The sequence below is a fragment of the Trachurus trachurus genome (assembly GCF_905171665.1).
Source record: "Trachurus trachurus genome assembly, chromosome: 11".
In the NCBI taxonomy this organism is placed as follows: Eukaryota; Metazoa; Chordata; class Actinopteri; order Carangiformes; family Carangidae; genus Trachurus; species Trachurus trachurus.
This window is the reverse complement of record NC_139904.1, coordinates 29,047,667-29,111,371: the sequence shown is the minus strand read 5'-3', so window position 1 is coordinate 29,111,371 and position 63,705 is coordinate 29,047,667. Positions and strand designations below refer to the sequence as shown.

Here is a 63,705-nt window from a genome sequence, read left to right as displayed (position 1 = left end):
GCAGCAGGCAGGGGAAGCCCGGCAGCAGCCTGATGACAAAGGCCACAGTCAGACCAGAGCCGGCCAGGCTAATTATACTGGTACGTTGCGGTGGTCAAAATGTCTGTTAATGTGGACAGTTAAAGATAGGATAGTTCACCCAAAATTGAAATTTCACTCATTATCTACTCACCCCCATGCCGACTAAGGGCTGGGAGAAGTTTCAGAGTCCTCCGTGGCTTCTCTGAGTTACAGGGGGTCTCGGCGTAGCAGTGCATGTCCATATAACGGTTGCAAATGGATACCAACTGTCTTCGTAACAAAAAGACACACCAAAAAACATCCAAATACCTCCATGCTGCTCGTATGTAATGTCCGTCTTGTATTGAAGCCCCAAAATGCGAAATTGTTCAGAAAAAAATTAAATAAGTCTATATTTCAAACTTGTTTGTAGCGGAAGCTCCTCTTCCTGGTCCGTCAAATTTGGATGAACCAGGGTCTGTCCTCTTCCCAGTTTGTCCAAATTTGACGAACCGGGAAGAAGAGCTTAGAGAAGCTTCTGACAAAACAAGTTTGAAATATAGACTTATTTAATTTTTTTCGGAACAATTTCGCATTTCGGGGCTTCAATACAAGACGGACATTACATACGAGCAGCATGGAGGTATTTGGATGTTTTTTGGTGTGTCTTTTTGTTACGAAGACAGTTGGTATCCATTTGCAACCGTTATATGGACATGCACTGCTACGTCGAGACCCCCTGTAACTCAGAGAAGCCACAGAGGACTCTGAAACTTCTCCCAGCCCTTAGTCCACATGAGGGTGAGTAGATAATGAGTGAAATTTCAATTTTGGGTGAACTATCCCTTTAATGTGGACAGTTAAGCAAGTGGAGGATGAAATGATCTCCAAAAGACATGAAGTTACAGATGACACATTCCCTTTACATTTTAAACAATTATGTAAAAGATGAACCTATATAAAAACAATTATGTAGGAAAGGGAAAGGGCCCACAGCAAAGGTTTGGGCCCCCTGCATAGTTACTGTAGTAGCCCCCCCTTTGAAACTATTTACTGAATAGTAAATATCTTGTCTGACACCTTGGTCAAAGTTATCTGAGAGCTCAAGTCTCCTGGGTTTCCCATTCTTTTGCAGGCTTCTGCTTTGTTTCATTTTTCACTCTGAAATTGTAGAAAACAAAAATAATGATGAAATGAAATAACTGATATTGCTTAGAATATTGCAACTATTTAACTTCATGCCTTTTGGAGATCATTTCATCTTCCACTTGCCTAACTGTTCATTCACATTAACAGACGTTTTGACCAGAGGTGCCCAAACTTTTGCATAGAACTAGCTCTTGTTTTGGTTGTTTCATATATCTACTATTGTTCGCCTGTCTCCTCCCAGACAAGGATGGATACAATAGCTACAATCAATAGTTCCTGAACAGCAGGCCAATTTCACTTGCTTCTATATTTCACAAGTCAAACTTCAGTCGTGATTCAGCTCGTGACAGGAAGTCAAATATGATTTGATCCCTCTGATGGGGGTGACATGTTAGCCAGATTTACCTTGGCAGGAGGTTAAAACCCAGTATTCTTCATGCTTTGAGGTACTAACAGAAGGAAATATTAGTTTGTCAGATGGCAAACACTAGAAACATTTCATTGCTGCGGTTTGAATAAAATATGTCTAAGCTTTCTAGCTAGCTTGAATTTGCATTAAATAGATATTTTAACATTTTGGCAAATTTACCTATTGCCATAATCGCTATAGTCTTAGGAGTAGGTTCATTACCTTTAATTGTCGGTGCAAGCTGTTTTTAGATCAGCGGGGCAGAGACATGAGCTGCACGGTATTTCCACGTTTCCCTCATCAAACTAAATAACACAAACCAACGACTCCAAAACACTCTGGTGGACAAGTTGTGACAACACTATGAAATAATGACATATAATTATGTAACATTACAACAAATGAAGCAAATACTCAGAACTACTTTCGCTTTTGAAATCACTCCGCCCAGCAGCCGTGTCTGAAATGTAGTTCCAACTGTGCATTTGCCTCGAAAACAACTCTGTCACATAATGTTCCATTATTATTTCATAGCGTGGTGAATGTGCAGGTCACAACTTGTCCACTAGAGTGTTTTGGAGTTGTTGGATTGTGTATTTAGTTTGATGAGGGAAACGTGGAAATACCATGCAACTCTGTCTCTCCCCTGCAATCTCAAAACAACAACATGCACCGGCATAATGAACCTACTGCTATAGGGATTACGGAAATAGGCAAATTTGCCAAAATGTTGAAATATCCCTTTAACTCATTGAGTGCCAGCCCTTTTATAAAATGGTCAGTGCCATGTGCCAGCGTTCTGGGGCATTTTGAGTAATATGTCAAGACCCAGAGAATATTTTGTACTATGACTCTGAAAACACCAAACGGCTCAAAGGAAAGAGGAGACTCTCTATATAACTAGGGAAAAAACCATTTGTTTGTTCCATTCTTGATATATCTTAAGTTGAATAGAGCCTGGTTGCACCAAAAATACCACTTTTTTTCTAGAAAGCTGAGAAAAATGCATTTTTGTGAAAGAGAGTCTCTCAAGAAAAATAGTGATTTATCCGTTTTAATTTTGGCTTCAAAAACATGTAAGACATCTGAAAATTTCATTTCACATGTTTTTTCATTGACCCCCCCCCCCCAAAAAAAAAAACAAAAAAAAAAACAACAACAACAACAACAACAACTAAAATACAACAAGTACGAGCGGTTGCTGCCCCCTCAGCCTCTCCTACGCCCCCCTCCCCTCCCCTCCCCGCCCTCTCCTCCCCCCTCCCCTCTCCTCCTCCTGCTGCTGCTTCCCCTCGTCTCTGAAGGAGGGAGGGAGACGTCATGGCGTCTTCAGCCTCTGTGCTGGACGCGGCCGCGGCAGCGACTCACCGCGCTGATCTCTCGGTTCGTCGTCACGTCGGTCACTGACTCCGCGATCCGCCTCCGCTTTCGCTTCGGCATTTTGGTGCTGATCATCTAGATGTTTACCTTTCCTGCCTCCTCTGATCACTTCATGCTGGAGCTATGCTAATAGCATCCGTGGCTAAGCTTTCCTCCAGCTCCACGTTACACTTGTTCCAGGCTCTGCCCGTCGTTTTCTCTAGAAATAGAAACTTTTTCCGACTTTGTTATCTCTGTACCGATCGCGCTCGTCTTCTCCTTCTTCTTCACTTCTTGCTCTGATCTACAGTCTCATTCGTTCTACACATCCCAGAAGCCCCAAAATTACTCAGAGTGTGCGCGAGAGCGTCCCCATTTACCAGCCGCAGAAAAGTGCATTTGACGTCTATGGACGTCAATGGCACTCAAGCGTTGGATTTTGATTGACGTCCATAGACGTCAATGGCACTCAATGAGTTAACAGACCTGTCTAGAAGAAACACTGAGAGTTCAGCACATATCTTCTACTGGTTCTCCTAAGGATGTGTGCTCTATTTATTTGTTCTGTACACAATTTTTTGTCGAGATCAGCACGCAGGTCATCACATTTAGGTTCGCAGATGAATCTGTTCTTGTATCCGTGCTCAATAATGATAGCTGGGAGTTCTCTGAATGGTGTAAGGCTGTTTACCTGAACATTAACGCCTCAAAGACCCAGGAAATGAAAGTGGATTTCAGGAAAAATCCTAATGTCATTGCGCCTGCGGTGATTAATGACCAGGCGGTGGAGCGGGTACACAAGGATAAATACTTGGGTACCATCATTGGCAATGAACTGTCCTTTGAGCATCAGATTGATGCGGTTTGTAGTAAAAAAAAAAAAAAAAAAACTTTCATGAACATGTTTTATTCATGTTTTGTTCAATCTGTGTTAACTTTGACTTTCAGCTGCTGGTATGGTCTCCTTGACCAAAATAATAGGACCAGACTACAGGTTAATATGAAGGTGAAGGCACAACCTTTAATGACCTCTCTGATTTGCACAAGTCAAGGGTTGTAAAGAGGGTAGATTTCAGGTCAGGTTGACTCTAGCTGACCCTAGCCACTCTCTGTCAAATGAATGAAATGAAAGCACCTCCCTTCAGGCCGGAGATACGTCTGAAGAGCTGCTTTGCAACTGCTGCTACCGGTGCCCTTAATGCCCTGAATGTTTGACTTTGTTATTATAAGATAGGATAAGATAGAATAAGATAATCCTTAATTTGTCCCAAAGTGGGGAAATTTACAAGGTTGCAGCAGCAGAAAACAGCAAAGAAATGTATAGTGCAGATAATGAATAGTAAAAGAAGTATTTGTAATAGTATGATTAATGAATAATAAGAATAAGAAAAAAATATATAATTTATATTGTTGTAATTATTGTTATGTTTATTATTTGTCATACAGTTGAACTGTGTGCATTGATATTTATCAGTGGGTGTTGCTGCACTAGAGTTTGCCTCTTGGGGATAAATAAAGTTTAACTCGACCTTGACCTAGCTAGATATAAAGCAAGATCAGTGTTCAGTCTTCACCATGTCCTGACTTTAAGTTAGCATTATTAGCATGCTAACCAGTTAGCTCAGACTACCTCTCTGAATATGGTTAACCTCTTCTATTATAGCAACAATGACGGCTGACAATCTGTCCGGCAGTGCAGATAATCTTAATGGTGCCTTTAAGTAACATCACATTGGTTTTCATGGTAAAAAAAATCTAACCATATAACCATATATATACCATATCGTCTTAAAGTCTTGTTGCAGAATCTGGTAGCTGTGTGAGTTGCCCTGATTTCAAATCAGCACTTTCCAACTAGTGCATTTGTTTAATTTTCAATAGTTTGTGCAGTGGGAGCTCTGGCTTTGAACACAGCAGCAGGTGGCTGCATGGTGAGAGCATTAAGTTGGTGACTGACTCAAGCTTTCTCTGTTAGAAACTTCCAATTACTGCTGTTGAGGAGAAATCAGGTATTTTATCTGTCAAACTTTTGGTCTGTCACATCCTGCATGAGAAGAGAGAGTATCCCATTGACAATACCCAGCACCAAGGTTCCACTAAATTAGTGTGGATTAGATTTTTTTTTTTTTTTTTAACCACAGACCCACTTTATGATCTGCACTCATCGTGATCAAACGGCACAAGTCACTTCAGGGCGTCAGGCAGTAAATCATATCTTTTCCACTTGAAACGGCACATCATTTCACACCTCGCGCCTCGGTTAAATGAGTGACGCTCGCTTCGATCAGGCTTTGACAGATGCACCTGGCCTGCTTTGGATGTGACATGCTAGAGAGTCTGTGGGAGTTAATGAAAACATGGGTGAAGAGAGAGTGATGAGGTAAAGAAAAATCCCACTTGTAAGCCTGTAAGACCATTCCTCTTGTTATTTCTTTTTTCTCTCTTGATGTAGGAGAAAAAGGCTTTGGAGGAACACAGACGTGTTTTTTTTATGAACCTATGAGTGAAGCTGTACAATGTGGAGGTGAACGTTAACGTCTCTGACCTTTTACTAATCACTTCATCTCTGAGGCTTTGTGACTTCAGCTCATGTTTCCAGAGAGAAAAATAGATGTCTGGATCAAAATTACAAAGGGAACTGGGGTTCCTGGTGAGTTCTGAGATCAGAGACTGAGCTGTTTCACAAACACTATGCACTTGCTTATGTATGCACATGTGGTTCAGCAAGCCAACATCTGTACAAGTTGCATTGTGGCAAATAAGCACAGACCTGCATTACAGTAACAGTCTGGTGTGTGTATGTATAGCCCTTCTAGTTGGATCATAAGGCAATATCACTCCTGTTATAAGGACACATGTCATATTCCTACACCTTGAAAAAACAAAATATAGACTTATACATCAAAATCCAGTGTAAAGGGATATTTCAACATTTTGGCAAAATAGTTTATTGCCATTATCCCTATAGTTTTAGTTTCTGTCTCTCCATCGCGGGGGTGGCAGTTGAGCCTGAGAGGAGGGGCCCATGCAGTTTGAATGTTGTGTTTGCAAACTGCAACAAATGAACCTACAGACTCTACCTTTAATTGATTGGATGGTGGAGCAAAAACCAAGTCATGAGGAGGAAGGGACTGTGCAGAGCTCAGAGAAACATGAAGGTTTTTATGCACATGACCTGCATTATTGTTAAAGGGATAGTTCAACATTTTGGCAAATTGGCCCATTGCCATAATCCCTATAGTCATAGCAGTAGGTTCGTTACCTTTAATTGTCGGTGCAAGCTATTTTTAGAACGGCGGAGCAGAGCCGTGAGCTGCTCAGAGCTACGCTACGGAGGCTAATGGGATTTCTTGGTTTCCCTCATCAAACTCATCAAATACACAATCCAACAACTCCACAACGCTCTGGTGGACAAGTTGTGACCTGCACATTCACCACGCTATGAGATAATAACAGAACGTTACGAGACAGAGTTGTCGTAGAGGTAAATTCATGCAAAACCGCTGCCTTCAGGGACAGTTTTTCAGCGAGCAGTCTCTGAATTTCCCTCTAAAACAACTCTGTCTGGTAACGTTCCGTTTTTATCTCATAGCGTGGTGAATGTGCAGGTCACAACTTGTCCACCAAAGCGTTTTGGAGTTGTTGGATTGTGTATTTGATGAGTTTGATGAGGGAAACCAAGAAATCCCATTAGTCTCCGTAGCGAGCAGCTCGCCGCTCGACGGTTCTAAAAATAGCTTACACGGCAAATAAAGGTAACGAACCTACTGTTATGACCATAGCAATCATGGCAATGGGCCAATTTGCCAAAAATGTCGAATTATCCCTTTAAATGTAAGAAGTTTGGATAGGTCTAGGGACTCTCCCTTGAGTTGGACACCTATAGGCCATCAATCAGGGGAGGAGGGCCCTGTTTGGTGAGGTCTAGAGATCCCGTATAGTGATTGGAGAAGTTTCCTCCAGGACAGCCATACAGTACTAATCCACCTCTCTGACATGACCAACATGAAAGCCACTGGTCGTCTCCAAAAATAAACCAGAGTCTGAGAATGTGAGAAGTTGTAACCTCAGCTCTAAGAGTAAACTAGGCACCACTCAATTACCTGGCCAATGCAATCCCAACCATGAAGCACGGTGTTGACAGCACAGAGCCACGACACAGAACTAAGACAGGGACCTGAAAATGACCGTCCATTCACAGTCTGCATCCAACCTGACAGAGTCTGAGAGGATCAGACTGGCAGAAACCCCCTGATCCAGGTGTGCAACACTTATCACATCATAAGAAGACTGGAGACTGTAATCACTGCCAATCACTCAGCACTGAAAGAGTCTGAACACTATGCATAGCTTTAAGTTTCTCCTTTTTCATAAATGTGCAGAAATGTCAAAATTATTCCTTTTGCATTGTCATTATGGGAAGTTATTTTACCATAAAGCTGCAAAAAAGTGAAGGGGTCTGAATACTTATGTGAACACACAGTGTATGTATGTGTGTGTGTCTGAACTTCAATGCAAGTGCCCTACTCCCCCCCCCCCAACAAGAATCAATTAAGTTTCTCTTCATGTTTTGGCAAAGACATGAAATTGATTTTTTCCTGAGGTTTAGACGTTTGACAAGACCCACAGTGCAGCGTCTCGCCTTCACTTGGTTACAGCCTAAAACATCATCCGCTCTTCATCATCTGCTGTATTGTTTTAGTCATGTTTTGCGTCCGTGCTTGAGCAGCTTCTTTGAGACCCAGTAGTGCTTGTGAAGTAAAAAAAAAAAAATCACATGTGCACAGAAGTTCACAGAGGCAACACAGATCATACAAACATTCCTGCATACAGGAATAGATCCCCAGCATGTAACTGGCCACAGCAGCAGAGCAGTATAACTGCACCTCCAAGTCCTGTGGTGCTCTGCTCTCTTTCTCTGTGTTACAGTCTTTTCTAAAACCATGGGGCACGCAAATTTGTCTTATTTAATTTTAAATGCTGAAGTCACACTCTGGGGGTTGATAATATTTTATCTCCTGCGTTTTAACAAGAGAGTAAGAGGCAGGCGAGCCTCAGCTCTTTTCGAAATCTTCATCCTCCCCAGTCCCTACTCATCAATTTTTCTCCACTTATGCTTCCTACAATAGAAGTCATCAATTTGTGAGAACGTTTAACTCCTGGGACTCTTCTCCTCTCCTCTCTCTGCTGCTCTCGCCCCCTCAGTCCTTGAAATTTATATCCAGAATAGTGTCCATCAGGCAACAGCACAAACACACTGCCTCCTCATATCCCCAGGCTCTTTAAACTCTTCCTGTACAGAGTGTGATTCATTTACTCCTGTGTGCTTCCTTCCTGCTGAGATTTATTTTTAATTCTTTTTAACCTGCCAGTGTATTTTTGGATCCTGATGTTTTCTGGAAGTGCTCACACATGGGGCTAACACATAACTGCATTCCTTAAAAACTTAATGGTAAATTCCTAGAAACCAATTTGGCAATGTTAGAATGTGTTCTGTGCAAGATCTAAACCTTTTAAATTCTCATATTTCACACTTCATATCCATAATGAAAAGCATAAAATGTGGCCACCAAACCCACAACACGTCTTTTTTCTCGACATAAGAATATCCACTTTTTCAAAGATATTATTTGTTGGTATAATAATCCAATGATCAGACTCTTGAATATCACATTTATATTACTTCACATCCTTTATTTTTTAGATATGGGTCATTCTACACTTACGTGTTACTTAACATTGTGACGCTAATAATCTTGTTCTTTTAAATGGAGGACAAGTGTGACTGTTTAATTGAGGTAAGAGATATTGAATACCGGTACTTAATTTCCTCTATTATGTAACACAAGTTCATCTTACATTATGAGGTCTTTTTTCCTCCTCACACTCCACTCGCTATCCACTATCCTGCTATTAGATTGTAAATTAGCTAATGTTACATAAATGTCATATCTATAGTGTTAACTCCCAAAATCTGCAAAGTTTCACAAAGGTTCACTTCCCAGAGAGGGGAAACACTGAGATATGAGGTAAAATGGTGCAGGGCTTAAAGGGATAGTTCACCCAAAATTCAAATTTCACTCATTATCTACTCACCCTCATGTCGACTAAGGGCTGGGAGAAGTTTCAGAGTTATCCGTGCCTTCTCTGAGTTACAGGGGGGCTCCGTGCAGCACTGCATGTCCATATGACGGTTGCGAACGGAGCTCACTTTTCTTCGTCCAAAAAGACACACCATACCTCCATAGTGCTCGTCTGTAATGTCCCTCTTGTATTGAAGCCCCAACATGAGAAATTGTTCCGAAAAATTTTTAATAAGTATATGTTTTAAGCTTGTTTGTAGCGGAAGCTCCCAGTGTTGCTCTGCCGGACCGTTGTATAGGGGAGAAAGGTGATGATAATTCTAGGGGCCCAGCGCCCAGTAGGGCCCACAAAAAACCCCAGTAGTCTAATCTTTGTATGACTGATTTATTCTGCATAAGACCTTGACTAATACTCATAGTAATGCCGCATTAGCATCAAAACAAAGTAGGCTAAATAAAAAATGAAAATACATACGTAGTCTAAGAAAAAAAAAAACAGGAAAAGTTAGGGGGTAGGGGCCTACTTTTGTATTCTTTAAGGGTGCCCAGAATTCCTAGCAACGGCCCTGCTGCAGGTAAGCTATTATTTGAACTATTTGCAAAATGTTACTTTCATAGAAAAGTAAATAATTAAAATTATTCGTAATTATAAGTATGTAGTATCTGACGTTCATAACAAACTAATGAAAATTGGTCAAAAACTGCACAAGTTTTGTTTATTTTAGTAGAACTTGCACCATAAACATAATGTTCTGAGGGATCCAGTGGACTGACAAGTTGGGCAGCAGCGTCAGGTGAGTCATCTAGTCTTCTTATATGAGAGACAAAGATAGGCACAACAGGGCAGGAAGAAGACAAAAACTCAAATCGAACAGGAGAACACACAGAGGACACTGGACTGGTACAATCTGGACCAGGAGCTGATCCTGGTCCTAGAGACCATATCCCCACAGGACCTCCTGTACAGATCGGCTACAAGAAGGGAGGCCGCTTAGAATTGGTGGAGGCAGGTAAGCTGTGTTTTCCCACTATAAGAACTAAATGCCAGCTCCAAAAGTACTATTTTTACCTACATTTTATTACCTTGGTCCTATTAGTAGGCTATTAGTTAGCCTTTATTCTGTTTTATGCTTCTCTTTAAAAAAAAAAAGTTTTGTCTTTGTAAAGCACATTGAGTTGCCTTGGTATGAAATGCCTTATATAAATAAAGATGCCTTGCCTTGCCTATGTGAGAGAGACTCTTGAGGCTGCAGATCAGTCTACCATCTTATATTAATGCTGGATCTACAAGAATGCTTTCTAGGGCAAGATGTCTGACTTCAACTTAGATTTGCTGCAGGGTGGTGCGTGGCACAGTGGGTAAAGCAGCCGCCCCATGTAGAGGCTACTGTCCTCACCGCAAGCGGCCCTGGTTCAAATTCTGCGTCTGGCAGACCTTTCCTGCATGTCATTCCCCCTCTCTCTGCCTCCCCCTTTCCTGTTTATCTCTACGGTGTGCTGTCAAATAAAGGCAAAAAGCCAAAATATATATATATATATTTAAAAAAAACTTGGATTTGCTGCGACCTTTTACAAAGTTTCTTCTCCTCATCATCCTCGCCGTCTTCCCATCATTCCTGTGTAGCTATTCCAGACACGGCTGCTCATGCCCCGCTAGAGTGCTGCAGCTGTTTACAGTACAGGTCTGGCCCCGGGCCCTCAGCAGCTCGGTGTGCTGCTGTATGAAATCACTGCAGCTCTGAGACTGTGAACTTCCTCAAACTTGTTTGCTGGAAATAATCTCTTGCAAACATCTGCCAAGTGGTAAGAAAATCACACTGGTGCACAAACATAATACCCTATAGTTCACTGTCGCATCACTGTTGGTCTCAGCTTCATTATTCCACCTCTTTTCATCTACAGTTGAAACAACTTATTTCAGGAAAAACTAAATGTTGCTACAACACATCGTTTGCTAATTAGCTTTATGTGTAGGCCTAGGCTATCTTGAATTCTGCTTAATTCAGTTATGTAGCATATTTAATTAAAATCTTTCATTATAATGAACATACGTAGGTGAAATAAACATTAAAGTTTAACCTGTGTATGCAAGAACAAACCAATAAGCTACAATCGTGACCACGGCAATGCAGAACGTTAGCTTAAGCTAACAGTTGCAACATTTACCAAATAAATTCATTCATTTCAAACAGCACCTAGCAGATGTTAGCAGTTAGCTACCATTATCATGCCGCTAAATTACTAGTTAAAGCTTAAGACTTGTAACATTAGCTTCCCTTCAAGTTTCTTTTTTTTTTTTTACTTTTTAGAAGCTTGTCCTCATGACATTGACTGAGCCAGTGAAGGACAGTGGTGGCTAGTGGTTAGCAGTTCAGCAAAAAGGTTCGTGGTTCAATACCCAGGGGCCTTTTTGGGTTGAGTTTATACATTCTCATCATGTCTGTTTGGGTTCTCTAGCTTCCTCTCACAGTCCGAAAACATTCACCCTAGGAGGTCATGTAGCCTACAAACATCCATTTGTATGCAGTAAGTGACATCCGAGGCCATGGGAAACTCAGATTAGACAGCAAAAACAGAAGGGGTGTGAATTTGTTTTCTGAGCCTCTCTTTTGATTGGCTGACCGTTCTCTAAATAAATGAATAAAGTATATAGCCTTATATACAGTCTATAGCCGATTTCTGATAAACACTCAGAGAAACCAAATCCTGAAAGATTGGATGATGGTCCAGGTGGGCGGGGCTTGGGCATGCTTTGATGTGACATCACAAAGTTACAGAATTCCTGACGGCTTGTTGTGAGGCTCAGTTTCTGAACACAGATTGTTTGCATTTCTCTGTGGACTGAGGCTTTGATACTTTCTTAATATAAAACACAGAGTTGCTTTATAATCAAATAAGACATAGCAATTGATCACCTAAAAAAATCAGCTGAATTTAATAGGAAATGTTATGTATTTCAACGAATAAGCCACATGTTTCATCTGAGGAACAAAAATCCTTATGTCTCATTGTTGCCATGGCAAGTTTTCATCTGAATATACAGTTTGAAAAGCATACAAATTTAGCATCAGGGACATGAGGGTACAGGGTCACTGTCAGCCACAACTGGACTGTTTGTGGGTGAGCGGATGTTATTTTTGGGGAAAGGGAAAAATAACATGAAAGGCAACAATGGCATTGCTGAGGGAAATGATTTATGGTGATGTGAAGCTGCAGCAGGTCTCTCCTACTGAGAAGCTGGGCTGTCTCGCAGCGAGATAAGAGGAGGCAGATAGGATGTTTCCGTGACAGACAAGGTGACAATCTGGCCTCAGCATGTGTAAACAAGAACGCTGCTATCTCCCCCTAGCCGACGATGGGGTTAACACCTCTGTCCATCAGCCGGGTTCCCATCATCGCTCACGGGCGCCCCCTCCTCCCCTCCCCTCCCCCTTTTCTGCTTGTCAAGGTCTGGGAGAAAGGGAAGTTGCACCTTCTGTTGCATAGCGGACGCCAACATGGCTGGCAGAGGGAGAAGATGCGGTGGCACATGGTGGCACATGCTGCCAGAGTTTTATTAGTTCCCTTCACAGCCCCAGTTGTAGAAAAAAAAGGAGAAAAAAAAATCAGACAAGGTCCACAATCCTCTTTCTCTGTGCTGTAAACACAGCAGTCCTCAGAGCCAGAAATCCCTTCAAGCAAGACTGAGTGGAGTGTTTCGGGTGATACAGTAGCTCGGATTAACAGCTCAGCTTCTTGTGTCAGTAGTTTTAGTAGTGTCAGACTGATACTGTAGGTCTCTTTTCAAATGGATATTAGCATTTGATTTAAAGGCATTCCTCATTTTCTTTAGTGTTTTACTAAGTTAGTCTATTATTCAACATCTATATGACCTGTAAATATGGACATTATAGTTATATAAATAGAATCAATAAATAAGTATATATATATATATATAAAAACAGGTGCATTAAAGAAAAGCAAAGAGGTTGCAAGAGCCTGTTGTTTCAGGTACCAAAAGATAACCTAAGTGAAACTGGAACTGAAGGTTTTTTTTTTTTTTTCCAGAGATAAGAGGAATCCCGCTGATACTTCAGGCAACACTAATAACTAACAATCCAGCCTTGGAATAGACCACGGGTGAGTCGTGAGGTCGTGGTCGGCTCAGACAAGTCTGTAATGACAGCGGCACAGAGATGAAAGCTGCAGAAGTTAAGAAGAGAGTTTTTGGTAAGTTGAGTTTTTTTTTCTTCTTATTCTTCGAGTTCAAGTTCAAGTTTCTTTGACAGAATGAGTGGAGACGAGACAGGAGAACCAGGGAGAAGGAGAAGGACCCAGCAAGGACTCGCTGCATCGGTCATACAAGGTCACATGGTGCGTGCGTGCACATCTATTTGGCCATGAGGCCACAAAATTGCTTAGTTTTAAAGGCCCATGCTGCTGGGTTAAAGGGATAGTTCACCCAAAAAAAAAAACAACTCATTATCTACTCACCCTCATGTGGACTAAGGGATGGGAGAAGTTTCAGAGTCCTCCGTGGCTTCTCTGAGTTACAGGGGGTCTCGGCGTAGCAGTGCATGTCCATATAACGGTTGCAAATGGATACCAACTGTCTTCGTAACAAAAAGACACACCAAAAAACATCCAAATACCTCCATGCTGCTCGTATGTAATGTCCGTCTTGTATTGAAGCCCCGAAATGCAAAATTGTCCCGAAAAAAATTAAATAAGTCTATATTTCAAGCTTGTTTTGTAGCGGAAGCTCCTCTTCCCGGTTTGTCAAATTTGGACGAACCAGGGTCCGTCCTCTTCCCAGTTCGTCCAAATTTGACGAACCGGGAAGAGGAGCTTCCGCTACAAACAAGCTATTTAATTTTTAAAAAAATTATATCTTATTATAGACTTATTTAATTTTTTCGGGACAATTTCGCAGAGAAGCCACGGATAACTCTGAAACTTCTCCCAGCCCTTAGTCGACATGAGGGTGAGTAGATAATGAGTGAAATTTCAATTTTGGGTGAACTATCCCTTTAAGCAGTGTTTCATGGGTGTTCTCACAAACATCTTTCCAACATGCCTCTAACATTTGTTTTCAAATGATGAGAATTTTACAAGAGGGGCTTTGTGGTAGATTTAACAGCATTAATCAATCACATTAATTATGCAATGAGCTTGTTGCTGCTCCCTTGATATGTTAACAGATGGGTTGAGATTGTATGCATGCACGACTAGCTTACATTCGCAATCTGCTGCATGTAAACATGGATAGCATTGCATGTATGATGATTTATTTGTAAGGACGCGGGCCATGCTAATTATAGAAACAACCAAACAGGAGGATGCTGGGAGATTTCCTCGAAACTCCAAAGTGCAATGACAAAACATGTGTTGATGTGCTTTTATCTGTGGTTACACTGAATATTGTTTTTAAATATTGACCGTATATCCTCAGGAGCACATGAATGAATGCTGGATGGGAGACGAGGATACAAAAGCTAGTGGAAGAGCCCAGATAGCTGAAATGCTGTACGATCCAGGAATTCCAGTTGGAGCAACAGATGCAAGAGCATGTGGAAGGTCAATCTGCCAGGAATGTGCACTTCAACAAATTTGATTGGCTGATGCAGATGATGTTGGATCATGTCAGAGATGTTGCATGGTCTGTTTTCACATAACGCTGTTTTCTGTCTAACTGTAGCCAAAGCTAAATAAGTAAACATCTACTGTTCTCATCGGGTTCAGTTTGCGTCTTCTTGCTCTAAAATAATGATCATGGAATGTGGTTGTCACTGGGAGTTATTCAATTGAAATAGAGTGCTTCACTTTATCTCACAAAAGTAACATTTGACATCCATGGTTCCCAGAGGAAGACTCTTCATGTGTTTGGATCAAGTTGTTTTGGGGCTGAGCCATGATGTGTTCTCAATCTCAAGTAATATCAAATATGTTTACTCAAATAGACAACAATCCAGCATATTTCTGATCCCCAGCACCCTCTCCATGGAATTTTTCTTGGACGCTGTTTTGGTATCAAACCTTCCAGATAATTCTACTTTACTTTGGCCTCATATTTATAATTTTGACCATTATCTATCAGTAAAAGTATGTTACTATGGTAAATTGATTTTTTTCTGATTATTATGGAATTTAAAATTTTAAGTTTTATTTCCATATTCTTTTTTTTTCCAATATAATCTGGATTATACAACAGTTAGTTCCGACCGGTCCCAACCGAGCAATTTGATTGGACAACGAGACGTTCCATAGTGCTGATATACAGTATAACAGCACTGGGACTTTTTACAGACAGTATCACTCCGCTGTTCAGCTGGACAGAAGCTAAGTCAGAGCCAGGCTCCCCATACAGGAGCTGCCCCATCTCTCTGCTGCTGCTGCTGCTGCTGCTGCTGCTGCTGCTGCTACAGTTATAAACGGACGTGAACATTAAAACCCGGACCTGACCTGGTCCGTCTAATTGGCGATACATCTCTACTAAACCCGGCTGGGAAAAAAATCGCCGCGGGGGCAACTACGTTTTGACGGTGATGTGTTTTGATATTAGCATTAGCTGTTGTTAGCCACGTAGCTCAGCTACTTAGCTTCAACTGTGTTTATATTGATTACATAGATGATAAACAAATGTAATACGGTATCGATAACGTCTCTGTGTCTTCACGCTGGTCCTGTTGCTCCGGTGCTAATCAGACACGGGCTCAGAACCAGAACCAGCACTGGAAGCAGCTCGGTGGAAAAGCTTGTAGCTAGCTAGTAGCAAGCTAGTATGAAATGTTTATGTGTTGCCTGGCAACAGCCTTGTCTCCCTTCCAGTTGCGGAACTATTTCTGTTGGCGGAGCCAAATAAATGATTAAATAAACAAACAAATCATAATCTCTTGTAGTTTATTACTGTTCTAAAATGCGCTCGTAGCACGGTTGTATAAAAGCAATATCACACTCGAGGTCGTGCTGTTGTACTGTATATCAGCACGGTGTGATTATCTGCGGCACTCGGCCTGCGGCCTCGTGCCTACGACCGAATCACAGCCGTGCTGATATACAGTACAACAGCACTCCCTCTCGTGTGATATTGCTTAATTAACTGGTTCAAAAGCAGTACAGTGATGCTTTACTCCCAACTCTTTGATATTGCTTTGCTTTCAGTACAAAATGAGTATAATTGACTGAAATAATGGTCAAACCTGACACTTACATTTGAATAATAATTAATATGTAGACAAATGTTATTTACATAAAAATGTTATTTTAAAATATACACTGTGAATTTTTGCTACATTTTTGGATTTAAAATGTAAGAAACATTTCATCCTCCTGAGGCCACAGGTGAGGCTTCAGATTTTTTTTTTTTTTTTTTTTTTTTTTTTTTCCCACTTGACATTGGCAAAGGTTTTTTACTCTTCATATCAGATACCTGCTTCACTGTGCTGGAGCTGCACTGTAACCTTGTGATCTGGCAACCTCAAGGGGAACATGCTGTCTACATTCTTTTTAAGAAACTCAGGGGGGGTTGTTACTCAGAAACCATGTAAGGTTACATCACTGAACCACACACTGCTGGGACTAAAACCAGCTGAAGATGATGCAGTCGGACCAAAAGTTATTTCTACCTACGGTTTGAATTAGAGCTAATAACTGATAATTATTCTCCCCATTCCAAGAAAAAAAACTTTATCAATTCAATTTAAAGATAGAAACTTTTACTCACAATCCACCTTTACAGCCATGCTGTGTTTAAACTTGTATTTCTATAAACTATAACTAATGTTATACAATAAGTTAAAGGTAGAGTCTCTAGGTTTGTTCGGTGCAGTTTGTAAACACAGCATTCAATTTGGGCCCCTCCTCTCCGGCATAGTGACTCACTTGGACTCTATTTCCTTTTCTTCACTGGTTAATATCCGCCATTTCTCCCGGCTTGATGGCGTCACTATGTTGTAAGCCCAACTTCACCTGTGCTCTGTCATTGGCTGGGGAGAACACACAGAGACAGTCACCACCACACGAGTAGAAGCCCATAGGTGATGATGAAGCAGACTTTTATTTTGTATAAGTCTATATTTTGTTTTTTAGAAAAATGCTACAAATGTTACCTTTAAAGAGGCCCCGAGGAGTTTGCTTTTGGTTATAAAAGAGTCTCATATTATTGTGGATGAATCTACAATGGGTCCATTTTCAATAAATATATCGTTTTGTCTTTTTAGTCATTTTTTTTACATTATTATTTAGTGGTCGGCTCGCCCAGCATTTCCTACTTTCGGTTTCCCGGACGCTGCCCGGTGGTTATGGGAATAACGCCGCCGGATCACTAGTTGGTAATGTATGGTTGGAACTACGACGGTATCTGATCGTCTTCAAACCTCTGAATTTAATTCTTGATTAATGAAAACATTCTTGGCAAATGTTTTCGCTTTCGTCCGTCTTGCGCTGGTCCAAGAATTTCACAGTGTGCGCAGAGGCTCATGGGAAATGTAGTGTGAAAACACTTCGCTTTCCGAAACTCCTCCTAGTCCCTTGTAATGTAATGACATTAAAGCAACACCATGTAGTGTTCGGACCTTAATGGTTAACGGGATGAATGGTGCCGACACTGCAGCCTGAGTGGGATGGCGCCGTCTGCAACTGCACTATGTAACGGGCCTGTGAATATTCTCATTTGTCCAGGTCATAGTTATCTCAAGGAAATTTAAAACGAACGCAACTGGACTTGGTTAATTGTCTAGGAAGACGTTTCACCTCTCATCCAAGAGGCTTCATCAGTTCATGTTCGCATCTGACCAGGCTGGGACTGCACTATGAAATGTTCCTGTGTGGGTATAGGAACGCAGCGCCACCGTGGCCCTGGTACACCACAGTTCTGCTCAAGCCCAGTCTCCCTGCTCCTCTCACCCACACACGAGTGCCCTATGCTGGGCCACACGGCCAACCATTATCCCTCCAGAGCTGCAGCAACACATGAAACCCAGCAATGGCTACAGTACGGGAAACGAGAGCAGCATCAGAACCAGCAGGTATAGGGCCAGGAAACCACACAGTGTTGCTTTAAAGGGATAGTTCACTCAAAATTGAAATTTCAACTCATTACTTACATTGCTTACTCATTATCTACTCACCCTCATGTGGACTAAGGGCTGGGAGAAGTTTCAGAGTCCTCCGTGGCTTCTCTGAGTTACAGGGGGTCTCGGCGTAGCAGTGCATGTCCATATAACAGTTGCAAATGGATACCACTTTTCTTCGTAACAAAAAGACACACCAAAAAACATCCAAATACCTCCATGCTGCTCGTATGTAATGTCCGTCTCGTATTGAAGCCCCGAAATGCGAAATTGTTCCGAAAAACATTAAATAAGTCTATATTTCAAGCTTGTTTGCGAAAGCTCCTCTTCCTGGTCCGTCCAAATCTTGCGCGATTTGCGCTGGCATCAGTAGATGATTGGTGTGTCTTTTTGTTACGAAGAAAAGTGGTATCCATTTGCAACCGTTATATGGACATGCACTGCTACGCCGAGACCCCCTGTAACTCAGAGAAGCCACGGAGGACTCTGAAACTTCTCCCAGCCCTTAGTCGACATGAGGGTGAGTAGATAATGAGTGCAATTTGAATTTTGGGTGAACTGTTCTTTTAAATCATGCGATTGTGGTACTTATAGTTGATTCATAACCTAAGGCTAGCTTTTTACTTCTGCTGATTGTATTTAGGCTCTGAAAATCAATACAGGTGTTGATTTGTAAAGATTATCCTGCTGAACCAAACATGTAAACATCATACTGTTTGTCACAGATCTCATTTGCTGCAGTGATCCAAAAGCCAACAGAGAAATCCTAGTGGCTTTGTGTCACAGGAAGAGGAGACGAGTCACACACACCAGTACATCGTCCCTGTGGCTTTATCCTCTGCCCACAAGAGGCCAGAACATTAACAGAGTGATTAGTGACTCATCAGAATTGTTCTTGGTTAGTTAGGCGAGCTACTTCAAAGGTTTCCATACTTTAATACATGCACAGTTCTTTAGCTGACACGTCCTCGTTATTATTCAGACTCATGTCCAGCACTCCATTCCAAACTAAGCGTGACTCTCACTCTGAGGCCTGGATAGAGTCCCAGTCCACTGGTGGGTTAACTTACAGCCAGAATGTGTGGAGTAAACATACAGGCTTATATAAGTCATGGTCACGCTGAAAAATTTAAAAGTACATGATTTAAAAACCAGCTGAAACCCTTCTCTTGCTCAGTTCACGGTCTGTAACTGTCTGTCACTTCATCTTTAAATCAACCACATGTTTCAGGGTTTTTTAATTAATTTTTTTTACAGGCATGTTTCCCTCCTCTGATGCTATAGATAGAACATGAAGCCGTCCTGTGTGTAAGACACACTGACTATGGGATGTCACGCTCTCGCATCTATTCTCAGCTGAACCTGCTACAGCCGAGGTGATAGCGACATAACGCCAGCTCTCTTCTAACAGCCTTTTCAACCTCTAGGGCAGTGATAGTCAACTGGCATGCATCACCGTGGACTGAATCCGTCCCACGACTGCATTCTGAAATTATGAGGATCAAAACGTAAATCTTGTGGTCCCCGCTACAACTGATTAGAATATCTGATCGGAATATCAGAAACAGGTCAGAGGAGCTTGAGATTCCACAGCTAATTTCCAGAACAGGTGTTGCTGCGTTGGGGAAAGACAAGGGATCCGTTATAACACTTCAGTTTCTCCAATCAGAAACAAGTTAAGAATCACCTGATTGAGGTGATCCACTCTGTATACTCAGTTTAGCCATATTTCCATATGTGAAAAGCAAATTTTGAGGCATGAAAGTATTTTTTTCTTTGGTTATGTTTGTGCTTGCTTTTCACTTTGTAGTTAAACTCATCAAACATAAATCATGTTTATGGTGTGTCTATCTAAATCAAAACGAGCCAAAAAAAAGTTACTCATTAGATATTATTTTACTAATTCTTAGATTCATTAGGCTAGCCTACTATCCCATGATTCAAAGGTATTAGGTATTAGGATTTTACTCTAAATAATGTGCTGGGTTTTTTGGCGGAGATGAAAAATTTACATTTTCTACTGTGCTCCGGATTAATTAACACCTGTCTTCATTCTGACACATCTGTAGTAATCTCACAGGTTTTAGCTTTCTTTTTTGAAAAACAGACTGAAATAACACTACATATCTAATGGTTGCCTAAATCTTTTACATAGATAGATACTGTATCTTGTTAAATCTGTCCAAAAATGTTGAAAAGCAATTTCTCAGTCTTTGTTAGCTGCAGGTGAAATTGTGTGCTTGTGCACTACAGTCACTCACATTATGTGAACTTCCTTGGGGCTAAGCCCCCCCTGTCCTTAAAACCTAGTGACACTCCTGTCAAAAACTGACTTAAGTCAAATTGTGAATTTCATTACACTTGGTAAGTAAAGTTGGTGACCCCCTGGTCTGGGGGAGTCTTTTGAGAGTTTCCCAGTATGTACAGTAACCAGACAGTGCTAGTCCTGCTCCACTTTTCAATGTCCTGCATGTGCAGATGTGAGGAAACCCGACCTGCAGCCTTCATACGCACCTGTGTGATTTATTCGGACGGCGTATCCTCGTCTCCTGCACCTCACAATGACCCCTTCTGTTCAGTCTCTCAACCTTTTAGCCCCTCACTTGCCCCCCAAGCAGCTTCGCATTCAGCTGCTGATGTCAGGATGTTTCCTTTTTGTATTCCTCCCCACACACACACACACACACACACCTAAAACCAGTTCACATCGGTATCTTTTTCAGCCTCGTGGTATATATATGTGTGTGTGTGTGTGTGTGCGTCTGTTTTTGTGCTTGTATAACCCAAATCCCCTCCCACCCCCCCTTATTACAGTGTCTGGGAGTGTTAGTGGCTACAAGAAGAGAGGGCTGTAATAACCAGAGAGCCCCCCCGGTGCCCTGTCAGCACGGCTCAGCCTCCGGAGAGGCCTGCCCATCATGGACAGTAGCCATGACTGTGCAGATTACACCACACACTGCAGTAAACCTGACACACGGAGAAGTCGAGAGATTACAGCAGCACAACTATTTCCTCCGTCTATTAAACGCGGCTGCTGTGTGAACCCTTGTCTCCGGTTGTCGGGGGGTTGCCGTTGTGCTGTGGGCACACAGCGCACTCTGGTGGTCAAACGCAGACACAACCGCATGCACTCTTTCTTCTTTCTTTTTTTTTTTTTTTCAATTTTAATCTGATATTAAAACACATTACAAAGTCAGTATGCAAATACCCTCATTTGTTAAATTAAATTATCGGAAATGCACAAGTCTTGAATGGATTCTCTGTCGGTGTGAGCTAAAGCCAAGAGCATAAATTCGTTTCAGGTTCGAACCTTGAAGAGGCCAGATGGAAAACTAATAAATATGACACTACTAAATTTTTTTTTTCAAACAAGTGTTAAATACAGGCATACCACATTTGACATTAAGTTCATATATGTTCTTTTATATATCGACTTAAACAATCAGTCCAGTAGCTCACACTAACTATGATACTGAGGGGAGGAATAAAAAAGCAATAGATGCTCACAAAGAATGAACGAGGATGAGTTTTATAAATGAAACTAGAAACCAAGTCCAATGAGAAGAGTTCAGTCTTGTTGCCATGTAACTATAAATAGAGCAGAACGTGACAATATCCAACAGTATGGATATCATAAAGAATCAGAGAGCAGGCGTCATCCTTACAGGACACAATCACACAGTGCAAAAAAAAATAAAAAAAAATAAAAAATACAGCTTGTATGCAACACTACAACCTAACAGACAGTGCAATTAATCCCAGCCTTAAACGGCCCCCCCTCCCTCTCCCCCCCAAAACACTGTAACTGGTAATGACTGTGGCTGTCAGCACGGGGCTAGAAGTTAGAGAGGATGTGAACTGATGAATCACCAGCACCGTTAGAGCCCTGCATGTCGACTGTACAGTTACACTTCATTCTATTTCAGGTTGTTCACGGAGGCTTAAAGGATAATTCTGGGTTTGTTTTTTTTTGGTCTCATTTTCTAAGCTCCAGTCATCCTTTTTCTTTCTTTTTTTTTTTATCAGTAATGCACCAAACCACTGTTAATTACTGAGATCTGGGAACACAACATGTTTACAACTGAGTCTGATAAGGACAAAGCTATGAGAGGTAAGTTGATAACACCGGGTTGTAAACAAGCAAAAATGTTTGGCCTATTATCTAAAGCAGGAGTCCTGAACACAGCAAAACCTGGTATTGACGGATTTAAGAAATATCAAATTGAAAATCTGACTCTAAGGCAGCGTTTGCTTTTAGTTTAGCCCTGAATTTTAATTTTTAATTAGATTGAGCCTGTCTGTCACAGATTACGTTGGTGGGCTGCTTCGCAACGTGATTTGTTGAGAAAAACCTTTGTGGAGTCCTGTGTGTGAGTATTCTAAAATGCTGTGCAGTGTTTTTTTACCATCTGATACTGTATGTGTTTAAATATAATGTGTTACTGTCTGCGCCGTAAACTACCCTCCTCCATCAGCTCAGCCCTCTGTGCTGCTCAACACACGGCTGGAGCTGCAATAAATACATTATGTTGAATACCCCCACTGAAAACAGACAAAAGTAACACAGCAACACACACACAGTGGACTGAAGACTGATGACGGACTGTACTGTTGACAAACCTGGTGCTGATCCGCAGTCCGGGGTTCTGATACATTTGATCTTAGGTGACAAGTGTACTTTCAAGATGCGACTTCAACCACAGTAAGTATAATAGGCTGCAGAGTCTTTTTTTTTCTGTCCGTCTGTCTTTTACTCTTTCAGATCATTTTTGTTCACCTGGTGGGGGGGTTAATACTGCGGATGCGGACGCTGGAGCTGAAACTAGAAAAATAAGAGCCCAGCTGGAAAAACATGGAACTATCCTTTAAATACAAAACAGGAGTGAAGGTTTGATTCTTTGTTGTTGTTGATGCCACATTATGTAATAATGTAATAAAGGTTCACCTTGTGATGTAATAACGTGGTATTTTGTAACAATCTGCCACATTTTGTAATAAAACTCTTGAATGCAATGTGTTTTAACTTTGCTGCATTTTTTAAGTTGTTACGTAATAATGCACCATGCTCATTTTGTAATAATTTGGCGCATTTTATAACGTTTTTTACACATTACGTTCAATAATTTTATTACAATGTGTGTCAGATTATGACAAAATGTGGCATTATTACATCACAAGATGAAAATGTATTACAATATTACATAATGTGGCGCTGCATGCCTCTTTGTTTCAATTTTTTTTTTTTAAACAAGAAGTTGAGGAGCATATACACACACACAAACACACGCGCACGCACGCACACACACACACACACATACATGCACCAAAAAAAGAAAGAAGATGGCTACCCTAATGCTTGGTCTTAGGCCAAGTCAAACTGTGGATTTGAAAATTTGGTGTATTTACAGTTTCACAAGTCTGTAATAGCTCAGTACAAGTTCATACCTGCTGTGCTGGATAAAATAGGAGTGTCTCTCATTTCACCGTGTTTTCTTCCTGAGTGTTTTCCCCTATCACCACTATCTGTACATTTGACAACTGTCCGCTGGCGTCCAGCTGCAGCCCCTGAACCCCCTCAGTCTGCGCCTCCTGGATTTGGCACTGCGTCTCCTCGCCGTCGGCCGCCATGGTCACCTCCATCCCGCTCTGGATGACCATGGCCGTCCCGTCGGCGCCCGGCTCGCCCGTCAGCTGCAGCTCCATCACGCCGACGCCGACCCCCCCCTGCTCCACGGGGGCCGGGTTGATCTCGATGACCGTGTGCTCCGCGTGCCCGCCGTCCGCCTCGGCCTGCATCATCTCCACCACCTGGCCCTCGATGGGCACCATCTCGCCGCCGCCGCCGCCCTGCTGGGTGAGGTGCAGCAGCTCCATGGGGCTCACCATGGTGGCGCCCAGCTGGCCCGAGGGGTCCTGCATGGCCGCGGTGGCGCCCACCAGCGTGAGGCCGGAGGACGGGTGCAGGGTGATGGTGTCAGACTTGCCGTCGCCGCCGGCCACCATGTAGCGGGTGAAGAGCTGCGAGCCGGCGGGGAGCAGGGTGACGGTGTTGGAGGACTGGGCGAGCGAGGCGATGGGCAGGCCCGTCACGGTGAAGGGCTGGCCCACCGAGGACAGGGAGATGGGCGAGAGAACGGTGAACTGCTGCGGCTGGAGGGTGGCCTGCTGGTTGACCACGGGGGAGGTGAGGAGGGTAGTGGTGGAGGCGGGCCGCTGCAGGCGAGGCCGCTTGGTCGGCCGCTTGGTGGGCGTCTTGTTTTTGGGCGGCTGCGGGCAGGAGAGGAGAGCTCGCACCTGCTGCTGCTTCCTCTGCTCCTCCAGCTGCACCTCCAGGTCTGAACGGGGGGAAACCACAAGACCATGAGCAAACAAAGCAGCTTTTTTATTATTTTTTATTCTATACATTATTTTCACCTTTGTTTTGTTTTTGTTGTTGTTGCTACTACTGTTCTTGTTTGTTGCTGTTGTTCTTTTTGTCCTTTTTGGTTGAAAGGTATAGTATAAAGGAATTCCCCCCATCTAGCGGTGCGGTTGCATATCGGAACGTATTCTTGATGTTGCATTCACGTGAAATTGGGCAGACGTCAGACAGACAACAGACGCTGCATGTAACAGGATAAACAAGTGGTCCACCAGCACGAGGCAAAGAAATACAGGCCTGACAATATGTTGTCATGGTGATGTTGTATTGTTTACCTGACCCACGTTTTACCGTCTCTAAAATGACATCCGGTTGATTTGCCGACGGCCGTCTGCCTGACTGCACCTGAATGCAACACCAGTGCCTCCGTCCTTCCTCACACTACACAGTGGTGACAGTTTTAACAGGCGCTGTCTGGAAAACTTTCTCCCCGAGCCGACAGCTCCGCTGAGTTTCTATGGTTACCTACGGTCACGCTGCCACTCAACGTAAAAAATGGCGATGCAACATGGCCGCCTCCGCCTCGGTTCGGTGCGTCGCCCACTTATGTATTTGTAACGACTTGTAACAACTAATTCTAAGGTGAGAAGCGAGAAAGCTTTCATTTGTATGCGGGTGTGATTCCACTTCAGTGAAATACGTATTTATGAAAGCAATATTTAATTTTTGCTAATAAAAAGACAAATAAGTTACATACTGGGGCTTTAATTTTGCATGTATACCATGGATTACTATGGATTTGTATGATTTTACAGTATATATGAAATAAATAAATAAAAAACAAACAGCAGCTTCACATTAATGTGCCTCTGACTCATTTTCCCTGAGATTACATTTTACACTGCCACTATGTGACATCAACATTCAGAGAGTTATAGCAAATGCTGCTTAAACCACCAAATGTCAAGTCCAATCTCCAGACGACAACACTGACTCATTAACTCTCCAAGAGTTGGAGCATCACCGCTTTTTAAAATTTCAGACTTTTTCCAAGTAGTTTCAGGTCACAATGATGCATTTCATCACATTTAATATGACTGAATAACAGAGGTGGGTAGTAATGCGCTACATTTACTATTTACTTGGGTACATTTTTGGATAAACTGTACTTGTATGAGTAGTTTCAATGCAGCATACTTGTTACTTTTACTTGAGTATATTTGTGAAGAAGTACCAGGGTGTAAAATAACTTTTTATCTAACAGCCATTGGCTAGTGACCTCCACAAATTTACCGGCTAAACATAGTTTTCACTGGCCAAATTAAAAAATCATGCCTTGTTTGACTAAAAGTAATTGCCTTACGTTTTTAGTATAAAAATCCAACTTAAGCAACATTTAAAAAGCTGCACATCCTGGCATATTACTGTCAGGTATTGTCCCTCCTCTGTTAAAAATAAAAGGAGGCTGAAAATCACAGGACAATGTCTGTTCTATCCTGAAATGTGTGTTTACATTCTACATCTCGGAGGCAACGTCTTTCCACATACGGGCAGAGCTCCGTGGGAAACAGTAGGAGAGACACAACCTGAGGGAGCAGGTCTGTGGAGCCGTGCACCGCTATGGCGTCTCAGTTGTTACGTGTTCTTTGGCAATATCTGAATAAGCTCATTGCTATTTTATATTTTTGTGTATTTGATTACATTCATGTGCTGATTATTAAACGAATAAATCAGAGGTTACTCAGTACTTGAGTAGCTTTTTCACTGAGTACTTTATTACTCTTACTCAAGTAAATATTTGAATTGCTATTTTTTACTTTTACTTGAATAATATTATTCTAAAGTAACAATACTGCTACTTGAGTAAATGTTTTGGCTACTCTACCCACCTCTGCTGAATAGCTAGACTTTAGGTACAGGAAGTAGATTTTCTCTCCCAGCGGCTCCTCATCCACAGACAGGTGGCACAACCACAGGATAGTTACCTTCATTTGATTGGTGTTTTACTGCATTGTGTACACACAAGTCAGAGAAGGGCAGCCTTAAAAGTAGCCAACTCAAATTTAACCCAATTTATAGCCGTAAGCGCACACCGTCCTGTGACATTAAAATGTCTTTATGAATGGTTTTTGTCAATTATTGTATTGATTTATCATGTATTTTCCTATATTGCTATTCATTGCCAGGCACCATAATACTGTTTACGCCTCAAAAGGTTGAAAAATAAGGTTGAAGAATCCCAGCATTACCCTTTAGAGTGTTTTAATGTTTAATTTTCAGGTGTTTGATGAAAACAGGCCATGGTCATTACTGCAAACCCACAGATTGGCTCCTGCTACTTCATCTCAGCGCCTTCTTGGAGCTGTTCTCCACATGTGGTGTCACACACACGTCTGGGCCAACAGTCTTGTTAGTTTGGAATTATTTTTATTTCAGTGCATCTCTAAATAAATCCTTATATTACTGTGGTGAAAAGAAGGATTAATACGTTGCAGTTGTTAGCTGCCAAGCCTTATCATTTTGCCACTGTTAAGACTTTTTGATCCTTGTTTTTCACTGTGCATAATCAAAATAATGTGTTTGAGAAGAAATCTTTGTCCTTGTACGATCTGTAATTTTAAGACTGGTGCATTTACTTCAGTAATGATTTGCATAATCTCCCCGGGACGTTAGGCCTTGGTGGAAATCCAGATGACAAGAGATCACTGGAACCTTTTAGTTCCTGAAAAGAAAGTTTGGGTGGAAAAGCTCCTTTACGGTCGACACAGGACCACAGCAGGTTCTCACCTGTTCACCATGGAGGTAGGACAATGCTTTGCTAGCTTTATTAACAGGTAGGTAGGCTACAGTTGAGCAGTGGACTAGTTACAGCTTGAAGTGATTCATGCAGTTACACTGAAACAGTTTTGTTTAGTGTCAGTCAGGTGTGACTTTCAGTTTTTCTGCACAATACATGACCAATATAAAGTTTATATACCAGTAGATACTGATGAGGATCTATCTGTTAATAATGCTATAATATATAGGATTGGGGAGCAACAGATTACATGTATGGCATTACATTATTGGGATACAAAAAAAAGGTAACTATAATCCGTTACAGTGCAGGGAAAAAAAAAAAATATATATATATATGAATTATATATATATTTAATAAAAACGGGGATTACTTACCAAACATATAGCAGCTACAATGCAGCAGACATGTGCACAGTGCGCACGCATAGCAACACTTTACGACACAATACCACAATTAAACCAGCACGTGAAACGACACCCGTGTAGCCTCGATCTGTGTGTGCCCCAATTTCCTCACACTGTTCCGTCTCTATTGTGGTTTATCTCCGACTGTCGGATCAAACCTTCGCCCACTGCTCCGTCTCTGGAGCCCAGAGCAGCTGGAGACTCCAGATCACAAGATCACAGGAGCACTAGCAACTAACGTGATAACAACAGCCATGTATAAAGTGAGACATAAAGGTCAACAGCAGATCACTTTGCCTCTCTGAGGTCAATTCACTTTCTGTTTGTAGAACAGATGTTTTGTATCATTACTTGTTGTGGTTTTCCACAGTCTCCATCATTATGTTTTCTACCTCCATGAGGTCCTGTTAGCTACAGGACCCTCTGACTGACCGCTGACTGATGTTGACCAAGTGTTGATTTTACAATCAGGATCTTATGTTGTCTTATATTTTGAAATTTACCGGCTGCTCGATGCGTTTGACTTCCTGTTGGAGTGATCTAATCTACCGTACATGGATTGATGCGTGCTGGCTGCATGATATTCTTCATTTTGGTTACTGATTACATTTATTTAACAGGTAACTTGTAATTGGACTGGATTACATTTTTAAAGTATAACCCTTCCAACCCTGATATTACGTATATAATAAAGGTTTCCGTTTCTTTAACCTTTTCACATATTTCTATAATTGAATAATAAACTGAAAGACTTCAACACAGTGGATCAGAGGGGGAAGTTTTTATAATGAAACCAAACCTAGCATCAAGTGCAGTGAGCTACATGATGATGATGATGATGATGATGATGATATACTCACTGGAGAGTGTGTTGAGGACGTGCTCCTGGCTGGGGTCCGTCTGCTGCCGCCTCGTCTCCAGGATCTTCTTGACCGAGTCCAGGAGGCCGAACACCTGGGCCAGGTTACTGAGCACCGCCACCTCTACCAGACAGGAATCTGGGATCAGTGCGGCAATCAATCAAAGCGTCACTTTGTCAGTCAGAAAGAAGGAACTAATTCAGCTGTTTCACAAAGAATGGTTAGGTATTCAATCAGTATTACAGAAACCGACGATGGCCTTTCTACGAGCCCCCCGGTGTCGGTTTTCCATCCTATGGACCACTTGCAATGCACAATGTAGTGTACTTCTGCTTTAAGAAGCTTCACTTCCGGCGGTCATCTTTACCATAGCGCTTTCTGTATTTAGATTAGCCTACATAACACTTTACACCTAACTCTCTCATTCTACATTCGTTTGTTATTTTATATCTAATTTTCATTTAGCCAGTATGCTAACTTAGCCGGGCGGCTAATGGCGAAATGCGATCAATGATTAAATGATCAGAAATGCTTCGACCAATATAAACAAAAATGCAAACGGAACCGACTATACTAGTAACAATATATGTACAAACATGAATGAAGAATTGAAGTGTTGTATGTAATTTTATTTAGCCGCTAATTTTCATATAGCCAGGCAAAATGCAATCAATGATAAAAATGCTTCGACTACTATATATAAAAATACAAACTGAACTGACTATACTATTAACAACATGTACAAACATAACTATGAATGTAGAATGAGAGAGTTAGGTGTAAAGTGTTATAGGCTAATCTAAATTTAGCAAGCGCTATGATAAAGATGACAACTGGAAGTGAGCGGACCGTAACTTCTTACATTGTGCATGTGGTCCATAGCTTCTATCAACAGCTGAATTTGTTCTTTCTTTTCTGAATCGTACTGTTATGATGATGCAGTTCTCAGCAAATGTTTCACACGAGCGTTAGTCTGTACCTGTGTCCTGAATGGCAGCCAGATCCCTGAGCTGCTGCACGCTGTTCAGCAGCTCCAGCAGCTCGGTGTTGATGTTCGTCACCACCTCGCCAAGCAAACCCACATCGGCAATACCCTTCCAGAAGTTCAGCGTGTCCTCTGTGGAACGAGACAAAAGCGAGGGGAAGACGTCAGTCACCGGTGAGCTCGGTGTTTATTCGCAGACAATTACCACTGTGGTGAAATGAGCGAATGATGATCGGTGTTGGGATTTGTGCTCTCTGTGACCTGAGATCTCATTGGATTCCTTCTTGTCTGCAGATTCCAGCGAAGCGGAGCTCCAGTCCACCTTCCCGCTCAGAACGTCCGATCTGTCCTCGCCCACTACTCCACCGTTCCCCAAAACCACCTGAGCTGCAATGATACAGGAGAGCACCAGAGACAGACTGAAACTACGGTTCAGGATGGGAATTAGACTTCATTCAGACAGTTTGTTGATGCAACAAGCAACACTAAGCCCGTCTGCATACCGAGTCTGAAGCTAGCTAATGTTCATCAACCACAAGTATCAGAAATGTCCAGTGCAGAATTGCTTCTTAAAGTTTTAGTTTGAAAACTCCAAGGATGCTTTGTAGTCTGGATGAGATCTTTGAAAATGACGATGATGAATTAACCTTCCTCTTGTGTTCAGGTCACCAGTGACCAGTTTTTAGGTTAATTAATGCATAAGAGTAACACATACATTTGTTTATTGCATCAAGTCTTTTTGACTTTGTCAGGAACCTATATTTAAACAAAATAAAACAAACAAATAAAATTCTAAAATGCTCTGGTTAAAATTATGACTTGTGTTTTTAGGGTCAATTTTGACCCGGTTATAACGATAAGAACAATAATGAGAGTTAAAGGTACAATATATAATAAATCTAAAGCAACTGGCTGTAAAATTGTTCCTAATATGTCACAGAGACTCAGGAATAATGTTCATAACATACTGAACTCACCAACAACAGTCCTACAGCCAAAATATTTGCATTAAAACATTTTTTTTGCAGACCGCAAATCATGTTTATGTTTTGGATTTCTATGGTTGGCATGTGTCGCCACCCAGCACTCTCTCCCTGTCACAGCGTCTGTGGCATTTCAGCCTCCGGGTTGCCAGTTAGCTTCCACTGCGGCTGGGAGATGAAACGAGATCGTGAACAAAAAAGATTGTGTTCTATTATCGGTTATTATGGTCATATTTCCTTGATATCACACGGTAGAAATAAGCGGCTTGTCGCTCTGCCGTTTAATACACAGCTTGCTGTTGTGAGCATGTAGCCTAGTTAGTTTGAGCTGCTGCTAAAGCTAAAGCTAAAGGGAAGAAGAACAAAGTGAAAGTTAGAAAAGAGGGAGGAAATGTGGCGAAATGGAGCCGATGGTAAATGAAGTGATTGTGAACGTGTCGCCTGTCTCCAGTCGTCATGTTTTATGATCCGATGTCAGAAAGTGGAGGAGAAACCATAGACTGTAAAGGGAGAAACAGAGCGGCTCGTGTCGTTTATTCTGCGGTAAGACGTCTCATATGGCTCATCTACGGCGTGATTAACACACTAAGGATCCGGTAGATGCGGGGTTACAGTGTGTGTGTCTGTGTCTGTGTCTGTGTGTCTGTGTGTGTGTGTGTGTCAGCGCTGCACACACAGACACAGCGTCGGAGCGGTAATGTAACTGTTAACAATAACTTGCAGATCACCTGGGTGACGTGAACTCCGCTCGTAGTTACTGTGAGTCAGAGCAATAAAACAGTGAGGTTGTTGATGAATATTTAGCTTTTTACTCTGCTTTGAGACTTTGAGACTGACTGAGTGAGCAGAGCGGAGGTTAGCACGTCACTGTCTGGCAACCTCAAGTCTGGAGGGTAGGGGGGGGGGGGCAACGCGCTGCTGTGTTTTGAATTTGACTGCAGCAACAATTTTGGCCACATTCTTACATATTGTACCTTTAAAACTGAAATCATAAGGGCAAAACCAACCTTTTCATGGATAAGGAAGCCTAACAATGTAACCAAGAGATGAGAAACTAATGGGATGATAAATAATTGTTTTAGTGTGTTTTACAGCTGATTTAAGATTCGGGTCAGAACCGACCCTAACACCATAGATGGTAGCAGAAAGCTGACAAGAGGAAGGTTACATTGAAGCCAAGGGGTAAACACACCAAAATATATTAATACCAATATTTTCATGGATAAGGAAGCCTAACAATGTAACCAAGATAAGAAAAACAAGTTGGATGGAAAAAATGTTTTTAGTGTGTTTTTGACACGGGTCAAAACTGACCCTAACACTAGAGATGGTAGCAGACAGCCGACACAAGACGAAGGTTAAAGAAAATGTGTTGTCTTTTCTCAGTGCTGCTGTGTAGTCGACATCTGCATTGTTTCTATGGAAGGAAATGATTTCCAATGTAAGCCTAAAATGGTTGTCTGGATGCAAATTGTTTTTTGTTTTAAAATTCTGTTTGGAGATTGAAATGTTACTATTGTACGTAGATATAGCCTGAGATCTTAAGGCTGTGTGTTTTGCCTGTTGATGATTTCAGGACTTAAAAACTATGTGATTAGAGTTCAAGTCACAGACTGTGTGGTATTCTTTGGTTTTCTATTCAAGTCCAGAGGTTTTGCTCCCGTGCACTCTCCTCTAGGATCTCTTGGTCAAGAGAGGAGGGGTCAACTCCGCAGCTCAGACAAAACATGGTTTGTTGCAGCATAACTCTGCCTTGAGAGATCAATGTTTCTTTATACGATCCATAAAATCTGAAACGAGACTGATGGAGCCAGATTCTGAATGAGGAGTATAAAAAAACAATACACAATCGTAACCGACAGACTGACCAGTCATGACCATGACATGCTCTCACCTTGAGAGGACGTGGGCGTGTTAAGTCTGGTGCCATCTGGAGGGAAGCGTGTGTTGTTGATGAGAAGGTCAAACTTGGTGCTGCGACACGTGTTGGTACACAGCGTGCTGTGCTGGTAGAAGTCGAGCTGACCTGAATCCATCATTTTTCTGGAGAGCAGATAGAAAGAATGGAATCAACTGGTGACAGAATAAAGGACTGATCCTCACAGTATGTTATCAGTTTAGATCTTTAAAAATATTATTCCCTTTATCTTCACCAAAAATGGAGACAGATATTTAGGTTATTTATTTCAGGCACTGTCTCTTCAGATTTTAATATATATGCATTCAACATGTGCTGCCTGTGCACTGTGTGAAGTGGAACAGCTGAAGCAGGCAGAACTTGCCCACACAAACAGCCTGGGTGGTAAGAATAAAATCTGAGCTGGTTAAAAAAAAGAAAGAAAAAAAAGCTATACAGCACAAGTATCCCACAATGCAGGGAGAGCTTCAGCAGAATGCAATATGTGTTTATAGCTTCTCTAAATCAGGGAGCGTCTGGTATCAACAGTGGCTGTGGGGAGTGAATACAGTAACACAGCACACAACAGCAGCAGCACAGAAAACACAACATTTCACAGAAGAAAAAAGGAGGGGATAACAGTTTTTGTAAGTGGTCAGACATAGAAATACACCACAGTGACACACGGACCACAGATGAGAATCATTATGAAAGGGACAATTCAACCCTTAGTTTAGTTTGAAAGATATAGAAATCACTGTAGGATGTCGCTCCAGATAAAATGCCAAGATACCATCATGTTTAAAACTATGGGTGTGTATAATCTGGCAATACGATACATATCACAATACAGGGGCAACAATATGAAATATTGTGATATTATAACAAGTGAGACAATATATTTTTGACTGCACTAAGTGAGGTAACGCTTGAGCATGTGATGAGCCACAGACCTGAGCTCTGATGCTTAATGTGATGTAATGTTAATGTAATGTTTGCATGCAAATTGCTGATTAAGAATTGCAAAACATAATATCGCAATATTTCAGTTAATATTTTCTCTCACCCCTATTTGAAACTTAAAGGGATAGTTCAACATTCTGGCAAATTCGCCTATTTCCGTAATCCCTAGGTTCATTACCTTTGATTGTTGGTGCAAGCTATTTTTAGATCAGCGGGGCAGAGACGTGAGCAATGGAGGCACACGGCACTTTCGCGTTTCCCTCATGAAACTAAATACACATTCCAACAACTCCAAAGTTGTGACCTGCACATTTGCCTCGAAAACAACTCTATTATTTCGTAGCGTGGTGAATGTGCAGGTCACAACTTGTCCACTGGCGTGTTTTGGAGTTGTTGGATTGTGTATTTGATGAGTTTGATGAGGGAAAGGCGAAAATACTGCACGCCGTGCAGAGCTCACGTCTCTCCCTCGCCTTGCACTGACAATTAAAGGTAACAAACCTACTGCTAAGACTATAGGGATTATGGCAATAGGCTAATTTGCCAAAATGTTTAACTATCCCTTTAATGGTGTGAAAGAGGCAGTTTTGCCAGGAAGTGACAAAGTGTCGTGCTGCCAGCGCTGCACAGACCAGACCAGCTGTTTGGATCTAGACCGACTCTATAGCAAAAGCAAGAGTTAAAAGAGACTGGGAAATGCAAATGCTTAGTTAACTGACTCCCTGCAGAAAAAACCTGTCTGAGATACATCTTGGATGTATTTGACACAGACACACATAAGCAATCTCTCATTTCATCCTGCCTCTCGGCTCCAGAGCCGACAACATCCCTATGTAGAATGTTTACATGCTAAATTCACAAGAAGGCGTGATGATTGGGGTTATTTGCCATACAGCCGTGTAGGTAGTCGGCGCACTGATTCAAATCTACTGCTGTTAACACACCGACTGTCCATGACTTCCTACTACACAACCCAGCATCAACACTCCACACTATCTTTTATAATACAAGAACATGATAATGATTGCACTTGTTAAGCAGCATTTGGAAGGGCCTGCACTTGACTTTATAATAAGTCATTATCAGTGTCACTGCACTGCAAACAACCAGCGCTCAGAACATAAAAATACTGAATCATTTGATTTATTGGTCCCCATGGGGAAATTCGTCTTCACTGACTGTGCGTTACAATGAAGGACAACATTGTACATCACAAGACAGACAACAACAGTAATTATAAACCTAAATTTAAAGTCCCCTCACCTCAGCATGACTCCGCCCATCCTGATGGCTCTCTTCCAGTCTTTCAGTGTGGCTTTCCCAGAGATGTGCACAAACTGTTTGGGGCTGATCAGCTGGTCTTCATACTGGTGGAGAAATGTTGTACAGAGGCAGGTCAGCATCACATTGCTTTCTTGTTCTCTGGCTAAGCTTGTTGCCCTGTCCTATATTAAAGGACAATTCCGGGAAAATTCAACCTGGAGCTATATTTTCCTAATATTTTAGGTCTAAATGATGAAGATTGTCTTTTGAATTGCTCCTGTTTTGCAGTAGTTCTGTCTGTCCCTGCATCGCTACGGCAGCGATGAATGGGTACTGAATATGAATACTGATCTTACGCTGTTTAGGCCGTTTACATCCCTCAAAATCGCATTGTTTTTCCACAGACAGCCAGACAGACCACAATAAACTTCAAGAATGTCTGTGTATGTGTGAATAGCCATCTGACATTGTGGGAAAAAAGTGGTTATGAGGGACGTTAACAGCCTAAACAGCATAAGATTGGTCTGCTCCTATTCATCGCTGCCGTGGCGATGCAGGGACAGACAGAACTACTGCAGAACAGGATACATTAAAAAGACCTAAAATATTAGGAAACTATAGCTCCAGGTTGAATTTGCCTGCAATTGTCCTTTAAGTGTTTGTTTCTGTATTGTCCAGTCAAACCTTTTGTCTTCTGTCTTAACAAAGCTGTGCAAGCTTTTTTGCTGTGAATTGATGGGTTGATTTACTTCACACTTCAGTTTTTATGGCCTAATGTACTGTGTGTTTACGATGCTGACAGAAGCCTCCCTTCTCCTGCACCACTTGTTCCTGATGTGGTTTTTTTTTTTTAGCTTTGTTGCTCTGAGTCATCATTTTATTTTGGTGAGAACATCTGTTGTACTTGGATGCTCATTACAGCTTCTACTAGACCGGCTATGATAGATAATAAGTGTCAATTTAATGCAAATTATTCATAACACTACATATGAAAAAAGAATTGAATGAAACCAAACCTAAAACTAAGAAATCTTCCAGGCATAAAAAAGAACATTCATCTTATATAATTATTCATGACACATGTCAACTGAATGACTGATTAGACAGTGGCCTTTTATGTCCAGTGATGTTTTGTAATGACAAGTCACCTATTTTCTGCTGTGTTTTAGTGTTTGTAAAAAATACAGTTCATGTCTGAACACATTTGAAATTTTAAAAAACATTCACATGAGGATAATTCTTTGTAGTTCCCATTTTGCTTCAGCAAAGACTTCAAAACCATAATGAATACCAACCTTCACACATTTCACGTTGATTCCCGGGCACACAAACTTCTTCACTAGCAAAACAGCTTTGCAGTCGCCGCATGTTATGGGACAGCCGATCTCGACATCATCTCCATCGGTTTGTTCTAAGACGGGAGGAAAGAGACGCAACATTTCAAGTAGGAGAGATTAGAGAGAAATCACTGAAATCTGTTGAAAAGTCCAGACGTCATTTTGATCATCTTACCTGGTTGTGCTTCGACAGCCATGACGGCCGCGTCTGTTTCAGCAGATTCATCTCTGAAAAGACATTTAGTGTTTTTACATTTCCTCTAGGTAACAGACTGCAGATCTATGTTCCATCCAGCTACTTGGGAGTACTAGTGCTCTTGGTGATGATTAGCTTTGATTAAAACCAAATAGTGGCTAATGCATTTGTTACATTCAATATTTCTGAAATGAATTGTAACTTCAGTCCACATACTAGCTTTAACAACAGTCTTTAATATGCCACACCTTGCCTGTGTACATACCCTGTGGTGATTGGCTGGAGCTGGAGGATGACCTGAGTCTTATTAGGGTCATCGGGGTCACCATCTCCATCTGCCTTTACCATTACCACCTCACCCATGGACACGGTGACCTCCTCAGTGGTCGCCATCACACTCTCAGTAAGACTCAAAGAGGGCCTGTTTTCACAGCACAGCTGGCCGGGTGTTTGCTCATCTGAAGGAGAAATAAATAATAAATGATAATAATAACTTTATTTTTAAAACAAAACAACATCGAACATTTAAAAACAATATTAATCAAGGTGGATCAAAAGGCAATAAAACAGAGTGATAAGCAATAAAACATACAAATAAAAGCTAGCCTGAGTTTGGGAAGGATAGACAAATAAAACAATGAAAAATGACATATTATCCTTGGGTGTTCAGGTTTAATGTTAAGAAAAAACATGCTGCGTTGTGACTTTTTTTTACATTGGCACTTGTTTCAGACAAAATTACTTTCCAAATGAATTAAAAATAAGAACAATTAGGCGGAATTTAGCTTGGAGAAAATAACCACAGACAAATAAAATAAAATAAATAAAAGGTTTAGCTAGCCTATGTTACAGCACTAGCTAAGTTAAAACACTCTAAAACCTAGCCTAAGTGTTATTGTACGTTACATGTTAACAAAACTAACTAGCATTTGCTTTAAGAATTAATAGCTATACCGTAATTTAACAAATAGGCTAATTAAACCAAACACTTTCCTGCCAGCTAAGAACACACACAGCTAACAATCGTTTTACACTTAGCCCATCACTTACAGGTTTTTTTTTTTTTAAGAAAAAAAAAAGTAATATCATATCATATCCACTTATTATAAAATTAAAAGTCACATTTCAGAAGAGCCTCGACCGACCCAAAATGTATTTTTGTCCGTGAACTAACCACAACTATATCAACCAACTCTATGAACGACGCTTTCCATCGGGTTATCTCTGCATTACTAGAAATGTCAAACTGTCAGTTTTGAATCAAGATGTAACGGTAGTAGTGTGATGGGGTTCCCCGCGCACCCGGGAACTGAAGCAGCATTTTTAGGCTGATATAGGGGGATGCTGTGCGGCATGAGGTCCGTAGAGCACTCACAGGGACACTGGTGCTAAATTCATCAGTTTTGATAAGGATGAAAACACTTGTATGTGTTAAAGTTGGCCGGGTTGTGTCGGCTGGAGCGGGGTAGCCGGCTGCTTTTTCGCCGCTGAGATCCTCACAGCTCAGCTCGACGGTAGCCATTATGGCTAACTGCAAGGGCGTAACTTGGTGTGTGGGAGGACTGGACATTAATGTGTACTATACTGTCCGAGACGGGTAAAGCTTTGCATTTACAGTGTGACGGTTACGTGCCGCTTGTCTATGAACCGTACGTCCCTTCGTAACTCTGCATTTTAACTCTCCGCTCCCACCTCAAAATGACGTCTCCCTGTGCGGCGGCACGTACAGCAAACAACGGCACGGCGACGGCGTTGCCCCTCCATTCTGTGCGAGCCTGGACGGCTGAACCCCCCCTCTCTCCGCAATATACCCGAAACCCCCGGTTAATACGACCGTTTGTGTCGTGGGAACGGCTGGTACTTTATCGCTAAATCTATTTAAAATCCTACGGATGGAAATAGGCTTGTCCTTACCGTTTTATGAAGAGAAACACATCCCTAGATTGTGGAGAGCTGCGGCGCATGCGCAGTTCGGCGATATAGCATGACTTCCTGCTGAACTGCGCTCGCCTTGTTTTCACGCTCTCCTAAACCCGGACAAAATTCAACAGCAACTCACTTTTAACACCACAGACTGCTGTAACCTCATTAGCCGTGGTGTATAAAAGTAGAGAGCGGTGACACCTTCTGTTATTATGCACTTTATTTAGTCACATCTTGTGGGTTGTTCATGTTTTTATGTCCTGCTCAGTGATGCCATGCGGTGTAAATAGATGCTGGGGAGTCAAGCAGTTCCATTGTACGATCAAAATGAGTGACGCTTTTAATCCCAAATGTTAAACCGAGTCTAACATTTAAGTTACCGGTCTAATTGATTATGATAATTCAGTAACATTAGTCTCAACAGCACATGATAGTATCACTCCCCCTGGTAAACAGGTCCTCTCTGATACCTGTGTGGTTTCACTGCTGCTTTCGAAATAGCAGTCTTTCTAACAAAGTGGTAGATTAGTGATTATTATTTTACAGCGTAAAGGCGGGGCGCCAGGACTAATGATCACTAGCATCCCCTGTGTTAAAAATTGTGCTTCCGAAATCTCTTGATGGCGATTCCGCAGAAGGAATGGTAATCACCACTCCTCCTGTGCAAGTCACAGCAGAAGCCCTTTTTAACGATGTACCTGAACATCTCATGGAATAGGCACGGGGCGCACGCCCTTTACTCAGAGGTGCAAAACATACCGAGCTACTTTTGTATAGAAGTGTTTAATGATTTGTAATATAAATATAACACACAGAGATATTGCAAAAGAAATACGTATTAGTAATCAATAGTTAGGTTTTAAGAACAGATGGATGTGTGGGTTTCACCGCCGAAGAGCATGATGGGTAGTGAAAGGCGGGGCAGTACAATTCTATTGGTTCTCATTGGGCTCTGTGCGTATCATCACCGAGTGCTGCGTTCGGGTAATCAATGAGCACTGTGAAAGACGAGATTCCTGTTCACCTGGCTGCTCTTCATTTTTTAAATCTGTTTTTAAGCACCTATTTGTATAAAAAATCATGTTTGAAGGCGGTTATTGTCCACACAGAGTCTGTTTGCCTATGTGTTTTACCTCAAATCCTTTGAGGGCTTGGATGATGTTCAAGAAAATAAAGGGAAACAAATGTAGCCTATTGTTGTCCCCCAAATAAAAACATGTCTAATGTCTAAAAAATGAAAAGAAAAAAATCAAAATTATCCTTCAACACTGATATGTAATTTATGTGTAGTTCCTCGGCCTACAATACAGAAACAGATACTGGGGAAACAAATCTGTTATTTTCAAATGAGGATACTCATTATGCCAAATTCCAGTTTACAGTTAACATTTTTTTCCACTGGAAATATCTCACTATGAGTTTTAAAATCAAATCGTATTTAATGTAGCTCTTGCTTTGGGTGTAAGGTGGCATGGTCACCATAAATAAAATATAACCAATGTCTATGTATGATTATCCTCCTTCAACCTGCCAGAAGAGGGCGCCAAATCCTTGTTTATATGAAACAATAACCAGAAACAGAAGAACAGACCAAACATTGTTCATTGGACATCTATTTATTTATTCATTTTTTTAACCAATCAATAAAATCACATCAAATAAGCGAATCCCTTCTACATAATATATAAAATAAATAACATTTATTCGATAAAGCTGTGAAATGTGACCATGGGGCTCAGAAGCTGTACAGTTTTGTGCCATGTACCGTCCTGCAGCCGATGTTTTCTGGTACAGTAGCCTTATCGGTGGACTGGCATATCATTCCAGTGGGTAACGTAACATCATTAAAGGCAGAGTTCAACATTGTGTGTGTGTGTGTGTGTGGGGGGGGATTTTGCATCTTCACAGTCTCTCTGATTGAGTGAGACCAGAGGATCAGTTGATCAATCTGATTTAAGAAAGTGGTGTCAATCTTCTCATCTCACTCTTGGAGAGAGGGGGAATTTGCATACACCCACAAATGTTGAGCTCCTCGTTTTTTTTTTTTAGATTTCAGTGAAGACAGACTGAGGATTGGTTATGGTCCCCTTCATTACCATCATTCTCACAATGGGCATTGTTATGTACAGAATTCAGATGGAGCTGCAAATGCATTCAAATGTTTGAACTGTTAAAGAGGCAGCTGCTGCCAGCCGATGAGATATAAGTACATGTAATGAGTCCTTTTGAAATCCATTGTTTCCAGTCTTTCGGTATTGTCTTTTTAAATTTGACCCTATGCTTTCAAACACTCTGAGGCTGCCATTTTCACACTGTTGAGTGCAGTAGTTCGGGGGGAAATGATTCTCATGCTCATTGGAGAACGGTTTGCTCTTAACACGCACACATTCAAACGATATTGTACAATTGAACCCTGTTTAACATGAGACAAAAAGTGAGGAAGGTAGTTGTAATAAACAGACTGGCTGTCAGAAACGGTGGTTTTGGATGGACGACGTTTATAGCTGGATTTCAAGGCATAGCACCCCTGTGATGAAGTCCTCACCTTCACCATGAACATGAAATGCTAACATCTGATTGTCAAACGGAACAAAAAAAAAAAAAAATCACATGTTAGACTGTACTTAAACCTGGCTATAACACGTGGTGGTCGATAGCAGACGGAATACAACATGAGCCAGTTTCGACGAGTTAAAAAATAAAGGGTTGATGCAAGTGTTTGAGAATTACATTCCTAACCAAATGCTATGCTGCAACCACAGGATGTCCAGTATGTTACCAGATCCAGCATAAAGGGGGGGGAAAATGTAAGCTTGATCATGGGAACGCAAAGTAAAAACTGCAGAATGCATAATCTCTTGCTGTTTACAATGTGTATGTGAACAGTGTTCTTTTTTTTTTTTTTCATGGGATGCTGGTGAAAGGTGATTGACGGACGTGAGAGGAGGTGAGTTCCCAGGCTAAGTGTAACTGTGGTCTCTATTGTACCCTCCAGGCCTGTAAACAACAGATTAATGGGGGGCCTGCAGTCAAAAAGACTCCGGAGACTCAAATGCATACATGATCCTCTGTGTTAAAGGTAGTTACTGCCACTGCGTGGTGCGAGTTATGTGGACGGACGACGTGCTTTCACCATAAATACATCTCGTTTGCAAGCTGACCACTACAGCCTCCGTCACAGCTGGAATTATTCATGTCACAAGTCACTAAATCCAAAAATACTCTTAACTCATGTCAAAACTAGAGTTTAGTCAACATTTCTCAGCATTATACCTCAGGTTTGTACCTTGGTGATCACTTCTGTCAGATTACCACGATTTAGAACAAGCACTTTGATAACTTTGAAGAAATAGTTCTACATTTTGGGAAATGCGATGTATTTAGAGCCAGAGCCAGGTTGAGCTAGGCTATCTGCCTCCTGGATCTGGTTTCCTTCTTCACACACATTAGAATTTAACTCTTTGAAATAAAGCGATTGAGTTTATTTCCCAAGATGTTGAAAACTTCTTTTAAGGCCCTGCCAAACAAGCTGAAATAAAGGGAACTGCCAAAACCCAGCGTGGTTTAACATGGTTTAACATGGTTTGCTGGACTTCTGCAATGCCATGCTAATGTCAATGTGGCATCCCTAACTTTTGACTGATCTTGCCCAGGTTTTCTACATGGAAGCTAGACTCTCCTCTAGATTTAAACCCAAATGGCCTTCTTCCCGATACCTACAGTAGCAGAGCACAACATCCTTTTATGCTTGTGGATCAAATGAGTTGGAATTCCTCACCAACTCAGGCCTGAACGAAATTATATTTTTGTGCATCGAGCTTCGAATAGAATAAGTTGCTGTTAGCTTAAGCTGCAGATGCAAGTCAAGCTCCCTTTTGTTTGTATTTCACATCTTTACTAACGCTGACTACATGACTAAGAGATGAATCTGTGACATACTTGATGTCTTCCTCCTATTGCTATCGTACAAATACTTTCAATTGAACCTACTATAATTACAGTGCCCTATCTGTATCTTTATCTTTATCTATACGCCTGAACTAGAAGTGTCTTTCTTTCTTTTTTTTTTCTTTTTACAAAAAACATTAATTACTATTCACAGAATGATCAAAGATTGAAGTCAGTTTGGCTTATGTGCACATACAGCTTACGGTAGCAGGAGGAGCATATTCATTTTCAAATGGTGAAACTTATTGTAGAGTGCACTGTGTTTGTTCACACGATCAACTGAATAGCTTTTGGTGACCCTTCTATATAGTTCACTATTATTTACAATATTACAGTCACATAGGATTGCAGGCAAAGCATTGCACAAACTTTTGACAGTTATAAACCCACGATGGTGCCACATGGAATGGAAGTGATGGCCGACCACAGTGTACCACTGACTGACAGTCCATGGTTATCTCATCTGTACCTTGAAGAACCTGCAGCTACCTGAAAAAGGACTATCGAACTCTCAGTCCCAGGAACCTGATCACCTCTGCATGCTGTCTGGAACCATGTTTCCATCCACTCGTTGTTGGAATTATCTGAAGATCGATACAAATATTAATTAATGTGAATAAAGCCGGTTCAAGTGTGTTTCCATCTCAGACCTTTAAATCGAATGTGCACAATGAGATCATGTGCTGTTTTGCGATAATATTGGTGTATCCAATTGTTTTCTTGCAAAAAGGTGTTTCCATTCATTTTTATACTTAATCGTAATACAGAAGGACATCCATCCTCCATCTTTAACCGATTATCTGAGGTCAGGCTGCAGACTGGAAACCACTGAAAAAAACACTGAGCCATACGTACGCCAGCAATGTTAAGTTGGTAAATACTGCCTAAGTTCTAGGCTATACTGGTTTTTATAATGCAACATGCCTGTCATCTAAACACCTCTTGTTAAATCCTACAGACACCAGAGGTGGTTTGTGAACAGCAGAGCTTCAAACTGCTCTGAGAGATGGAGACTCTTCACATGAAGCCAGTCTGTCCTGTTCACCTGCATCTACCTGTGTTTACTCCACCGTGTCTGTAACAGCTGGAACACGTAGCAGAATTCACATAAAACATGATGCAACTCACATTTATCAGACAAATCGGCATTTGTCGTATAAACTTTGTATCGATCAAGAGAAAATCCGACGAGATCGACCGTATTAACTTTTTATTGATATTCATGATATTTAATCGAATTTCATATTGAATTCCATAAGGCGTTTTGAATTCCATATTGCTTAATGTGAATAACAACTTGTGGATGGAAACATGGTCTGTCTTCTGAAACTAACAAGGCCAAAAACAACTTGGCTCATGCTACACCATATGGACTTAGATAAACAACTGGCTTATATATGATACACATCAGACTGTACACTAGCCCCCCCCCCCCCCCTGTGTGAAAAGAATCCCAGTCGTCCCATACGCGGGAAGCAGCACGAAGCACAAAGTGAGGAAGTGGTGGGTGATGGTATCACGGGGGTGCGGAGCCTGAGTGACTTGTTTCTATAAATGGACGGCTTGTGAAGACGAGGCGAGCTTCTTTCTTTTTTTTTTTCTTTTTCTTTAGCGCGACGGGGGACAGCGCGCGCGGACGCAAGAAGTTTCTCAGTTAGCAGTGGCAGCCCTTTTCGGCGGACGCGGTGGCTAGCTCCTCCTCGTCGTCGGCCGGGTAGAGGACCTTGGCGGTGAGGCCGCTCTTCACGCCGTCCCAGCCGTCGCGGGTGACGATCTCTCCCATCTTCATCAGCTCATAGATGTCCTTGGTCAGCAGCTCAAAGGCCCGGTCCACGTTGCTGTTGCACTTGGCCGACGTCTCCACGTAGCGGATGCCCAGGTCGGCCGCCAGCTGCTCGGCCTCGTCCCGGCTCACCTTGCGGTCCTTGTTGAGGTCGCTCTTGTGGCCGATGAGGATGTAGACCATGTGGTGAGGCAGGATGTGCTCACTCACCTCCTTGTGCCATTCCCTCACGTGCTCGAAGGTTTTCCGATTGGTGAGATCGAAGACTAGCAGCCCGCCCACGGAGTTGCGGTAATAGGATGTGGTGATGGACCTGGTGGGAAGACAAGACATGGACATGTTAGACAGTGAAAGCAAAGTCATCTTACTGTCAAAAAACATGACAAAGTCCCTCTATGGAAATATTGGACGACTTCTCTCAACATTCCAAAGTCTTCCATTTTTGGATCTATAGCTATGTTCATGCCCTTTGGTCCAAGTCTCAAGTCATTTGAGAAAAGTCAAAGTTAGACCTCGAGTCAGTCAAGATCTGTCAGAGTCAAATCTCAAGTTAGTTATGACTAGTCAGGTCCAGTCTGAGGTTAACCACAGTAAGACCAGTCAATGCCTCAAGTCTCAGGTCCAAATCAGGGTCATGTGTTTTAGAGGCTGGTCTCAAGGTAAGACAAGTCAATGTAAAGCCCATGTTGAGTAAAAGTTTGCATTTGTGCTATTTATTAATATTGTTCTGGGATCTCAGCAGGTCAGTGCTTGAGATCCAAATATTTTTGCTTCAGGTCTCCAGTCACAAATTAAAGGGGAACTATACAAGTCTGGTCTCTTCTCCTCTGTCTCTATCCTCTCCTCCATGTGCATTTGTTTTCAACAAAGCCGGTGAGAAATCAATCCATGGAGCGGTGAATAATGTTATTTATCATAAAAGTGTTACAATTATGTATAATTTGTGTAGTCTTATCTGTCATAAACAAGAGATTACAGGTTACAGGGCGCGTTTGTGTGGCGGTGCCGTAGAGACGAGAGCTGGGACACCGGGTCGGAGGCTCTACAAGTCATTTATTTAACCATCACAATCACGAGCTGTTTAATTAAGGTACAAATGAAATGTAGCATAGTTAAGGTGAAAATCCTGCATAGTCACTCGAGTTCATGTGTCAAACTACCACTCTGACCAGATTCATATTTTGCTCCATACATGCATGAAAATACACTTTGCTTAAAATCACACAAAAATCTGCAAAGACTGGAGAGGTTATGTTCACTTTTAGTACAGATCCAATTAAACAAATTATCATCCAAGTGCGAGATGCAAATCCAGGGCCAAATTAACCTAACAGTTCAAAATGAGCTACAGGCCCCAGTCGTCCCTGAGCCCACTGACTCTGCAGGCACTTTATGTGTTACTGCCCCTCCTAAAAAGCAGCTGAATTCTGTTTTACCCAGACCTCCCTTTCAATGTTGAAGTGGAATACCCCATTGCAGAGAGGTAGGTGTGTCTGTTTTGATTCAACACTGATGCAGTGAGCCACATCAATGGACGTAGGCTATGAATGGTATTATATCTCAGTTGTTTTTTTTACACAGGGCTCCTTTAAGATATAGTGCATGACTATTATGTAAAAACTGATTTCAGGTTCCCTTTAAGGAGTGATTTAGTAGTTCATGTTTAATGGTTATTAAATACCCATCTGGCCCACAATATGGTCATTTAATTCAGTTAGTGAGATTGATCAAATTACTACAAACCAGACAGCAAACATAGCATATATTAGGATATGTGGGCCCCTGAAGAGGCAGTAGTCTGCTTGGGATGACCAGGCTGCACACATGTGATCCATGCAATTGGTGATGAAAAAAATACCCATTGATTTCACAAGCAGTACATCATCACACAGCCAAACCCACTGAGACAGAAGTGAGGTGAAGCCTGTTGGAAAACACCCTCAGAAGCCTGAGCTTCAAAAGAGAAAGCAGATCTAAGAGCAAGAGCTGCTTCTCCAGACAGAGGAGCGCTTTAAAGGGGGAATCATCCATGACAGCACAGAAAACACATAAAACAAGCACAAGCAACAGGGCAGTTGAATGCAAAACTACATTTGGATACACAGTTGTCATCTTCTGTGTTGCCCTGGAGACCGTGCTATATGATGGAATCATACATGGGCGCCTGAATATGAGGATGCTGCCCATCATCCGTGAATGAATGCAGGGATGCGACTCTAGCCTATATTTGAAATGTTTTTTTTTATGTATATAGGCCAGGGCACAAGCTCGAGGCCTGTATCGCCTAATCTACCCCTGACCGTTTTCACTGTGCACACTCACTTGCATCACAATGGCCTTCATTTCATTTAAACGGTTTTCATATTTAAATAGGCTACGGCGGCGAACCGAGGCCTTTCACAGATCTAAGCACAAATGTCGGTGAGAAATGATGCTTACGTTCAATTACAGAGCGATGGGTTTTTTTTATTTTTTATTTCAAGCTGCATTTCTTGATCTTTCTTTAACCTACCTGAATCGTTCCTGACCAGCCGTGTCCCAGAGCTGGAGCTTTATTTTCACCCCGGGCTCGATATCAAGCGAACGGGCATAAAAATCTACACCGACCGTCGGATCCGCCACATCGCTGTAAATACCATCCGTGAAGCGCTTCAGCAACGACGACTTCCCCACGGTCGAATCCCCGAGTAAAATGATCCTGAACTGGTATTGCCACAAAATATCCATGGCATGACTAGAAGGGGGATACCAGCGGAGTGCGTGTGTGTGTGGAGAGAGTGTGTGTGTGTGTGTGTCAAACAAAGCCCTGAGCGCGGCGTGTTTACATGAAGCCCCGGCTGCCGCTGCGTCTCCTTGCTGCCTTGTGCCTCGCGCTCTGGGAGAGACGCGGAGCACAGATCACAGATCGGCCGCAGCAATCATGTGATAGATTTTACCTATGCTCCACTACGCGATATTACAACTACCAACCACACTGTGGTCGTGAATGAGGCAGCTGTAGCTAAAGGGTCAGACTTTAAGCTGGGGGTTTAAGAAAACACCAGCCAGCTTTTTTTTTTATAATCTCTAAAAAATCATTAGAAAGTGGGCAGCTTTTGCACTAGGAATTTCTCAGCGTTAACTTGCAAACAGGACCGTTGTTGTGTATAAAGTTTAGCCCAAAGTGCATTGTGTGAAATTCAGTAGCGTTATGTCAGACAATTTAGTTTTTCAGCACCAAGGAGCAGCATTTCGCAACTGTTTGTTTTGAACGCAGCACACCACACTGTTGTTATCTGGAAACCGCACGCGGGACATCAGTGACAGGAAGCAGGCTGCTGTCCGTGGTTCTGAAGTAGCTTCCTTTCCCTCTCTGGTCTCGCTTTGCTGTGTGTTAATTCTCTCTTTATACACTTGATATATGATTTTAACTCTTGCTATTAAAACTAAGCACCATTTTGTGCCGCGAAAAACCTGTCTATACTTAAATGAATGTGTCTACGTGACAATGAGGCTAAAGAGGCACAGAACTTACCGGTAGTCTAAAAAGAAGAAGAACTTAAAGGAATACATATCCCATCATGCAAGTGGCCCGCATGTGGGCCAATCAGCGGGGCGCTCCTTGACGCCGGCGTGTATAAAAGCAACGAGACCCTTTCTTCAGTCTCTTCTTCTTCCCGTGCTCTCTGGGGTGAAGAGCTAGCTGACATTTCGCTTTGGTAAGGCCTCATTCATCGTTTCTAACCTAATAATTATGTGTTCAAGTGTTTCGGCTTGCAGCTAATAGACTGTGCATTGAAGAGTAAACTACAATGTTATTGACTGTTTGGCTAGTATGGGCAATGGGAGCAGTGGTAGACGTTGCAGAAACTAATACTAGTATGGAGCCTAAGTTACTATAGCAATGCGTTAACTTGAACTGTATTAAAGCACGGTATAAATTAATGTGACGACACACAATCTTGATATGCTGTGTTTTTATTAAGATTGGAAGTAACTTGCTGGGCCTATGCTAAGCTAAGAGCGGTGCTAACGCTAACGCAACATGGTGGTTCCGCGCATGGGAACCACGTGGCCCAGCCCTTAACATCTCACACTGTAGTTTTATTCCCACTATGCAGTTATGTCACACTTAAACTAAGTTGTAGGTTTACTTGGATTACTAATCAGTACATGGTGGCCAAGTGACGTTTGGGGTAAAGTAGGCCTATGCACTTTTTTTCAGTATCAACTAGTGGGGTGGGGGGTGACTATTATCTGGAACTAACCGACTCACTCGGTCTTCCTCCGTTACTAATACCTTTCCCTGGTAACTGGTTAATTTTATAATGTAGTAATTCACTTACTTTTGGGGGGAAGTAACTACAATTACATTTTAAACGACCGAGTATGTGGCACATCTGGCCTACAGCTAGTGCAAAAGCAGAGCTACTAAAAGCTGCATCAAAACTGGAAATGTACCATGCTGTGTAGACCACAACATGGGGGTCAAGTGTTTCATAGACTTGAACAGGGTGTTACTGGGTCGTAGTACCTCTCTAACACCAAAAAATCTAGATGATGACCTGTAGAGCCGTTTGACTAAGCCATATTAATGTGACTGTCTCTTCTCTCCACAGATTGAACCAGTAGAAGCTCTCTCCACTGTCGACAACAATGGATGTCTGCACACAATGCAGGTATGTTCCTCAAGGACTCGATGTACCGTTATTTATACCAGGCTCCTATCGAAGCCGTTCATGCTCTCACGTAGCAGTGAACGGTCAAACGGAAGCCCAGATGAAGACTTTCACCGACGGTCGCTGTTCAGTTTGAAAATAACTGTTTCAGCAACATTTTGGGGAAGGACATCTGATCTGAAATATAGGACTGAAATGTGACTTTTTTTTTTTTAATTCTGTGATGTCTAATGTTCAACTCTGCCTTGTCTCGCTGCAGATCTTGTATATTGCTGATGACGAAAAGACCAGATGAACCACCTTGATACAGGTAACTTGGAATTTAGGCCTTGAACATGTTAAGTAAAAGCTACTGGCTGTGATGACAAACTTGCCCTCACTGATATAGGTCTGATTGAGACATATGTACTCCTGAGCCATGCTTCTTTAAATTAAGGAAGTGATGATAGAATCCACAAACTGACTTTCTCAAATTGTGCTCCTCAGGTGATCCTCATGGCTGAGCAGTGACTGGATGGAGATGGATCATGTCGAGGTAAATTTAAATAACATTTTGAATAGGTTTCAGCATGCATCCTAAGGACATGGACTTGTTTGTAGTCCAATGTTCTCCAAGTGCGTGCAAGAACATGGGGTGGTCTTTGACTGTTGTGGCCCTCTCGTGCCATCAACAGCCACTCAACTGTCCTACAGATGTTCTGTCGCATGTTCCTGCTTCTAACAATCTGCTTCCTGCAGGTATCGCTGACTGAGATTTAGTCGTCTGGTATCGACTGTGTGACCCTCAGACCCTCCTGGTTTTCTGAAGGTATGTAAAAGATGTTTCATATTGATTAAATTAATGTGATCTATGATGACAAATATAAGGTGACTGTTGGCTGAAACCTTGCGGATATGGGACTGAGATCAGCCCTACTTATGTGTTAACAGATGACTCTTGATTTGTATTAAACAATTTCCCTTAAATTTCAGGTGCAGTGATGTGGGAGGCCCACACCAGGTGGCGTGGTAGCAGTCCCTACCCATCAGGCTGACCGCAGACCACCCAGAAGATGGAGTGATGCTTACAGCAATGTGACTGAACTGTAAAACAAGTTCTGATGTGTTTACAGCTTTAGAGGCTGCCAATGTTTTCATGATGCAATGGTGAAATGCAATAAAATAACATGTCAACCTCTGAAATCCCTTTATTATATTTATCTTACATACACACATTACAGGAACTTTAAAGAAGCTGTAAATGGTTGCCACTCAATATAGCGGTATCTAATTACAATAAGGCCACAGTAGCACAGCTGTCAGGGGGACAAATCTGATAGTGGTGGTGCATCTGCACAATGCCATTCCTGAGTCTTGATGTTCAGGTCCATCTCTTATGAAAGAAACCAAACTCAGGCCTGGGGTGGGGGACCCAAATCCTTGTTCACAGCTGTGTTGCCAGGATGGTCAGCTTTCTGAAACGGGAAAGTAAGATTTGAATTTTGCTTTATTGGTTCATGACTATTTAGCTTGATACTCCTAGGCTAACAGATGGTAGCACACCGTCACATATTGGTGGTCAGATTAAAGTATGAATGTTGATGAACACAGGCATGGGCAAACCTAAGGCCATATGCAGTACAAAACTGTCCAAATTGTAGCAAAGACCACAAATTTCGATGCACTGATAAAAAAGGGACCAACAACACTGCTCCACTGAAACTGATTATACGTTGTCTTTTACTTTAAGGAAGTAGCTTTTACATGTCATTTATATTGGTCAACACCAACACTCTCCATCTGATACTGGACCAGCCTTGTCAAATTTTAAAACTCATCATGGCCCCTGAGCAAAAATGTTTCCCATCTAACATGTCTGTGGTTGTTTCATAATACCAACATAATAATAGTGACTCACTTAGTTTTCAATGAGGAATTTAGTTGTGTTTTGTGTGATAACCAGTTATGTAATCAAATAATATCAAAGAATGTACCAACAACATGGTAATTAAAGCAACACTGATGAAAAACTAAGTACATTTACTATTTCACTTGAGTACAGTTTTTGTATTTGCTTGAGTATCTGGAATATGATCATTTCCAGTGATCTGCACTCCGAGCCCCGGTCTTCTGTACCTCCAAGTCATTCGTTAGAGATGGAAGGTAGCTTCAGCTCCGATATCTCCGAGTCTGGGGTGCTGCTGCCACTCCGGTCGCTGTATGTGTCTCTGTGTCAAAGTCAAAATACTGTTTGTTAGAGAAAAGTCTGTGCGCTCGTACTGTGTATATACGTGGATGCAGAATTGATGTTGCCTGATTACCGTGGAGACAGACGGCAGCCCTTCTGTAAGTAGCTCTGGAGCTTCCCTGCAGCAGCCAGCAGCAAACCAAGGTAGGGGGGCGATGGCTTTATGGGACGCGAGGTGAACTCTGGGTGGTACTGCACTCCGACGAAATATGGATGATCTGAAAATAGAGAATGACGTTAAAAAAGAGCAAAGTAAACTGAATTTGGTGGTGCAATTAACCTCAAAAGGTTCTGACTTGGAAACAATTGAAAGTGAATCACTGTTTGATTTGCATTACCGTCCAGTTCTATGACCTCCATTCTCTCTCCTTCCACATCTTGACCTACAAAGCGGAATCCGTTCTCTTCAAAGTGGCTCTTCAGCTCTGGATTGACCTGCACATGAACATGTCATTTAAAAAAAAAAACATGTACACACACAAGGAAATGCATTTCAGAGTTGTAGACTATTGAGCGCACCTGAATATAAGCCGCACCAGCTAAATTTGAAAAGAAAATACATTTTGTACATACATAGGCTGCACTTGAATATAAGCTGCAGGTTTTCATGTTGTAACATGAGATATTTACACAGAAAGAAAGTTGGGAACTATACAAGTCCGCTCGCTTTTCCGCTGTTTTAGTTATGCTCCTCTCGCCCATGTGCATTTATTTACAACGAAGCCGGCGGAAAATCAATAAATGGAGGAGTGGATAACGTTACATAACATATACGATGCTACGGCGCGTGTGTTTGTGTAGTCTTAACCGTCATAAACAAAAGATTACGGGTTACGGAGCGTGTTTGTGTTGCGGTGTGCAGAGACGAGAGCTGGGACACCGGGGCGGGGGAAAAAGTAGCAGCTTACAGTCCGAAAAGTCTGGTAACTTTTGACCTCTTAATTTCATCAGGACCGCATGGGAGAATGACCTGTCTATGGTGTTGATGGATCAGCAATGGACCCCTGCTTTAAACTTAGTCCACACCTCTTCCATCTGCTCTCGTCATAGCCTGATTCAGTGTAAAGTTCTCCACAGAATCCATTACACGAATGCAAAATTGACCAGAATTGATCCCACGGTTAATGATACCTGTTAATAGATGTAATCAATCCCCTGCTACTCATTCTCATATGTTTTGGTCGTGCACTAAATTGACGGCCTTTTGGCAAAGTATTTGTGATACCATAGGTGGCGATTATAGATCAGATTATTCCCCCTAACTCTATCAGCTATTTTTTGCTCTCCTCCTGACAGTGACCTCTCTGTTGCGGCGAGGCGGGCCCCAACTTTCTCCATCTTGCTGAAACTTGAAAAACTTAGGTTTTCACTCAGTGGCTCCACCAAAAGATTTCATGACACTTGGCTCCCCCCTTCTTGGAATTTGTTAATTCTCCTGACCTATATCTTCAGATGCGGAGGAGGACTAAGCTCGGATCCCTTTAATTTCAGAATCTTTCATCCCACTCTCTTTTTTCCTCTTTCTCCTCATCTTCTTTCTATCTTTCTTTTTTTATGTGTTTGTGTGTTGTTTGTCCCAGTCTGAAGTGGGTGGGTGGGGCTGGGTTCAGGGGATTTGACATACTGTTGTAAATGTCTTTTTTCCACACTGTTTGATACCAATGTGTCATTTTGTTGGAAAATCTCAATAAAAAGATTTTGAAAACAAAAAACAAAAAAAAAACCTTATGAAACTAACCCTAAGCCAAGTACATACACACACTCCACTGTAAACAGTGCTGATGAACGGAGCAGTAAACGTACCTCAAAGCGATGTCTGTGCCTTTCATCCACGTACTCTGCGTCTCCATAAAGTTTGCCTGGAACAACACAACAACTCTAAGCACCAGGCGGATGCAGCAGACACATGACTGAGTGACTGGCTGGAGGTTTCTCTTACGTAATACACTGGTGTTGCTCTTGAATATGGTCCGTCTCTTCCCTAATCTCATCGTGCCGCCCATTTGTCCCGGGTTGTGTTCTGGCATATCGATCACCTGCACGGGGTTGAAGAATGAATCTTTGAGTGCGTTCGAGTACATCAGGTCAAACCACAAGCGGATCATTTCTGGGTTTAAAAATAACTCACCACAGGATGCTTCGAATCTGGGTCGAACTCTGTTGAGTTGGCGTCTAAGTGCAAAACGGGGAGAGACATGTGACATTAGTTTAGTTAGACTGTATTCACCAGCCACTGCTTTCTCCTCACTGTGTAGGTGTGTTTGAGAATCCTTTGCGGTGCATGAAATACAATATTGGCATCGGTTTCAAAGGAAATATCAGCTAATTTCTAGAAAAACTGTTCAGAGATATTGTTCACAGTTACGGGGCCTACACAGACACGACCAGACACTGTACAGAGCAGCAAGAAGGACCGTTAATATCCCCATCTATCAACCCACGAAGATTTACGTCATCTCAATGATCATTAAGATAAGATATGTTGACAAACTGCAGGTTTTGGGCGATTGTGATCCATATCCAGCTCTCGTCGCATTTTCTTTTTTTCGCCGCTGTATATAAGTCAGTGAAAACTGTCCCTGCCTGGAGAATCCCTTGTCTAAAAGCAAAAGACCAAGTAAAAGCTTTAAAAGTATAAGTATCTGTGTAAATTGAGTGGACCACTTTGCTTTGTTATTGAACAATCCAGATTTTAATGGTTTTAGTTTATTTATTTATTTTTTAATCAGAGGGTATTGTGTAAAATTCCCACTGTGACGTTTAAATGTGTTGAACACTGGCCTGCTTTTTGTTACATCCCACATCCGTGATAAATGCTCTACCTTCTTCATTAGGCCTGTGTTAATCTGAAAGTAGCAGGATTGAATAAAATGATATCTTGTAAGCCATTGTTTTAACGGCTTAATTTTCATTTAATATAAGAAAGTAGAAACAAGTAGCCAACTGGTATAAAATAACATGATGCTGGGGACTGGTTTTCCTCCTGGCCCCCCCAATTCTTTCAGTCCAATATAATCAATCTAGCTGGTACCCATGAGAAGTGGTCATAAACGTGATGCTGTTTGGTATCACTGTGTACATCACACTAAATACTGATGAGAGAAAGAAAAGAGGAGGAGGAAGAAAGTGACTTAAAGAGAATACTACAAGACAATGTCCACACAGCTTGTGAGAACAGCTGCTCTAACTTCTTATTAAGTTTGAGGACAAGAGGAAAACTGACAATGCAAGAGAAGATACAAAAAAAAGAATAATGATAATAAGATGACCTCCAAGATTAAACTACAACATTGTTTCTGAATGAGGAGGAGCATTAATAAAGCCCAGCTGCAGTTTACCAAAGAAACAATGCTGACAAGACAACAATGCTTCTGAGAGACTGTGACTTGGACAGATGACACAAAAGAAAGCTTTTCACTGAGTCCCATCAGCTCTGTGTTTCAAAATGAAGCTGTCAAACACAAAGAACATCTCCCCACTGTGGAACATGGAGGAGGCTCAGTTCTGTTCTGATGCTGTTGTGCTGCATTTAGCACAGGAAGCCCCCGAGTCTGTCAGTGGATGTGTTTCCACTGATGACCAAACACTACACAAAGTGTCTTTCTCTATTGTCAAGTTCCACCTGGGACACAATCACAGGGTTGACTGCTTTTCATGTTCACTGAAACTCCTTCGCTCCTTTTTTCCACAAATGTAAAAGCATATAGAAATATAACAGCTTCTTTTTACTTTGCAGCATGGGGAGACAAAAATTAAAGGGATAGTTCAACATTTTAGCAAATTGGCCCATTGCCATAATCCCTATAGTTTTAGGAATAGGTTCGTTAGGTTTAATTGTCCGTGCAAGCTATTTTTAGAACGGCGGAGCAGAGCCATGAGCTGCTCAGAGCTACGCTATGGAGGCTAATGGGATTTCTTGGTTTCCCTCATCAAACTCATCAGATACACAATCCAGCGTTTTGGAGTTGTTGGATTGTGTATCTCCGCCGTTCTAAAAACAGCTTGCACCAACAATTAAAGGTAACAAACCTACTCCTAAAACTATAGGGATTATGACAATGGGACAATTTGCCAAAAATGTTGAACTATCCCTTTAAATTTCCGCATCTTTAGGAGCCAAATCTGAATCAGGACACTGACCCATCTTAAGCTTGTAACTTTGGGGTAAAGATGTTTTTCTTTATCTTACCTTTCCAGCCAATCACGTTTCTGGCATATTCACACACAGCCAGCTGCATGCCAAGACACACACCTGCAGGAACAACACGACAACAATGGCATCAGTTTTCAAATGCGTTACATATAAAGTCTGATAATGTGTGATGGGTCGTATCTATCCTCTACCTAGGAAAGGTTTTTTCTGTTTCCTCGCCCAGTTGATGGCATGAATCTTTCCTTCAGTTCCTCTGACACCAAAACCTCCTGGAACCAGGATTCCACTGAGGAGAGAGAGGGGGAAAAAACTGTTGAGTGAAACTTCTACACTGAAGTCCAGGTTGTATTTCATCCAGACATAAGAACTCAGGACTCACTCAGCGCTGCAGAGTTTCTGCCAGGCCTCGTGGTATTTCACCGGCTCCTCGTGCAGAGTGCTTGGCTCCAAATGAGCAGAGTCTATATACTGATGAGACGAGACAGACAAACAACATGAAATGGTTCCAGATCTGACAGTTCAAGGATACAGACATATATCAACTACTAGATGACAAGTCTACTGTGTGTACGTACCTTAACCTCCAACTTGTGACTAATGGCCAGGGCCGAGTGCTCCAGAGCCTTGATAACAGAAGCATAAGAGTCGGAGAACTTGGTGTACTTCCCCACCAGCGCTATGCAGCAATGCTCCAGCAGTCTGTCTGACCTGTGAGGACAACATGTGCATTAATACACAACTTCAAAAACCATCAAACCCGGGGTTTTCCCTAAACTGTTTTTGGCGTCTCCTTCTTTCTGTCTTCTAAACCACTCCAGACAATGTTTGGAATGTTTGTTAGAACACTTCTTTGTACCTCTGATCCCTGTGCGTTGCTCTGTCGAGTTCTCATAGTACTGTCTGTTTTACTTCATCTGTCAATATTGTGTCTGATTCTATGTCTGTCTTGTTTCCCTGTGTCTTGTCTCATTGTAATGAAATCTTTTCTGTGTAAACTGCCAGAGGACAGCGGGTGAAAATTAGCTATTTGCTAACTCTGGTGCATTTATGTTGGGCTTTTTCCTTTCTCTTTTCCTTAAAGGGATAGTTAAACATTTTGGCAAATTGGCCCATTGCCATAATCGCTATAGTCATAGCAGTAGGTTCGTTACCTTTATTTGTCGGTGTAAGCTATTTTTAGAACGGAAGAGCGGAGCAGCAGGCTGCTCAGAGCTATGCTATGGAGGCTGAGGGAATTTCTTGGTTTTCCTCATCAAACTCATCAAATACACAACCCAACAACTCCAAAACACTGTCGTGGACAAGTTGTGAGCTGCACAATCACCACGCTATGAGATAATAATGGAACGTTACGAGACAGAGTTGTTTTAGAGGTAAATTCATGCAAAATCGCTGATGCGCGTTGCGTTCAGGGACAGTTTTTCAGCAAGCAGACTCTGTATTTACCTCGAAAACGGCTCCATTTCGTAATGTTCCATTATTATCTCATAGCGTGGTGAATGTGCAGGTCACAACTTGTCCACGAAAGCGTTTTGGAGTTTTGGGATTTTGTATTTGATGAGTTTGATGAGGGAAACCAAGAAATTCCTTTAGCCTCCATAGCTTAGCTCTGAGCAGCCTGACGCTCCGCTCCTCCGTTCTAAAAACAGCTTACACCGACAATTAAAGGTAACGAACCTACTGCTATGACTATAGCGATTATGGCAATGGGCCAATTTGCCAAAATGTTTAACTATCCCTTTAAAAAGAGAAAATAGCTGATTAATGTACATTGACCTTTTTAAATAAACAAATTTAATTAAATTAAATGTTTCTGACACAGATACCAAATCTCTGTCAATAATTATTTTGTTTCTGGCTGAAAAAAAATGCTGCTCTTATTCCTCTTGAGAAGCTGACTCATGACCTTAATCATTGCACTCCTTCCTACAGAAGCTATAACTCATCATATGTCCCTGGAAGATGAGGGCTGACTGCCCTCTTCTTCTTTCATGTGCTACTCATTTATATTGCAGCACCTACTATTTCTACTATTTTCTTTTGCCTTGTATGTTTTGTGCTCATAAAATTGAAAAACCAATAAAAAGAGTATTGAAAAAATCAAACAAAAAGAAAGATCAAACCGGCCAGGAGAGAAGACAAGCGTATTGTATCGTATCAAACTCACCTGTCAGACATCTCCTTCCACTTGGTCAGCATCTTCCTGGGCCGGGCCTCGATGGGCATGTTGAGCCTCCTGCTCAGGTAGCTCACCACTCCCTGGTCCTCCAGCAGCAACGGTACTCTGTAGATGGACGACACGTCCTGCACACAGATGACCTGAAACCAGACGGGTCGGTCAGTTTACATCTGCTCAGAGCGTTTCAAAGAAAAAACACCATCTGCTAGCAGGAAAATATTCATGAAAAGGGAAGGGGGTTAATATTTAAAGGGAAACTATTATTTAAAAAGCCTCGAGGGTACGCACAAGGAGAGGTTGTTGTGTTTTCTGTTATAGGAGTAAGACATGGGAACAAAATGAATGTGAAATTAAAAGAGTGCACAACCATAAATAAATGTAATTTTTTGTGTGTGTTTATTTTTTTATTACTATAAACTTATTTTATTATTTTTTTTTTTTATTGACTTTATTTGTTTCGGATTTTTCATGTTTGCTTCTGTTTATACGGCGTGTGTGTGTGTCTATATTTATGTAGGCCTGTGTGTGTATGTGTGTGGGTATATTATGTATGCTGTGTGTGTAGGAATGTATGTGTATCGGCCAGATATTCATATGAACATTGTCGTTAGGAAGTGTGTTGGAATGGGTGATTAATGTGGATGAAGGAGCTATAGGACATTCTTCTTCCTACTGCTTTTTTGGGCATGCTATTTATTTTCAGTATTATTATTATTTTAAGTATTAGGATTCTAAGAATTAAACAGAGTGATTAGTATTATTATTATTTTTCACTCTTAAATGTTTTCTTTAGACTTGTGTGTTTCCTTGTAGTACTGTTTGATCACGTTTTTCTTCTCTTTTTCTTTTACATGTTCAAAATAAAGAACTACCAACTCACTAACTAAGCCTGACGCTTCATCAGAGCTGAAACCATCAAAGTGCGTCAGTGTCAGTGTCACGTACCTGCTCAGGTTCTACGTGGCAGAACATGGAGATCTTTTCTTTGACTGAGGTTTCCAGAGCGGTGGAGCAGCGACACATGATCTGTGGGCAAAAGATGAGGAGAAAATTCAACCATCAAACACCAGCAAAGAGGGAGACAAGAGTACATCTTTGATTACATGTGTACTCTATTATCATTTATCAGCAGCATTTACACATCCAGTTCATTCCGAAAGTATTCAGACCCCTTGATGTCTGTACATTTATTGAAGAAAAAAGAAATCCTGACACAAGTATTCAGATCTTTTACTATGACATTTGAAGTTAGCTCAGGTTTCTTCCATTTATTTTGATCACTCCCTAATATGAGCTGTAGCTACTTCTCTAAATTGTGGCATCTACCTATAGTCTGTATGAGAGGCGTTTAGGGGACATGTGTAAATTGGGATGAGGTCCTGGGTGAGAGAGGTGACCTTATGACATGCGAGTTTTATGGAGAAAACATGTTCAGATTTCATCTAAAAAAAAGGTTTATTTTTCAAACATTACCTCGTAGATTCTGCTGGTGGTGCTGTTGAGTAAGGGAAATGTTTTGATTAGAGCCATTGATGAAGTGAATGGCCCTGTGTCCCTCTGTATTAGTATTGATTTCCTTGTCGGCCACGCTCTAATCTTTCTAGGTCAGAGGTTTCGGCAGATTCCCTCTATCACCACGACACAATCAGGAGTGTCACTCAGACCTCATCAGCTCAAGAGCTCACACAGTGTTCCACCCTCTTGTTGAACCGGTGCTGTGTTTTGTGTGGCACAATCAGGCCTGACACAGAGAATGATTGTCTATATCTGGAGTGTGTACTGCTCTAAAGCCCACAATGTTCGAAAACACTTTGGTCGTTCTTTAAACATTGTTTTAGAGGGGGGGAGGGGACTCGTGACTCACCAGATCAGGGGACAAACCCAGTCCTCTCAGCTCTCGGACGCTGTTCTGTGTCGGTTTGGTCTTCTGCTCTCCTGTCGCACTGGGCTGGACAAGGCAACAAAGACAATATATATGTTAAAGTGGCGGTGCACTGAGATTAACATGCAACAGAAATTTTAAAAAAATTAAATTAAAAAAAACACCAACATTACAATCCATTTACAGCAGCTATTTCCTGTTTGATCCTGGGAAGCTACCAGCAAACCTTATTTGGTAAAATCATCTTTTTTTCTTCCTCCCAATGAAACTGCCAGGCACTGAACACTTAGACATGACTGATGCTAGCACAGAGGCAGGATATGAGACTTCCCACCATTATTCTATGCTTATAAATAACTTGGGACACTTCTTATGAAGAGTGTGACTAGAATAAAATGGTATTACTGAACATGTTTCCAGAGCAATCAGAATAAGATTATTGCAGTTCAAAATGTCCCCTATATATAACTGGCAGGTTATTCAGACTAGGTTTAAAAGACACCCCAGACCATAAACATATCACAGAGACAGACAAACTATGTCCCAAACTATATACATACAGTACTTGGTAACCCTAAAGCCATCAACCTCATGGTAAAACCTGTAGCTAACGGGGTCCAGACCACTGAGGTCTGCCTTTGTGTGAGCAAAATAACTAGAACTCATATAGAGCCGGACCCTGCTGTCTGTCTTCTGGGTATCTTTTCCAGGCTTGTGAACCAGGCAAATAATAAATGGCTAGCAATAGCCTTTACTGTTGCTAAGAAGCTACTATATTGCCATTGGAAAGCTACATCAGCTCCTAGTATCCAAGTATGGTTCAATGTACTCATTAAAATAGCAAAACTGGAAAGAGTCATATATTGTAACACAAACTCGGTGGATAAATATGAAAACATTTGGTCTTGTTTTCTAACTGCTATGGAATGAGTGGGGGAAAAAGAAAAAAAAAAGAATTTGGTGTGTCAGTATCGTCCCTGTTTGTGATTTTGTGATAGAACTATGGTGCCCATTTTGATATAATGTCTTTGGACATACCTGTTTTTGGGTGTTTGTTTATCTATTTATTTGTTTTGTTTTGTTCTGTCTTGTATTTTTTTTTTATGTTGCTGTCGATGTGACTGGCTGTTTTGTTCTCCTTTATTGCTTTACTGATTGTATTTTCTTTTGACTGTAATAAAAAAAAAACTGGGTCCAGACCAGTGTCATTATTCACCAACAGATAATAGTGAGAAAGTGGAACGATGCTGCTGGACCATTATTGCAAGAGTGGGTTTTAGAACCAGCTAAGGTGATAAGCTATTTTTACTTCAGGCACATTAACTCATTGAGTGCCGCGCTCCTTTCCAAAGTTTTAGTCAAGTGTACCGGCAATTTAGACCATTTTTGACTTTTTATTTAGAGCCATAGTGTATTCTATATTATTGCCACCAACACATACTGTAGCTCAATTGAAAGGTTTACCTTAATGCTTCAAATGACCACAAACCGTTTGTTTCTACGTGCCTCCGTTCCTGAGAAAACTCAAGCTAAACATGGCTGGGTTTCACCAAAATCCCTCCTTTTTTTCTAGAAAAGGAGATAGAGCGTCTTTTATGAAAGGTGCGCTGTTTGTGTCTGTCGCTCTTCTGACACTCGCATTTCTGGATCAAAGGGCTCGTATAAGATAAATATATACAACAATGGTTGTTCTATTCACAAAACCACCAGCGGGGGCGGGGGGGGCGCCACTAAACAACAATAACACAGACGCACCGTGCCGTGTCACAGCTTCTCGCCGCGGAGCGTGAGGGTCAGTCGGCCACCGCGGCTCGCGAATACCGGTCCCGCCGGTGGTCGCGGTCCTGCTGTGGTACGGGTCGGTGATGCCGGTCTGCTTTGGCCCAGAGACCATCAGATTTTACCGTGGGAGGACTTTGGGGAGGACACGGTGTTGCTCGAGGTGAAGACCGGGCGGGACTGTCGGCTGAGAGCTTCCTGGTTCAGCTCCCAGCTGCTGCAGCAGCGCGGGTGAGAGCAGAGCAGCTGCGGAGCAGCTGCGCTGCATCTGCATGCAGAACTCCGTTTGCAGAAGCCGAGTTATGATAAAAACTTCCAGATCATGAGCTGTCATGTGACTTTGATCGTCATCTATTTCAGTTCTCCTCGTCGTAGAGTCCCCAAATTTACATATAATGTGTATTAAAGTGTCTATTTTCATAATATAAAAAAAAAGCAAAAAACGAAAAATGTCGTTTTCGGCACTCAACGCATGGGAACGAAAAACGAGAAATTACGTGGTTGGCACTCAATGAGTTAATAATGTCTTGTTTTGGTCTTGGATACAGTGGCATTATGAAAAGTTTGGGTACCCCTGGTCAAAATTCCTATTATTGTGAACAGTAAGCAAGTGGAAGATGAAATGATCTCCAAATAAAGTTAAACATGAAACACTCTTTTGCAATATTTTAATCAATTTCAGTGTATTATTTTAGTTTTCTACAGTTTCAGAGTGAAAAGGGAAACAAAGCAGCAGCCTGCAGAAGAATGAGAAACCCAGGAGACTTGAGCTCTCAGATAACTTTGACCAAGATATTTACTATTCATACACTGTGATAGTTTCCAAAGGGGGGGCTACTAGCTACTAACTATGCTGATCAGTGTACCTTCCCTTTATTCAACCCCCACATGTGACCTGTGTGTTTTTGTACCTGCCTCTTTCTCCTTCACAAATTCTACCTTCTTCTCAATTTGCATAAATATTACACATGCATATTGAATGTGAAACTATTGTGTATGCATTCAAAAAATGTTGAAGTGCAGATTTCAACATGCAAATTCCAACAGCAGCGGGGATATTTGCCCTCAGCTGTAACCAGAGAGGCCTGAGGTTGTTTCTCTCTTACCTGTGGTATCAGACTGACGTGAATGTTGCAGAAGTTCTCTCTCTTTACTTTAAACTGGAACTGCCTGAAGGCCTCGATGAAAGGCATGCTCTCGATGTCTCCTACGGTGCCTCCTAACTGCAAACACAGTTAACACACACAGATATTATCAGTAATGATACAGGCAGCCTCAGATTCGGTTAAATGTTCAAAGAGGAAATGAGCCTCTACATCGTAAAGTCAAATCAGAACTGCTCTGAAGTGACAAAGTAAACACATGCAGCTTACCTCGATTACACAAACTTGAGGTTCTACATCATCGTCATCAACTGGTACTGCGGCCTGTTTCACCACCCATTCCTGGATGGCATCTGTGATGTGCGGCACCACTGGGATGAGATAAAAAACACAACGTTAGGTGCGTTTCCATCACCCCTGGAAATCCGTAAAACCTAAATATCGCAATTAAAAACTGGTAATGTAAATGCCTACATTTAGAAAAAACACTCAAATATCACCAAAACATTTTTACGCTCTCATGAGGTGGTTTCTCAGACGTGTTGATATAAGAGTGTATCACAAAAGTGATAGGGAATGATCCCATTGGTAATTTTTTCTTTCTTAGCAGTAGGTTCGTTACCTTTCATTGTCAGTGCAAGCTGTTTTTAGAACGGCGGAGCAGAGCCGCGAGCTGCTCAGAGCTATGCTAAACTCATCAAATACACAATCCAACAACTCCAAAACGCTGTCGTGGACAAGTTGTGACCTGCACATTTACCACGCTATGAGATAATAATGTAATGTTACGAGACAGAGTCGTTTTAGAGGTAAATTCATGCAAAGCGGCTGATGTGCTTTACCGTCCGGGGCAGTTTTTTGGCAAGCAGTCTCTTTACAGCTTTGCATTTAACTCTAAAACGACTCTCTCTCGTAACATTACGTTATTATCTCATAGTGTGGTGAATGTGCAGGTCACAACTTGTCCACCAGAGCGTTGTGGAGTTGTTGGATTGTGTATTTGATGAGTTCGATGAGGGAAACCAAGAAATTCCATTAGCCTCAGTAGTTTAGCTCTGAGCAGCTCACGGCTCTGCTCCACTGTACTAAAAATAGCTTGCACCGACAATTAAAGGTAACAAACCTACTCCTAAAACTACAGGGATTATGGCAATGGGCCGTTTGCCATATGTTGAACTATCCCTTTAATAAAACTTTGGCGTGTGAGGTACAATTATTCAACTCAGTCTGATTTATCAGACACAATGTGACACAATAACATGTCCGTGTGAATAACCAAAAAATAGTTCCTTCTGTTACAGTCGTGAGACTAGACTTTACTTTAGAGAATTACGGCTCATTTGCAAAACACCTTTCAAAGGAAACACCTGCAAATAGGAATTATACTTTTTCAAAATTTTAGAAAGATTGCTTTTATTCTGCGAAAACCTGCTATGGAAACGCAGCTATAATTCTGAATTGACCACAGAGAGTCCGTTCTCACTCGTAATGTAGTTTACGATCGCAATTAGTCCGGAGCTTTTTAATTAAAAAAGGTAAAAATGTAGCATAGCCACGGGAGAAATCCTGCTTAGTTCCTCTTTAAACAGCAATATTTACCTTGCACTGTTTTGCCAAGATAGTCTCCCCTCCTCTCCTTGTTGATGACCGACTGGTAGATCTTGCCCGTGGTCAGGTTGTTGTCCTTTGTCAGCCGGATGTCAAGAAAACGTTCATAGTTCCCCAGATCCAAGTCGACCTCACCCCCGTCGTCGAGCACGAACACCTCACCTAAACACAGTGAGCATGACAAAATCAGACAACCTATATAACATGAGAGTGAGACTATTTAAAATAAGAATGACCCCTCTCTTCTCACTTACCATGTTCATACGGTGAAAATGTGCCTGCATCTATGTTGATGTACGGGTCGATCTTGATGGCGGTCACGTGTAAGCCGCAGGACTTCAGGATTGTGCCAACACTACTCGC

The 63,705-nt window shown here is 41.8% G+C and overlaps 3 protein-coding genes and 1 long non-coding RNA gene across 6 annotated transcripts in view; 1 reads left to right on the top strand and 3 right to left on the bottom strand.

Moving 5' to 3' along the window:
* Positions 1-22,009: 22,009 nt before the first annotated feature.
* On the bottom strand, positions 22,010-38,098 carry gmeb1 (glucocorticoid modulatory element binding protein 1). 3 transcript variants are annotated; one of them, XM_083981847.1, is made up of 10 exons: positions 38,014-38,098; positions 36,365-36,557; positions 36,079-36,131; positions 35,862-35,977; positions 34,567-34,670; positions 32,338-32,486; positions 29,722-29,847; positions 29,455-29,592; positions 28,476-28,613; positions 22,010-24,427 (listed from the first exon to the last, which is right to left on the bottom strand). In XM_083981847.1, the coding sequence occupies exons 2-10, from the start codon at positions 36,490-36,492 to the stop codon at positions 23,526-23,528; spliced, it is 1,854 nt and encodes a 617-aa protein (XP_083837973.1). In that variant the 5' UTR covers positions 36,493-36,557; positions 38,014-38,098; the 3' UTR covers positions 22,010-23,525. The 3 variants fall into 3 exon arrangements, with proteins under 3 accessions (XP_083837973.1, XP_083837975.1, XP_083837974.1); XM_083981849.1 differs by having other exon boundaries at positions 22,010-24,385; XM_083981848.1 differs by having other exon boundaries at positions 28,476-28,598.
* A 4,849-nt stretch (positions 38,099-42,947) lies between these two features.
* rab42a (RAB42, member RAS oncogene family a) lies at positions 42,948-46,591 on the bottom strand. The gene is made up of 2 exons (XM_083982245.1): positions 46,266-46,591; positions 42,948-44,066 (listed from the first exon to the last, which is right to left on the bottom strand). The coding sequence occupies exons 1-2, from the start codon at positions 46,478-46,480 to the stop codon at positions 43,625-43,627; spliced, it is 657 nt and encodes a 218-aa protein (XP_083838371.1). The 5' UTR covers positions 46,481-46,591; the 3' UTR covers positions 42,948-43,624.
* An 820-nt stretch (positions 46,592-47,411) lies between these two features.
* LOC310993586 lies at positions 47,412-49,561 on the top strand. Its single transcript, XR_014595746.1, has 6 exons — positions 47,412-47,451; positions 48,352-48,411; positions 48,671-48,721; positions 48,898-48,946; positions 49,150-49,219; positions 49,384-49,561. It is a non-coding gene; the product is annotated as an uncharacterized lncRNA (long non-coding RNA).
* A 41-nt stretch (positions 49,562-49,602) lies between these two features.
* The window catches only part of ctps1a (CTP synthase 1a), a 16,065-nt gene continuing 1,962 nt past the window's right edge, over positions 49,603-63,705 (bottom strand). Inside the window, exons 2-19 of the mRNA XM_083981675.1 lie at positions 63,597-63,705; positions 63,334-63,504; positions 62,005-62,105; positions 61,738-61,854; positions 58,835-58,918; positions 57,916-57,996; positions 56,959-57,110; positions 55,367-55,499; positions 55,171-55,259; positions 54,983-55,077; positions 54,828-54,890; positions 52,767-52,810; positions 52,578-52,674; positions 52,442-52,497; positions 50,977-51,073; positions 50,712-50,856; positions 50,527-50,618; positions 49,603-49,865 (exon numbers count right to left, since the gene is read on the bottom strand). The exon at positions 63,597-63,705 is cut by the window's right edge and continues 73 nt beyond it. Coding sequence (XP_083837801.1) covers positions 50,534-50,618; positions 50,712-50,856; positions 50,977-51,073; positions 52,442-52,497; positions 52,578-52,674; positions 52,767-52,810; positions 54,828-54,890; positions 54,983-55,077; positions 55,171-55,259; positions 55,367-55,499; positions 56,959-57,110; positions 57,916-57,996; positions 58,835-58,918; positions 61,738-61,854; positions 62,005-62,105; positions 63,334-63,504; positions 63,597-63,705 — 1,719 coding nt within the window. The 3' untranslated portion in view covers positions 49,603-49,865; positions 50,527-50,533. The remainder of the gene's footprint in view (positions 49,866-50,526; positions 50,619-50,711; positions 50,857-50,976; positions 51,074-52,441; positions 52,498-52,577; positions 52,675-52,766; positions 52,811-54,827; positions 54,891-54,982; positions 55,078-55,170; positions 55,260-55,366; positions 55,500-56,958; positions 57,111-57,915; positions 57,997-58,834; positions 58,919-61,737; positions 61,855-62,004; positions 62,106-63,333; positions 63,505-63,596) is intronic.

What these genes read in the sequence shown, in the direction of transcription:
- rab42a (XM_083982245.1), bottom strand. Translation starts at nt 46,480, where the DNA reads ATGGATATTTTGTGGCAATACCAGTTCAGGATCATTTTACTCGGGGAT. An exon ending in GCTGGTCAGGAACGATTCAG is followed by an intron (nt 44,067 to 46,265) that starts GTAGGTTAAAGA and finishes TCTTCCCACCAG; the next exon opens with GTCCATCACCACATCCTATT.
- gmeb1 (XM_083981847.1), bottom strand. Translation starts at nt 36,492, where the DNA reads ATGGCGACCACTGAGGAGGTCACCGTGTCCATGGGTGAGGTGGTAATG. An exon ending in CACGCCCACGTCCTCTCAAG is followed by an intron (nt 29,848 to 32,337) that starts GTGAGAGCATGT and finishes GTATCATTGCAG; the next exon opens with CTCAGGTGGTTTTGGGGAAC. An exon ending in GGAATCCAATGAGATCTCAG is followed by an intron (nt 29,593 to 29,721) that starts GTCACAGAGAGC and finishes CTCGTTCCACAG; the next exon opens with AGGACACGCTGAACTTCTGG.